The 72,089-nt window shown below is 40.2% G+C and overlaps 1 protein-coding gene across 1 annotated transcript; it reads left to right on the top strand.

The window, feature by feature from the left end:
- The first annotated feature begins 16,767 nt into the window (after positions 1–16,767).
- ATP6V1C1 (ATPase H+ transporting V1 subunit C1) lies at positions 16,768–58,751 on the top strand. Its single transcript, XM_021688286.2, has 13 exons — positions 16,768–16,962; positions 33,186–33,356; positions 34,362–34,429; positions 41,007–41,092; positions 41,727–41,821; positions 43,553–43,644; positions 44,661–44,759; positions 46,537–46,605; positions 54,043–54,135; positions 54,226–54,319; positions 55,761–55,858; positions 56,692–56,818; positions 58,132–58,751. Exons 2-13 carry the CDS (start codon positions 33,225–33,227, stop codon positions 58,225–58,227), a joined length of 1,149 nt encoding a protein of 382 aa, XP_021543961.1. The 5' UTR covers positions 16,768–16,962; positions 33,186–33,224; the 3' UTR covers positions 58,228–58,751.
- Positions 58,752–72,089: the final 13,338 nt, after the last annotated feature.

Below are 72,089 nucleotides of genomic sequence, written 5' to 3' on the forward strand. Positions count from 1 at the left end.
TTGTGTAAGAAGAGTCTGCACTGGCCAACCACGGTGACTGCAATTTCCACAATTAATCAAGCCATTTGATTAAGGCAAGATTTCTCAACCTGAACCCAAGGTCCAAGGACCTTGAATGCAGCGGGGTGTCCATGAACTTGCATGAAGAAAACAATTTTATCTTTATGTCCATTCTCATCGAACTGAAAGTTTAATTTTGAATATAGTCAACAAACCTTTGCACTACCCAAGACCTTGTCACTAATAGAAATCATAGATATTTTCAAGTTGCTATGAATATTTCAAAATATCATTTATACTCCCTATATTTTAAAATTAAGAAAACACCTAAGCATGCCTCTAGATCTTGTTTTCTAGTATATTAATAAAGAAGAACACATTACCATTGCACCTTTTAAAACATATTTGAGAGCAGTATTTCAATGTAATTGGTTTCCTTTTTATTTTATGAATTTAAAATCATTATTCTGAAAAGGGATCCATGGAAGAAAAAAAATATAATAATGAAGGCATTGAAAGTCACAGATAAAAGCTCGCATGAATAATTGTTACCGGTTTCCTCTTAACGCTCTTCGGAAGAGCTTCATTCCCCCTCGCCACCCCACCCCCCAAGAAAGGATACAACAGAAAAGGTGAATATTAATGAGGGGAAAAAGAAGAGAAATATCTGCTTCAGAGGACAGAGCTGGATGTTGGCACCACACCTGGGGAATCTTCAACACGCTGGGAGGACATGCTTCAGAAAACAGAAAGCCAAAGGATCTGTTACAACAAACAAAAAAACAACCTTCTTTGCAAAGTGATGTGGATTGAAGGATGAGTCAGCCAAAATGTGGGTGTTTGTTAAAAATACAGATTTTCAGGCCTTGGGTAGAACATAGGAATCTGTATTTTTAACAAGCACCCCAGGTGATTTGGGGATAAAACCTAAGCAGGGAGTCTTGACTATATAAGAATGTTGGGGTAGAAGAGAATCCCTTTCCAGGGAACAACTCGGCTGTCCTTGACATGCTAATTTATACCTGACTTCCCAAGAAGTGGAAATTGCATCCCTGTGTGTTATAATCCAGCCCCCTACTGGGGCAGGTGACCTTCTCCCTCCAGGAATTTATTTAAATCCTGTGTCATTCATGAATGTATGGTGCCATATTTTTCAAAGCACCAGATCGATCGGGGCTTTGCTTGGACTAAATGGATCTTTTTAAGTAGCTCTAAATTCTAACTATGCTTCCTATCTCCGTTTTATAAAGGGTGAAATATTTACTTATTATCAAATACTTATTATGTAAATCATACTGTCTTAAGCTTAGTGTGATTGAATGCAGTTTGGGATTTTGGGGGAAGTTCTGAGTAAATCCACAGTATGTTTCAAAGAGAGATTTAAATTGCTAATTTCCTTCCTAGAGTTGGAATGTGAGTAAGGATTGTCACAGATTTGGCATGCAAACCACGTAGTTTACATTACTATGTAGTAATGGTCTCTTAAGTAGTGTTTTGGTTTGAGAAACAGCAAGAATAAATATAGCACGAGGAGGGGAACTTTGTTGTTTATTTTAAAGGGGATAAAAATTTATGAGGAGCTTTTGCCCACCAGAAAAGAGCTTTCTCTTTAGTCTCCCACATGATTTTATTCCTCTAATCACCTTGGAAAGAACTTTTTCCCTAATACTATCTGAGTTCCACATTTTGGTGCCTAGAACAAGGAAGTGAAGAGCTATGTCACATGCACACATAATAGAAACAGAGAGAACAAGTACATCACCAGACAATATATGTCATTTGGAACAAAGACATAATTATTTGCCTAAGACTCAAGAAGTTGTGCTGGGGACGCTGAGGAACCAGAACCGGGTCTCTCCTTTCCCAAGCCCAACGGTAATCTTAGGCACTTTTTCCACATTCATTCTGTTTTGAGTAGAGGAGACATGGCATTTTGACGGGTAGCAAGAGCTCATTGCGACATTTCAATGGCGTAATTAGTGACAATTCAGCCGATTTGTATTGGGCCCCTTCCACATATTCCAGGGTCTGGGCTCAGTCTCGTATATACACCGGCTCATGGACTCTGCATAGTAACTCCATTAGGTAGGTTTTATCATCCACATTTTATAAGTGGCTGGCACAGAGTAAGCACTCATTGAAGACTACTTATTGTTTTAAATCATCATTATTACTTTTATGAATAACTTCCATATGAGGTAATCAGAACACTTTCAGACTCTTACTTGGGCCTTGGAAAATAGGTTCAGTTTTGCTAGCTGGAGACAGGGAGGAGGCAAAGGGTAGTCTAGTGTAAACCCAAGGCTGAAGGAAGGAAACTATAAGGAGTATGTGAAAAATGAGGAATAAATTTGCTTGTCCTTGAAGAGTTTGGACAGAGGCATGTTTGGAGCCATGCCTGGAAAGATAACTGTGGGTCTCCTTTTAGAACCTTGCTAGGCCTGGGAGTTTGGACATGAATTTAAAGGTAGTGGGAACTCACCGAAGGTTTCTGATTTGGGGAGCTGTTTTGGAGTATGCAGGAAGGACTGGGGGCAAGGCAGGGGGAAGGCACAGAGAGGAATGCATTTTAGAGATACTGCAGTATTCCAGGTCTGAAGTGATAAAGTCAGAGCCTGAACCAGGGTAGTGGCTGTAAGAACAGAAGGAAGGGGTATGTATAAGAGATATTATGCAAGAGGGCTTGTTGGGACTTGGAGCCAGGTGAAAATTGTGGGGGGAAGATGGAGAAATCAAAGAGGATCGTAATCAAGATCTTAATCTTGAAAAAATTACAGTATCATTTCCAGATAAAGGAGATGGTGTTCAGATATAAATTGGTAGGTTTGACTTTGAACACACTGATTTTGATTAGAGTGCAATATTTAGGTGAAATTGTCTGCTAAGCAGTCACAAACTCTAGTAGAATGGAAGAAATGGAGAATGGAGAGTCCATTCTTTAGAAGGACTCATTTTTTTTTCTTTTTAAAGATTTTATTTATTTATTTGAGAGAGAGAGAGAGAGAGAGTGCATGCATGAGCAGGCCTGAGCAGTGGGGAGAGGCAGAGAAGCAGACTTCCCGCTGAGCAGAGACCTTGACAAGGGGCTCAATCCCAGGACCCCGAGATCATGACCTGAGCTGAAGGCAGCTGCCTAACCGACTGAGCCACCCAGCTGCCTGTAGAAAGACTCCTCTTTTGTGGGTAGTGGAGGAAGGGAACCATTGAAGGAGAGGGAGAACACTTTTGACACGTAAGGAAGAGAAGTGATAAAGTAAACAAGTGTCAGGTAAGCCAACAGGAGACAGATTCAAGCTGGGAGGGGGTGGCCAAAGAGGACAGTGGTGGCCACTAGACATTTGTGGGAGCCACTCACCTTCTCCTGACCTTCTTGCATCTGAAAGGCATACGAGGAGGTTATAGGGGCTTAGGAGAAAGAGGGTAGCTCTGTGGAGTAAAGATTATAGGTCTTACATTGATGTTTTTATTCCCAGCCCCACAGATAAACCTCACTTGTGGTCAGTAACACCATCTGTGAATATGGCAAGTCTATCATTTTATTTTTCCAGTCATCGTCAACATCATCTTGAACCATCAGGATGCAGTGGCTGCAAATACAGAAACACAGACTCAAACTGGTGTTAACAATGAATTGGAAGTGCTGAGGTAGAGTAGACTTTGCCTTTGGTTGATTTGAGGCTCAACAAAGTAATTAAGGATCCAAGTATTTCCCATTTCTCCTCTCTTGCTGTCCCCGGTGGAAACTTCTTCCTTAGAGAAGTAGCAAGATGGCTACTGCGGTTCCAGATATCACAGAATTATAGCTATTTTGGAGGAAAGAGACCACCTTTTCCTGTACCTCTCTTGGACGAGGCAGGAAACTTCGCCGAAACATCCCCTCGTGCCTCATTGGCCAGAAATAGGTCACATGCAAATGCCTGACACAATCTTGGTAGGGGTAATGGCATTGCCTTCAGAGGAATCCGATCTATTCCTGACAATTTCTTCTGAAATCTTGGCTATACGGATGGGTCCCTGGACAAAACTGGGATTCTGTTAGAAAGGAAGGAGGAGTGAATGGACCCCAAGTGGGCAACTCTTATATGGAGGTTACATTATCAGTCTCTAGGATTACAAAGAAATGTTTGCTTAGGGTCCTTATCTGAAAGGGCCTTTTAATGTAGTTGGTGGTAGACACTCCAAAAATGACAACAGATTTTTTTTAGTACAGTTTCGATTCTCAGTAGGCACTTATGAATATTTGTTGGATGCACGAATACACACTAGTACACCCTAAATGCTAAATGAATTATACAACCATGTGCAGAGATTCACATCTATTATTGGACCAGTTCTAGTACAAAGATTTATCAAATTCAGTGAAGTTCTATTAAAATACACCTACCCAAGGAGCACCTGGGTGGCTCAGTCGGTTAAGCATCTGACTCTTGGTTTCCAGTCAGGTCATGATCTCAGGGTCTCTGCACCCAGTACGGAGTCTGCTTGAGATTCTCTCTCTCCCTCTGCCTCTACCCCTCCCCCTGCTCACGCTCACTCTCTCTGTCTCAAAATAAATTAATAAAATCTTAAAAAATAAAATGCAGACCCCGGAGCCACAATTCCCCAGAATTCAAAGTCAGTTTTTTTCATGGCTCCAGTTGCCTGCATTTTTTTTTTTAAAGATTTTATTTATTTATTTGACAGAGAGAGATGGCGAGAGAGGGAACACAAGCAGTGGGAGTGGGAGAGGGAGAAGCAGGCTCCCCGCTGAGCAGGGAGCCCGATGCGGGACTCGATCCCGGGACTCCGGGATCATGACCTGAGCCGAAGGCAGTCGCTTAACCAACTGAGCCACCCAGACGCTCTGCATTTTTTTTTTTTAAAGATTTTATTTTTATTTATTTGACAGAGAGGGACACAGCAAGAGAGGGAACACAGGCAGGGGGAGTGGGAGAGGGAGAAGCAGGCTTCCCGCCGAGCAGGGAGCCCGATGCAGGGCTCGATCCCAGGACCCTGGGATCGTGACCTGAGCCGAAGGCAGACGCCCAACGAATGAGCCACCCAGGTGCCCCTCAGTTGCCTGCATTTTTAACAAGAAGCCTAGGGGGTTCTAGTATAAGTCCCATCGGTGTTAGGGAGGGTAGCTGTATGGGTGTGGTTGGGGTAGGTAGGCATAATTTCTTAAAAAAGCATTTAATGAATCATCAAATTAAACAACTAGTGATTTAACTTCTGATATTTGTAAAGTGGTTGCTAGGATACAAAATAGTATTTTATAGTTCTTATCAAAGGACCGTATGTACAAAGGAGATTTATTGTGCAACTCTTCCCTTCTGGGCCCAAACTTATTGGCTGCTGAGGAAAAGGTGAATTAAATAGTGTTTCCAAATTCCAAATTTGAAGGTATTTGTTTTATTTTAGAATACAATCACATACAATTATCAGGCTGCTTTTTAATAATGGATTGAAAATATTTGCTCAGTTTTATCCATTCCCAACACGAGTTGACCAGCTCCTCCCTACCCCGAATTCTTTATAATTTATCATACCCAGAAACTTAACAGATGGAAGGAGAGACTATTCTTTCCTTCTGGATTGCAAAATTTACATTTATTGGAAGAAAACCTTAGTTTGTCACAGCTCTTATTTAACAGTCCAAAGTGAAGAAATAGAGTCTGAATTCCAACCAGCAGGTTCACTCCTGCTTGCTTTCATGATGCTGATGTCATTTTCATTTATATCCGGTTAGTATTTACCTCCTTTTCTTAATTCACCCTTTTACTTCTGCATTGTACTCACTCCCTTTGCTGGCGTGTGTGTGTAAAGCCTGGTTGGAGAATGTATATAATAATCATAACTATAACGCAAATTATACAGCAAGCACGATTTCAAAGCACTCTCACTTCCATTATCTCAAACTTCAAAACTTATGAGGTGCTAATATTCATATTACCTAACAGGTTAGGAATTTGATATTTGTCCAGGATCGTACAGCTAGTAAATAATGCTGTCAGGAAAAAAAAAAAATTATATGCTATGGTGGATTTGGTAGTGTTATATAAGCTGGATTTAATTTTATAGGATTATTTTTTTAAACCCAAAAGATCATCTTATATGCTTTTACACAACAATAGCCATATTTGGATGCTCCTGCCACATGGTGGCAGGGGGCAGAGCTAGACCACCTTTCCTGCTGCATTGAGTCCCTGCCTAACACCCAATCTGTCTAAGATCGTGCTTTACAGCCCCCCCCTTCCCTTTATCCAGCCCATGCTCACTCTTGATAATCACAAAACTCTCATGTCCCCAGAGACTCAGTTGTGCCAAGAATATTTTGTCAGATGTTAATTTGTGTTCAACATACAGTTTCCCTCCCCCACAAACAAAGTGCTATTAACTGTACTTTTTAAAGTCCATCCTCACCCTGTTTGAGGATCGCTACTTTGGAATCCAGGTCCCACATCTAGCGTGCCTTTTCCTGCTGTGCAGTTCAGGACCACAGTCCTGTTGCTGAACTTCAGGCCAGAGGCTCATGGGCCTCCCTGAACGTCTGCCGGGACTGCCTGTCACTGGGCAGCATGGGCATGACTTCCTGTGTACTCCAGCCCTCTTACTTGTCCAACTTCCCCAACGTCCCACTGTCTCTTACCTTGAATCTGTGATTGTTTTACTCCCATGGGCCTGTATAGGGTGTCCCATTCCCCTTCAACTGGTAGGCAAAGATTGATCGACAGGACCAAGTTCTGTGTAGGTACCAGCCCGAACTTTAACCTCAAATTCATTCTACACAATTGTTCAATTATTAGCTCATTTTAGGTCAGTTCAGTATCTGTTTATTGAACAGGAACTTGTTCCATGCCTTTAAGGAGTTGAGTTGGTGGAGGAAGAGAGGGGTTGTCAAAACATGTGCAGGGTGGGATTTTACCTTGCTTACAAGCTAACAAGTGCGTCTGCCATGTTTTAATGGATGCTGGTATAAGGCACAAATCTCTGGGGTCAGAGAAAAAGGACTTTATATATATATTTTTTCAATTTTAATCAAATTATTATTATTATTATTATTTATTTTTTAAAGTAAGCTCTACACCCAACCTGGGGCTTGAACTCATGACCCTGAGATCAAGAGTCACATGCTCCACTGACTGAGCCAGCCAGGAGCCCCAAAAAGGACTTTATTTGAAACTCACCACATGGTAAGCAGCATAATTTTAAGCATATTTATGTTTGCTACCCTTGCCTCTGAGTCCCACATGGGTGATGTGGACAGACCAGGTGGGTGTCTGGACACACAGTGGCTTGCACTGTAGGAGAGGACCCTGAGCTTAAGAAACCCAAATCCTTCAGACTGGATGCCATAAAAGCTTACTTAGACAAATGTTCCATACCGATATAGGATGATAGTAGTACAAACTGAGTGGAGGGTTCATGAAAACTCTATCTTCACAACCTTTCTATAAATCTGAAGCTATTCTAAAATAAATATTTTAAAATTGCTTACCAAGGGACTTCTGGGTAGCTCAGCCGGTTAAGCACCCAACTCTTGGTTTCAGCTCAGGTCATAATCTCAGGGTCATGAGATCGAGCCCTGTGTGAGGCTCTGTGCTCAGTGTAGGGTCTGCTTGAAATTCTCTCTCTCTCTTCCTCTCCCTCCCCCTGTACGCCTCCCTCTGCTCACATGTGCTCTCTCTCTAAAATTAATAAATAAATAAAATTTTAAAAAAATGTTTACCAGAACTTTGCTCTAGAGATAATATTTCTATCTTCCAATACTGTTTCTTACACAAACATCCTTAATAAGAGAGTCCAAGCAGGACGGTGGCCATGTAGGTCAGAATCTGCTAAGAAGTGTGTAACAACTTACCTGCTGAAACAACTGGGCCTGAAAAAGGGGGGGGGGGGGGAGGAGAGCCCAGAACAACAGCAGAAATACAAGAAACCATGAAGAATTATCTCCCGGCGATATCTACCCCTCCTTTCTACACCGTCTTGATTTCTTGTGAATTTTTTCATAAATATGTCTGCCATTCCCTTGGCCACTTTGATTAACCTAACTGACAGAGGCTGGGGCCAAATATGTTCAATATGTCTCATATAGCATCCTGTTAAAGCCACTGTGAACAGGAATCCCAGCAGGAGGTAGCCTACAGCAATGGCCTCAGCTATGTATCCCAGGATCTTAGAATCAACCCATTGAATAGATCCCATAAACCACCAGGGTCTAACTTAAGAGAAGTCAGGGGACTCTCCCAAGTTTCTCCGCTGGTCTTTCCCCTTGGCCCAAGGCATTACTGTAGGTACAGCAGGATGTATTTACAATCGTATAGACTCTGCCTTGGCCCATGAGGAAGAAGTTTAAAGCAATTCTACCTTCGATAATATCCCTGGCCAGTTAGTTGAGGCTGACCTGAATGCTTTCCAGGGCCAAGGTGGTGTCACTGGTCACTTCAGTTCAACTCAGGGACAAATTTTGTACTGTATTTTCTGATTGGATGGCTTTCATTGTAGCAGGAACTAAACACCAACTGCCCATAAAAAAAAATGAGCCAGCTATCCCTTTGGGAAACTCTTCCAGGTAATCAAAGTCTTGATTTTGAACTTCATTTTGGGTTCACAGTCATTTGACGGTTATGTGATCTACTAATAGTGTTTCCTTAAACCCTTGATGGTCTCATGATCATTCCTAAGGTGCAAATCACCATGTTTCTGGAAGTAAGTCAAAATAATGCCTGGTTGCCATGCAAGCAATACAGTCCTGGAGGTGTACGTGATAGCCCTGGAAAAAAAGTGTTGTTTACAATTGTTGGTGCCCCCCCCCCAGTTAAACCCACATCATTCAATGGGCATAGCTCAATAGTACCTTTAACATGGTCACCCACCAGCTGTTAAATCTTAGAGTTCTCAGGTCACTTTGAATCATTGAGTCTAGTTCTGTTTAAGGAGGGGCTGCCTGAGGGAAATCAGACTAAAATTGTCTGTCCATGTCACTAGGCAGGTGGCATTTATCCACCCCTTGGAATGGCTGAGCAATGATTATAGGAATAGGGTTGGGGAAGACATCTAGAGCCGTTGACAGGTGTTTTGTGTGGGACATGCAGGAGCTGGGACCATTCATTGCTATTTCAGATAAACATGTTGGTAAGGTTAAGGGAAATGATGATCAAACCTCAAGCTGTTCTCAGAGCCATCTGGCAGGGGAAAGCAGTGAATTAAATTGAAAGTGCTTACAACAGTTTAGGAGAATCACAATAACATGTTCTCCTGCCTGAAGAAGGCTCCAGGGATGATCTAAAGGACAAAGATCCTCAAGGTCCTTCCTCCTCTGCACCTGCTGAGGTCTAGAGTGTTACTTGCCCAGGCGCTGGTTGTTCTTCTTCCTCCATCACAAAATCAGCATGTCCCATTCCAGTGGCTACCGCTTCACTTTCCCCAGTCATTCCCTACTCTCACCCAGACTTTCATCTGCAAGAACCACGCAAGAAGGACAAGGCATTTTTTATAAACTTACAGTGATTTATTATGCCACCACTCTAGGGAGACTTGGCGAGTGGTGTATTCAACCTAGCGGTCACTATCCTTATGATCTTTGTAACTGTTCTTTGATTGGTGGCGTGGTGACCTTCTGCTCATCCAGGACAAATATGAGTATGAGTCATTATAAAGGGAGGACCTGAGGTTGATTGCCAGAATGGTGAGGAAGTGCCTCTGCCTGGAGGAGAGTTAGCAGCATAGCAACCATGGCCCTATCTAGTCTTTGAGACTGCATGGCCTGCAACCACCTCCACAACAGTAACAGCCTATAAAGCAGAAGGCCATTTATTGCTCAGCAGACATACAATTTAGCCTACAACTGATTCCTGGGGACCATACAATTTGGCTTATTATCTATTTTCATGGCCATCTTGCAAATTCCATTAATCAGCCCATGAGATCCTCATCCTTCCTCTTCCAGAAAGCTGTGTCTCTGATGTATTATTTCCTGTCACAAACACTATAGAGAACTGGGAACGGTCTGAGATTTAACCCTACAAGGTAGCCGGGCCTGTCAGAGTTTCAAGGATGCTAGCCGCAGACGCAAGACCCCTGGGTGAGAGACAGAGGACTTTTACTCACAGCACAGTATGTGAGCATCAGCATATTCGTATCTGTTCCCGCACCCCAATTTCCAAGGCGGGGACATGGATGGGCCCGGATGGATGTGGGGACACACAGTCGATTTCATTACAGGAAAGTAACACTGAGCTCAGGGAACCCAGATCTTTCATACTCCACAGTGAGTATGGCTGTCCCGCACTTTAGAAGATGTGATCTCTATGTTCCAACACCGGGGGCCATACAAACATCCTTGCAAAGACAGTCCGAGCAAAAGGCAGTTAGTGCCTCTACTAACAGGGCATGCAGAAATGTGAGAGATCCATCGAGAATCATTTGCCTACAGGAGTCACATAAATCAATACATTTAATAAAATAGTGAGGGCTGAGATGAAAGTATTGAAAGGGTACTTAAAATGAGTGTTCATTATTTCTGTTGGTAATTTTTATTTATTTATTTATTATTTCTTTTAAAGATTTTATTTATTTATCTGAGATAGAGAGTGAGAGAGCAGGAGCAGCGGAGCAGAGGGAGAGGGAGAAGCAGGCTCCCCGCTGAGCAGGGAGCCCCATGCGATATGGGGCTAGATCTCACAACCCGAGCCGAAGGCAGATGCTCAACCGTCTGAGCCACCCAGGTGCCCCTGTTGGTAATTTTTTAAACACATTCTCCCTTTAGTAAATCAATTGTATTATTGACTGTTTTGAACGATGTTTGTAAATTGAGGAGTGAGATGTAACAATAAGTGGGCGACTAAAGAAAACATGTTTATAATTATTATCAGTTGTTTTTTGCATGTTTTTTCCTTTTTTTTTTTTTCCTTTAACTGATTGGTTCCTTATAACTACTGAATGCTAACTTCTTGTGCTAACACTTTTAGGCTATTGTTGTAAATAAGATGAAAATTGAATAGATTTAGTCTGTAGCCAGCCACTTCCTAGTACAGAACAGTAGTTGTTCAAAATCTTTCCTAATATGTTATTTAAAGCTGGAATGAGCAAATTAGAAAGTAATAATAAAGTGAACAAAATCTTGAAATACAGGTGAAAGGACAGAACTGCTTTTTAAAAAAACATATTTTATCTTCCTACTCCTATGAACATCTGCTGCTCCCAAGAAGGTTCCATAACATTTCCAAGGAGATAATGATGAAGATATAATTTCTCTTAGTTCAGGGACCAATAATGTAGGGAACAGAAGAAAGGAACTGACAGAATTAATTACTGAGTGACCTCTTCCCTGCCCCTCTGTCATTAAATGTTTGAAAATCCGACCTTTCCTTTAATTGTAAAATCTATTTAATCATCTATTGGATGCTTACCATGTACAATGCACATTCAAGACTGAGTAAAAGGTGGTCTTGGTAAGATTGATAAATTGTAATGCAAGTGAAACTGGCTAAATGCCATAAGAATGCCATGAGAATTCAGAGTATAAAAGAAGTATGTCTAAGAGATAGTGCAAGAAGATTTATGCGCTGCAGAGGTTAAGAGCATGGACTCAGGAGCCAGACAACTTGGGTTCAGAACTCAGATCTGCCCCTTACTAATTAGTAAAATTACATTATCACTCCATGCCTCAGTTTCCTCATATGTAAAATGGGGATAATAATAATACTTGTATCAAAGGGTTGTTTTGAGGGTTAAATGAATTAATCTATTCAAAGCACACAGAACAGTGCTGGGCACAAAACTAAGGGCTTTAGAAGTCCAGCTCTAATTGGCTGTTGTTATATGTAGGATTATGGGGCTCAGAAAAAAACTTTATGAATGAGGAAGCATTACAGGTTACCCTGGTTAACAGCAGGGGATGGAATGGAGACAACGTTAGACATCCCTCAGCTGACAGCCCAGCTGAGGCATCAGGAAGACGGATGTCCTAGACTCTTGCTCTGGGGAAGATCAGACACAGACATTCCCCACCCACTGCTCTGAACCTACGGCAAAGGTTACATATGTGCATGCATCTGAATTGAAATATTCTCGAAGGATGTACCAAATTGATTTTCCCTGCCTTGTGGAATAATGGGTGATGTTCATTTTCTTCTTTTTGCTTATCTATACTTTCTAATTATGAAATAATTAATATATATTGTTATAATAAGAATAAATGAAAACCTATTTTAAAAAGCCATTATTCATTAAATAGTTGGCATTTATTGATAAAAAATTTCTGTGTCTATTCTTCTCAAGCAAGGGGTATGATATGTAGAAATTTGTGACTCTGACAAATCCAGAATTCACCATGAGGCTGGCATATGGGAACCAATTTCTTAGCTGGTGAGTGAGCCTGGTTGACAAGCCGAAGTGGCAATGTGACTATAATTTATTACATGATTCCATTTAATTCTTACAACAACAATAGAGGTAGATATTATTGTCTCAATTTTACAGATAAAAAACTGAGAGTATTATATATCATGTTGGTAGTCAAGAATTTGGGAATCTAATGGAATACCTGGCTGGCTCAGTCAGTAGAGCATATGACTCTTGATCTTGAGGTCATGACTTTGAGGCCCACATGAGCATAGAGATTACTTAAAAAAATAAAAGTTAAACAAACTTGGGGGGCCCTTGGGTGGTGCTGTTGGTTAAGCGTCCAGCTCTTGGTTTTGGCTCAGGTTGTGATCTCAGAGTCGTGGCATTGAGCACAGGGTTGCAGGGCTCCACACTCAGCATGGAGTCTGCTAAAGTTTCTCTCTCCCTCTCTCTTTGCCCCTCCCCCCATGCTCTCTATCTTTATCTCTCTAAAATCAATCAATCAATTAATCTTTAAAAAAAGACCTTTGGAATCTGAGAATATCGTGGGTCTAGTACTAGGGTTCTCATTCCTTAGCACTATTGACATTTTGGATCAGATCATTCTTTGTTGTGGGGGTTTGACCTGTGCATTGTAGGATGTTTAGCAGCATCCCTAATTTCTACTCACTAAATACCTCTATTATCCCTCTCCTCACAGGTTGTGACAAGCAAAAACATCTCCAGACATTGCCAAATATCCTCTGATTGAGAACCACTGGTTTAGTGTATTCTATTCATTAATTATGAATATTAAACTCCAAACATTCAAGATATAAACTCAAACCATTGTCTTTTCTTTTTTTTTTTTCTTTAAAGATTTTTATTTATTTATTTGACAGAGAGAGAGAGAGACAGCGAGAGAGGGAACACAAGCATGGGAACTGGGAGAGGGAGAAGCAGGCCTCCCGCAGAGCAGGGAGCCCGATGCGGGGCTCGATCCCAGGACCCTGGAATCATGACCTGAGCTGAAGGCAGCCGCTTAACAACTGAGCCACCCAGGCGCCCCTTTTCTTTTTTTTTTTTTAAAGATTTTATTTATTTATTTGACAAAGAGAGACACAGCGAGAGAGGGAACACAAGCAGGGGGAGTGGGAGAGACAGAAGCAGGCTTCCCGCTGAGCAGGGAGCCCAATGCCGGCTCGATCCCAGGACCCTGGGATCATGACCTGAGCCGAAGGCAGACACTTCACGACTGAGCCACCCAGGCGCCCCTCAAACCATTTTCAATACTTCACCTTCATAGGGGGCTTAGTTCTTTGGCTAAATCTTTAGTTGATGTTGTTGTTGATAAAAACAGACTTTATGATATAATGGACATATTTTGCATAAATATTTTCCTATCTTGTGAATTATTTCCACCCTAATGTAGAGCAAATAAATGAACATTTTTAAGCCTTCACTTTCGTAAGTCAAACTGGTGACGGTAAAAGTTGTACCAGTTTACATTTCTGCTAGCAGGATAAGGGAGTCTATCTTACCACATTTTCACCAGCATTGGCTGTTATGTACATATTTCCATCTTTGCTAATATAAGTTCTCACTTATATTTATATATTATTTTTATAGATATTTATATTGTCTTATTTCTATATATATTTTAAAGGTTTATCTATTTATTTGAGAGAGAGAGAGAGTGCACATGCAGGGGAGGGGGCAGAAGGTGAGGGAGAGACAAACTCTAAGCAGATTCCACGCTGAGCGTGGAGCAGATGTAAGGCATGATCCCACCACCCGGAGATCATGACCTGAGCTGAAACCAGGAGTAGGTCGCTCAACCAACTGCACCCAGGCGCCGTTGGCCTATTTATATTTTTGAACACTAGTAAGGGTGAATATTTTCTCATATGTTTTAGCAGTGGTATTTCTTCTTCTCCTAATTGTTTGTGTCTTTTCTTCATTTGTGTGTTGGGGTCTTACTGATTGTTCTTATCCATTTGTTTGAGCTCTTTATGTAATGTAGCCTGAGAGCAGAAATTTCTACAAAATAAAAGCTTGTATGAAGCATCTGAACTTAGACTTTATTAAAAACTTGGGCAGATGGCAAAAGATTTACATCACAGCAATCTCAAATGGAGTTCTAAGCACTCCTGTTTTTGTAAGCTCTTTATCATGTTGCTTCCTTTCTCTTCTCTCTTCCCTTCACTTCCCTATGCCTTCCTCCCACCTCTTCACCCCAATTCTGTTTCTTCCCAATCTGGAAACTAGTTTAGTTATGTCTTGGTTTGTCTCCATTTACCCAAGCTCAGTTTATCTTTGATTTTTGCTAGTTTATCAAGACATTTTCCTAAGCAAGGACAATTCCTTTCCTCAGGGGAATGCCAGTACCAACTTTCAAGATATTTAAAATATTATAGGAGGGTGAAGTGATTTTGATTTCTATTGTGCTATTAGTTTCAAATACTTCCCCCACTTTGTTTAATTAAAACATTTATCTTTTTCCCTTAAAAAATATGAGGAAAAAATAGATATTCTCTACGCATTTTTTCAGTGCCTTTAAGCTTAAAACGTACTTCCTCGTGGGGAGTATGTAGGTATTTGGAAATGGAGGGAAAAGTGTGGCATGCCTGCTGGGCATCCTGACATATTAGCACGCTCCTACGTGTAGTATAGAAAAGTGAGCTTCCTCTCTTTTTGTAAAGCATATTCTCTTACTATTAGAAGCATTAGGAAGCAATCATGCCCTTATATTAAATACGCTTGCTAGATTTTTGAATGAGATATGCTAGACCTAGTAATAGAGCTAACATTTATTGAGCACTACATTACACTGCCTCTCAAGTATAACATGGTGTTTAAAACATTGGAAAGTGTCAGGAGGACAGAAGTGGATGCACTTGAGTTTAAAATTTAAGAAACTGAGAGGAGAATTCTGCTTCAGGGCCACATACAAACAAAAAACCCCAAAAGATTTCAAATGCAGACCCTAAAATTGCACTGTCCAAACCAGTTGCTACTAACCTCCTGTGTGTATTTAAATTTTAATTAAAGTGAAATAAAATTTAAAATTCAGTTTTGGTCACACTGCCACATTTCAAGTGCTCAGTAGCCACATAAGGCTAGTGCATACCATATCAACAGGACAGAATAACATTTCCATCATTGAAGGAAGTTTTATTGGACAGTACAGAGCTAACAAAATATTGCTTTTAGGCCCATTTTTGTGAAGCCAGATAAAACTTTTGAAATTCCTGATAAGTTTCCAAAGCTGTGTTATAGAACTGGTTGTTGGAATTGCCTGAACTTCATTCAGAATTGGTGAAAAATATCAGGTTGGGGATAGTTTGGTTGGTTGTTACTGTCTGTCCAGTTTAATACTGAGGCTTTAAGAAATTTTGTGTTGAATTTCTACAGGGACCCAAGAGCAGAAGAGGCATGGGATAGCTCAGAAAACCTGGGTCCTGTAATGTACAGTAATCCTGGTGATCATTTGCTGGGTGTTTCTATGTGCCAGCCACTGTGCTAAATGCATACTTCCTTCAATCCTCACAATACCTCTAAAAGGTGTGTATCATTACCACCATTTCACAGGTGAAGAAGCTGAACTTTAGAGGCCTAAGGTCACACAGATAGTAGTAGAACGAGGATTTAAAACGAGATATGTTTATGCTCTTGTGCTAAACAGCTCTGTTGACCTCTGATTCTTCACTTTCCTCATCTGTAAATCTGAAAGGGCTACATTAGAAAATCCCAAAGTTCTCTACCGTTTCTAAAACTATACTCTAAATTAGAACCCCCCTTATTTTCCCAAGCCAATGGAATATGCAGGGTTTAAAAGAGCGGCTTGCTACCTTCTTCCTCTCAAAGGATATGCTTTTTCCCCTGTCCATAGCTTTGTTCTGAAACCTTTCATGGTTTCTCATTATGTAATGTGGTTTCAACTATTGTGATGTTTATCACACGCCACACATACTCCTAAACTAGATAACGTGCCCTCTCATGGCAAGGAGTGATTCGCTCTGGTAGATAAACCCTGAAAAAAAATTAGCAGAATGCCTAGTGCACAGTAAATGTTCCAGGAACACTTATGGAATTAACTGGAAGTGGACTAGAAGGAAAATGTGAATCAGCCGAAGTAAACTATTAAGGATGTTACTCAGAAAACGGGGCTGTCTGAAAAAAACCCCGAGTGGAGTAACCTGTGTAGGGGGCTAGAGACAGTCTGACCCATAGAAATCTGAAACAGTGCGATAACGTTACGGATGATGGTGATGACGTTCACAGGGGGCGGACCAGACGGCGCCAGGACGCTGGGAGAGGCGGCAAACCCCACCCACCCCGGAAAGGCGGCCGCCAGCCCTCCCGGGTCTCCCGGGCTCCCCGGAGAGCCTCCCAGCCCCGCCCCTCCGCGGAGGTCGCGGCTGCGACGGCAGCTGCGGCTGCGCAGTGGCGCGCCCGTAGGCGAAGCGGCGCGCGCCGCGGTCAGCTGACTGCTCCGGCTGGCACGTGACTTGCTCTGTAGGCGCTGGGGTCGAGAAAGCCGTGAGGCCGGAGCTTAGGTCCGGGAGGGATGGAGCGCTGAGCCGTTAACGTTTGCAAGGCTGTCCGCCTCCGTACCTGTTAGTGCAGCCACTTCGTCGTTTGACACCTTCCTGGGTCAGTGAGCGATGGTTACCCCGGATGGGGAGTCCTGGCCAGGCCGAACCTTGCGGTGCGGTCGCCGTCTGGGAGGGATGGGGGTGGGCGCAGGGGCCGAGGCTGTGGCGTTGGAGCTGGCTGGGTGGTTGTGTTTGGTTTCTCGGCGTCGGTTCGTTGAAACCTTGGGCGTGGGTTCTGTTTCTAAGGAAGAGGAAGAAGGGAAAAAGAAATGGCCCTAGGGGGTACTGAATAGCCGAGACAGGAAGGAGAAACACTGCGGGTCTGGGACATTTCTCCTTGCAAGGGGGGGCGGGGAGCGAATCCACGCCCCTTGATTTAGAGGGATGAAATGTGATAGAGTGGCCCAGATGAGGATCTGGGGTGGTGTGTGTGAGGTCACAGCGAGCTCAGAAGCCTTCACTGGGCTTACGCGCTTGTGAGTAGCGCGGGGAGGGCAGTTTAAAGGGTCTAGGAGCCCCTCACTACATGCAGGGGACTCTCACAGAGGATGCAGGGTCTTTGTAGGCAGGGGAAAGAACAAGAATCCAGAGAACTCAAACCATTTTTTATTAGAATGGGGGAAGGGTAGGCAAGAAATCCCCGAAAAGGAACTTGAGGGGAGAGTCACATACGGCAAATTGAAATCACTTGAGAAAACGAGTAAAGAGAAGTTGATACTCTTTTCGGAGGAAAAATCTGGTATGTTAGGGAAAGATCATGTATTTCAGTGAGAGCTCAGTACTTAGCACTGCTCTGGGAGTGGAGGAGTGGGGGTGTAAACAGTCCAGCCTTAGGAGTTCGCACCAGTGTTGGGGAGATAAGTCACACACACATGACACATTGAAGTACTATGAGGTTATATGTAATTATCAAAAAAATTGCTAAGTGCTTTGGAATTGTGGAGCAGGGACAGAGGTATGAACTGACACTAATCAGGAAATATCCTGGAGGAAAGATAACGGGGGTTGGGTCTTTGCAAGCCAGTAGGATTTGAACAGGTGGAGAGAAAAGAGAACTTTCTCGGCAGGGAAAGGCACAGGATTTGAAGGCCTGAAGATGAAAAGAAAGAGTACTCCTAGGGGAGTCAGAAGCCCAGGTTTATGGTGTATTTGGATTCCAGAAAAGTGAAAAATAAAGTTGGGATCAGATAATGAAGACTTTGAATGATATTTACTCATTCATTCAACTGATATATATTGAGCTATATACCAAGTGCTATGCTGGTGTGAAGGTTTAGAAAACAGGATCACTCTCCTAGAGCTTCCAGTGGAGTGGAGGAGAGATGGGTCTTAATAAATAATTATGCACGTGTGAAATGTGCTTGGAAGGAATAACAGTGGTGTGAGAGAGTTTGTAAAGGACATGGTCTTTATAGAAAGTTCAAAGGAGGCTTTTGGAGCATATGACTTCCAAACTGGTATCTGAAAAGCGGCTAAAAAGGATGTGAAGGTGTGAGTAAAAACATTCCAGACAGAAGGAACAGCGTATGTCAGTGCCCTGAGATGTGAAGAGGAATAAAGCTTTTGAGACATTGTAGGAGGACTAGCAGGGTTGAATCTGCAGAGAAGTATGTGAGAGAGGCAGGCAGGGGAAAGCTGGGATCAGGCCCAGCAGGGTTTTTATCCTAAAAGCAAAGGGAAGCCAGTGAAGATGATAGGCAGTAGAGTTGAGTTAGACGTGGTTTTTAAAGATAAAATTTTGTTGGGAATGTGGAGGGTGCAAAACTGAATGAGGGGAAACCACTTCATGAGGTCATTGTTGTAATTCCTGCCAAGAGATGGCGAAGCAATTTAATAGTTTCCTCCTGTAGGAAATGGAGAGCCACTGAAGGACTTGAAGGCAGGATACCTTCTCTCTCCACTAAGGAATTAAGGAGAAGGTTTAACCGTATTCACTTTCAGAGGAGCTAAGGAGTTGGGGAAGGGGAAGAATGATTAGATTCTATTTTGACCCTTCACTGAGGGTAGTTATAACTATCCCCTAAGCAGTCCTGAGGACAGGGGAGGCTGGATCATTTGGTGGGTGACTGGAGATTCCTTTGCAAAAATCTGTTTTGGCCTTCCAGACTTATCCTTTGGTAATGTTACTCCTCCAGAATACCTTTTATTGAATAGTAGTAACAGGGTAGACGCAATTAACTTTCATGTTTATTTTGTTCTCGCAGATCTTTGAGAGAGAGTAGATGAAAATGCATTTCATTTTATAGATGGGAACCTATCTAGAACCTTGGAACTAGAAACAGGTTTGTCTCACTCTGGCAGAACTTTCACAGTGTGCTGACTGCTGGTGTCCTGTTCCTGCTGGTTACCTACATAATACTTACCCATAATCACATCTAGAGAGGATGAGTTGGCTGAAGTACGTTGTAATCTTTGATTCAGCACGTTAGCACTCTTGGTGTACTTTTTCTAGTAGGACACCTTCAAGGGATTTGGCAGTGGTGGTCAGTGCTTTAAAAACTGCTTTTCTGTAAGCTTGGGTAAAGCTAGTCAATTTACAGTTCTGCTGGAGGAGATAATAAGCAAGAAAGTGGAGCGCACAGTGCTCAGGTTGTCAATCACGGTTCTTTGGCAATAAGCAAGTCTCAAGTTGTGCTGAAGACCGAGCCTTGGGGTTGTGTCTCAGAACTCCCGGATCTTCTTCTCTTTTGGTGTATCTTGCAGGGACTAGATAAAATCTAAGGAAACAGTACTCGGGATCTGACTGAAGTAAATGCTGAGAGCTAGGTAGTTAATGTAATTCTGCTTTTAGAACTGGGCAGGAGATACTTGTTTTTAACTTTTGGCATATCAGTATTAGGAACCTCATTTACATTGGCTTTTACAACCTAAAAAGAAAATTTAGAGCTTCAAAAATTTTATTCTGTGATTATTTCCATAACTCATGAAATAATTCCATTGGCCAAAGAGCAAAACTGGAATGCCAGAATAAACCTTTGCAGAAGGATCTCCTTGGAGTCCACCGGTTCCGAAGCAGTCTTCCTATTGAACTTGTTTAGGGATAGCTACAAGTATCTCCTAGTTAAATTTTGTTCTTGTACATATTTTGATCTGTCTGCGGAAGTCAATCTTTTTCACCCTTTTGATGTGAAATTATATGCTATTTTCGTTGTAAACTAATTCATGTTAGATTCCCATTTCATGGACATTTTAAAGACATAGTAGAAGCCTGGGGCGCCTGGGTGGCTTAGTTGTTAGGCGTCTGCCTTCGGCTCGGGTCGTGATTCCGGGGTCCTGGGATCGAGCCCAGCATCGGGCTCCCTGCTCCGCGGGAAGCCTGTTTCTCCCTCTCCCACTCCCCCTGCTTGTGTTCCCTCTCTCTTTGTCAAATAAATAAAAAAAATCTTAAAAAAAAAAAAAAAAAGACATAGTAGAAGCCATTATTATAGTGCCCTTGGAAAGATAGCTCAGGCAATGACCCAGGGCATTCTAAAATTTCTTATTGACACGAGTGACCCTTGGAACCAGAAATTTCAAACTATATTCTTGATAATGAAGCAAAGTTATTTTCTAGTGGTAAATCTACTTCTAATGTTATATCACTGTGTAAATCTGCTATACATTTATTGAGTTCAAAAAGGAGCCAGGTGAGCAGTAGAGGAGAGGTGCTTTGGTTACATCAGAGGATAAAAGAGCATTAGCTTTTTATCTAAAATGAGTTGTGTGTATATTTGAAAATGAAATGCCAGGTAAGTGCAAAAATGGTGTTTTATAAAAAGAAACTAGTGTATTTTTAAGCAAACTACCAGTGAATAGGAAGTTATTTATAAACTAAACTGATTAACAGTTGGATTAACTTTACCATGAAGGGTTTTCGTTATGAACCAGGCTATCGCTTAATGTTTCTGTATGGGTGTTACTGGCATTTTGGACAGGACGGTCTGTTGTTTGGTCCCCATCCACTAAATGCAGCTAGTAGCCTCCATGTTGGGACGATCTAAAATGTTCCCATACGTTTCCAAACTCCTCCTGGGGGAGAGAGATACCATTTGGTTACAAAACACTTGCATGTGGTGCTACCATTCATTTGTTGGACAGATATTTGAGTGCTTGTTAAGTGACAGGCACTGTTAGTTGTTGGCGGTATAGAAGTTAGTAGTATTTTAATAAACTAGCATGTAAAATGTGTAGAGTCACTAGCTGTGTGATCTTGGGCAGATAATTTCATTAACAGTTCTTTGATCTACAAGTGGGAGTGGTAATAACATCTTTGAAGAAGTTAAACACAAAATTGCATAGCATACTGAAGTGCTTATCACATAGTGCATATTCAGTAAGTGGTTGTCACTATCAATAAACAGAATCTCAAGCTTACTGGAGTGATGAACTGGGAAAAACTAACTTGTTTTAAGTCTGTAACTTGATGAATTTCAGGCTACATTGTGTTAGAGATATAAGCATCTTCTGGTGGAATGTGGTATTGTGGTCCAATTACTGTTATAAAATACCAGCCCAAAGTAAAAGGGAAGTAACACTTTGGGAGCCATGAGTGTAGATCCAGGGATTCCCCTGGCATGGAAAGAATTGTTTGTTCCTTGGGTCATTGCTGAGTTGCCTGTGGCAGAGAGGAAGTCTCTGGGAGCTCAGAAGGTCCTGATGATTACTTTCAGTAATAGGTGTACAATGCCCTCCTGTCTTCATCTAGCTTTACTAGAAATTACAAGATATTTTCCCTAAGACACCCTAACACCATCCACCTCCACCCCCCTACTCCTCCACATTTCAGTTTTTATGAATGATATCTATGTAAAAGTTAAGGCTTGGCTTTTACAAATTTATTTTTAGCCAACTGTGAAATAAAAAGATAGTAGTTTAGGGGCACCTAGGTGGCTCATTCAGTTAAGCATCCAACTCTTGATTTCCGCTCAGGTCGTGATCTCGTAGGTTTTGGGATTGAGTCCTGCATTGGACTCTGTGCTCAGCAGGGAGTCTGCCTGAGATTCTTTCTCTCTGCCCACCCCCCACTCCCTCGGTCATGTGCGCATGTGCTCTCCTTTCTCTCAAATCTTTTTTAAAAAAGATGGTAGTTTATAAAATATGTCTATTAAAGATAAAATTGTCTTCCATCTTTAAATTCAGGTAATCTGTAATGGGATTATAGAGCAATTTTAAATATGTCAGTTGAAAACAAAAAGCAAAAATCAAGGTTTATTTAAAGAAGGTGTATGTTCTGACAGTTTCAAAATTTCATTCTGAATGAATCATGAAACTACTCCTTGAAAGGTAAAATTCCCCTTTTAGTTATTGGAAACTTTTAAACAAGTTTTATTACCAGTAAGCCCTTCCCACAATCTCAATTAAGATGCTTCTGTTTTGAAGGGTAGAATTTTAACATTCAAAGAGGAAATAGTTGTTCTTGCTTTTTATTTGTATGGTGTTAACAGTTTCTGGGGTAGGATGTGGCAACTTTTTAAAATGAATGGATTGTGGTAAATCTTTTGCATTGATGAATTCTCTTAAAAGTTGATGTATCGCAGTTGGAAGGCTGTGTGATTGATATTTCACTAACATCTGAGGTGTTTCTTGCGCTTGTTGAAATAGGCCACTTTAGTAAACTTGGTATTTTCAAGTACTGAAAAGGAGGTTGTTTTGCACGTAAACCACCTTCAGTCTTAATTTATTGTGAAAAAAATTTTTAAAGATTTTATTTGTTTATTTGATAGAGAGATAGTGAGAGCAGGAACACGAGCAGGGGGAGTGGGAGAGGGAGAAGCAGGCTTCCCCGCAGAGCAGGGATCCCGATGCGGGGCTCGATCCCAGGACCCTGGGATCATGACCTGAGCCGAAGGCAGACGACTGAGCCACCCAGGCGCCCAAGGGCTCACACTTTCAAGAAGAGATGCCAGCAGGTCTCTCTTTGAGCTTATTATCCTAACCTTTTATGTTGTTGTGATGGTTATTGCTTTACTGTTTTTTATATTCAAGTCAGTTGTGGTAGGAAAATAATCTACAGCCTTCAAATTCCCAGTAGTGGGTTGACACAGTAAATAAACAGAGCTTTGTACCCAGGTTTTCCTTTCTCTCCTTTCCTTTCTCCCGTTTTGAAAAATAATTAACTTTTTTTTTTTTTTTAAGCAGCATCCTTATTGCAGTCAGACAAAATAATATTTTAAAAATTGGACCAGTGTTTCTCTTGTGCTCCAATGTAGTCTTTTTTTTTTTTTAAGATTAGAGAAAGAGTGCATGTGCATGCACACATGCAAAAGCAGGGGGGCGGGGCAGGGGGAGAGAGAGAGGGAGAGAATCGCAAGCAGGTTTTGCCCTGAGCACAGAGCCTGACTTGGGGCTTCATCTACCACCCCTGAGATCATGACCTGAGCTGAAATCGAGAGTCAGACATTTCATCGACTGAACTACCCAGGAGCCCCTCCAATGTATTCTGCCTCGATTTTTCTTTTTTGTGTTGTCATCTGCATTAAGTTTCCCTCCCACCCCTATCAGCACACAGAGACCTACTTACTTACACAGACCTGTGTGCACGTGTTTGTAAGCTCCTTCAAGATAGGGAGTGCATTTTATTTGTTTTGCTTTTAGATCCTACCACAGTTCTGAAAACTTAAGCACCTACAACATTTGGTGACATGAATGATATGACCCTAAATTGAAAACAGTTATAGTCAAGCAAGAGATATGTAACAAAACACCAAATAGATGTCTGCTTTAATGCAGTTAATTACATGGGTTTAAACGGGTTGAAGGAGAACATACTGACGGGAACATACTGGTTTGGGATTATAATAATGGATTTAGTGCATGGTTAGGCTTAGTTGGGAAAACCTTTTTGTTAAGGAAAGTTTGAGTTGGTTAAGACAGGAAGAGAAGTTTTGTGCAAAATGGACTGTCTGAGCAGAGGCAAGTAGGAAGAGAACTAAAGGCAGGCAGGCCTGAGGTCAAGATTGATAAGAGTTCAGGAAGATTATGAAGGTAAGGCAGAAAAACTCAGACGAGGACACTAGTGATGATGACAGTGAAGACTGGCAGATTTGAGTTTTATTTCCAAGAAAGAATCAAACTAGGAGATACATTTTTGTGAGTTATACAAGCCTTCTATCACCAATATTTTTAGACCTGGAAAAATTTTTCAAGGGGATATTTTGGGAATGAATCAGGACTCTACATTGTGGTCACAAAGCCACCCACTATGTTTATATAGGGCATTTAAAATCCTCTGTATTCTGTCCTTCATAAATTAAATAAAAATTTGCATTTCTTGAGCCCAGCAAGAGTTTACTCAGATTTTGTTTTGTTCTGTACTTGATTTCATATTTCATACTGCTTTTCACTTTTTAAGTTTATAGCCTGCCATAGAAGACATGCAAAAAGTGGGTTGATATATAGGGTTTCTAAGTGCCACAGAACAGAAATCATTTCTGTAATATAGAACTAGCAATACTGGGGATATTAATAATGGCAGGTTACATCTTCTTAATGCTTTAAAATGAATTTATATCTTATCAATCATATTACCATGTCATACATTTCCAAATTAATTATACGTGTATGAATGTATGGTATGTTTATTCAGGCGCTGTTTTTTTTTTTTAATTTTTTTTTTTTAAAGATTTTATTTATTTATTTGACAGAGAGAGACATAGCAAGAGAGAACACAAGCTGGGGGAGTGGGAGAGACTCAATCCCAGCACCCTGGGATCATGACCTGAGCCAAAGGCAGACGCCCAGCGACTGAGCCACCCAGGCGCCCCTGTTTTTGTTTTTGTTTTTTTTAAACAGAAGTGAACATTTCTCCCCTTATTACCAAAGCAATACATTTTCATTGTTGTGCTCACAGCATAACTACAGTCAGGCTTTGCTTTGAAGCCTACTTTTAAAAAAATGGAACTTAAAAAGCTGAAAAATAATCTAAGGTGAAAAATTCACTTTATGAGATGAATAGCAGAATACTCTAAAGAAAAGTTCAGCAATCTAAAATATAGACCAAGAGTGTACCCAAACTGAAGCATAGAAAAACAACTGAAAAAAATGGATAGAAGCTTTTTGACCTGTGGGACAATGTTGGGTGGTTCAACATATGATTTTTGTCTCAAAAGAAGAGAATGGGGAGCAGAAAAAAAAATTGAAAAAGATAATGGATGAAATTTTTTCAGATTTGATGAAAACTAAACACAGATTGAAGAAGCTCAGTGAAGTCCAAGCTGTGGAGTAGGCAAATTTTTCTTATGCCACAGCATATATTATAAAAGAAAAAATTGGTAAATTAGCAGAATTGAACACTTCACAGCACTAAGTGTTGGTGAGCAGTATAACAACTGGAACTTGCATACCTAGTTAATGTATCTACTTTGGAAAACAGTTTGGCAGCTTCTTATGAAGTTAAGTATATGCTAATTATTCGACTCAGGAATTCCACTTCTTGATGTTTATCCAAGAGAAATGAAAATATATTTTCACAGAAAGCTTTGTAGTGGAATGTTCACAGCACCTTTGTTGTCCATGGCCCCAAACCAGAAACAGTCTAAATGTCCATCAACAGACAAATAAATAAGCCAACTGTAGTACATTCATGTAATGAATAGTAAGCATAAAACAGTGTACTTCTGATACCCACAATATGGATAAATATCAAAGATCTGAGCAAAAGGAGTCCGATACAAAGAATATATAATTATTTTCCATTTACAGTGGACTTCTAGATCAGGCAAAACTAATTTATAGTGTGACAGCAGATCAGCATCTGTCCAGGGCTGGCAATGCAGTAGGAATTGACTGGGATTGGGTGTGAGGGAAGGCTTTGGGATGACGGAAATGTTTTTAATCTTGGTTGTGGTGGTGGTTCCACAGGTGTATACGTTTGTCAACGCATTAAACAGTACTTTTATAATGAGTGCATTTTATTGTCTATATTTCAATAAAGTTGATTTAAAAAAATACAGGGGAAGTGAAGGGAGGTAACCAGTTATAAACCAGGTACTTTAACTGTATTATCTCATTTAATCCTCACAGTTATTTATTCATTCAAGAGTATTCAGTTATTTAAGCATCTGACTTTGGCTCAGGTCATTGTCTCAGGGTCCTGAGATGGAGCCCTTTGTAGGGCTCCCTGCTCAGCAGGGAGTCTGCTTCTCCCTCTCCCTCTGCCCCTCCCCCCACTCATGAGTGCATGCGCTCTCTCAAATAAATAAAATCTTAAAAAAATATAAAATCTAAAAAAAACCTTAAAAAAACTTTTTGAGGTTCTACATACTGGCCTCTGTGCCAGGTACTGAGGATACTGAGTTGTGAGCAAAAACTGTCATGGTTTCTATCTACTCCAAGGGGAAGTTTATTTGGAAAAAAGACATTAATAAAAAGTGTCCCTCAGGGAAATACTGAAAAGAAGGTGCTATGAAAGCATATAATACATTTCATTCTTAGCATATAATGATATATGGTATCATCTTAGCAAATCATGATATATGATACATGTTATATATCTCCTAATAGATGAGGCACTTTCTGTGCCTTGGTTTCTTCATTTGTAACTACTACCTATTTGATAAGGTTGTTTTAAACATACTAACTGAGTTAATATGTATGGAGCGTTTTGACTGGTGCTAGTAAATAGGAAGTGCCTAATAAGTATTGGCCGTTATCTTGATGACATTTGACATTCTGATTGTCTAATGTTGCAGGGGTCCACGTGTACTAACTCAGGGAACACTGGAGTAGGACAAGGTTTTGGGGAAGAGATTATGAGTTTGACTAGAAATGTTGGGTTTTAGGTGCTTTGGAGACATCCAAGTGGAGACATCTTCTAGTTAGTTGAGGAGGCTTGTTGGGTACAGCTCTAGATGGAGCGGAGGGGCCTGGGCTGGAGATAAAAATTTGGGAGAGTGTTCAGCATCTAGCCTGGAATTTCCTTGAGTATAGATAATATCTTCAAGAGAAAAACTATACACACATTTTTAAAAAAATTTTTTTAAAGATTAAAAAAAAAACATTTTAGAGAGTGCGCAAGTGGGAGTTGGGGCAGAGAAAGAGAAGCAGATTCCTGGCTGAGCATGGAGCTCGTTGCAGGGCTTGATCCCACGACCCTGAGATCATGACCTGAGCTGAAATGAAGAGTCAGGCGCTTAACTGACTGAGCTACCCAGGTGCCCTGTATACACACATTTATACCCACATATAGCAGAGGGACTTAGACCTAGATCTGAGTCTTGAGGAACTCCAACATTTGATTGGAGTGCCTTTTAATTTTCTCTTTTGTTTACAGATGATTTGTCTGTATTTATGCCTAAATTCCAATATTTAAGATGAAATAAAGGGAAATGATTAGGAATAAAAACAGAAGTCATTTGAAGCATTCAGAGGAGGTGGAAGTGTCTATGTTCTTAATGAGAAGATAACCAGTGGACACCCAATTTTGACTCTCTTTCCATGCAGCTGAGAAAAGGGGAAATGTTTTTAGCAATATGGATTTCATTTTCTGATCCCCAAAAGTACATATGTGTATTCATCTGCAAAGATAAATTTTATCTGGAACTGGTTTCTTAAATTTCAGGGAGAATTTTTTTTAATTAAGTAAGCTCTACACTCAGTGTGGGGCTTGAACTCAGTGACCCCAAGATCAAGTGTCACATCTCTACTAACTGAACCAGCCAGGTTGCCCCTCAAGGAGAAATATCTTTTATGTGACTTGTGTCCACCGGATAACAGTGGACATTGTTCAGAAACAGAGAAAAAGGGATTTTGCAAAAGATTTACTGATGGCTGTTCTCATGGGCATTTCTTACATTCATCGTTTTGTTGACTCCTTCCAACAGCTCTGTGAAGAGATTTGTAGTATTCCACAGCTGAGGAAACTAGTGAGAGGATAGAGTTAGTTAGGATTTTAACTATTATGGACTCCAAAGTTTGTGCTTTTTTTCTTTCTGAAATGAAGGTCTCTTTTTAAATTTAATTTAAATTCTATCTCCAGGTCTTTTGAATCTCTTATTTATTTTGCTTTTCTGTTTGGAAATATCATTGTTCCTTCTAGGAGCTAGGATAGTCTGCGATGTTGGGTGTTGCTGTTTTAGAAATTGTGATGATCCTGGATGAAACAAAAAGGGAAGGGAAGCTCAGATCAGGTCCCTTTATCTAGCAGAATTCCTTGGGCCTACAGGTTCCTCGGATCCTGGAAGGAAACAGGACAAAAGGGTTTAAGGTTACAAGTGGATCTCTCCAAATAGGAGAGAGCTCAGATGGGTCTGAGTGCAGAACATTTTCTTATAGCATGACACAGTAGAAAGAACATAGCTTTACAGTCAAACTCAGTGAGATTTGAACCCCATTTGCCACTTATGTAACCTTGGTAAATTAGTAACCTCTTCAAGTATTACTGCTTAATTCATAGGGCTGTCTTGAGAATTAAATGAGATAGCATGGGAGACGTGTCTAACACAGTACCAAACATAGAGGACACCTCTTCCTCCCCATCACCAAACAGGCCCTAGAGAAGTCTCCAGTTGAAAGATGGAATTAGAGTACTTTCTATAAGTTTCCTAGACATTTTTTTAAGTTTATTTTTTTTTTTTAGTAATCTCTGCACCCAACGTGGGGCTCAAACTCAGGACCCTGTGATAAAGAGTCACATGTTCCACTGATTGAGCCAGCCTGGCACCCCTTTCCTAGACATTACTAGACTCTACTTTTGCTTAGAATTATTATGATATTATTTCACTTAATCCTAATAAAAGCTCAGTGAAATAGGGTAGGGCAGGTATTTATAGATAAGAAATGGGGTCCTTTTCCTTATTTCTTGAAATACTTTGGAAACCTGTTGGATGAAAAAGATTTTCTAGAACTCTAAATGGTATGATAGTGACATCTACTGTAGTAGCTCATATTATTACAGTCTTTGAAGAAGGTACATTTTGAATAATTTTAAAATCTCAGGAAGAACTTAATTGATTTAATCACTTGCTCTTTTGAGGGGAGAGGAGGTATAAAATGTCATCAGATATACTTTAACGGAACCATTTGTATAAATAATAATAATAAAACCTCAGATTTCCACAAACTACCATCACGTAGAAGATCTGGATTATTATAAAAGAGGTTGAAAGATATTATTGGATTCTCTAATCAGTCAAGAATTTTAAAGTTCAAGGTAGTCCTGTAATTGGTGTTTGGGTTAAAAAAAAAAGCTAGATTTGATAAGTGTAAGAATATTAGATGGAGGAGACCAGAGATAGGGAAAAGCCAAAGCTGAAGTGGCCAAAGGCAAGTGAAAAGATAGCAGGGTTGGAGCAGCTTAGGTGAGGTGACCCAGGTACAGTAGAGAACAGGATTAGGCAATGACAGGAAAGCAGGAGATAGAACCACATTTCATCAGCAGTTTAATTTAAAAAGCAACTTACTGAGATGGATCCTGTAGTTAATATAGGTGTGTAGTCCAAGCTCTTACCTTTACAACCTTATGTGATTAGAGTTGCTGAATATGTCGACCCTAAAATATTTTTTAAAAATTCCAAAACATCAGAAAGGTTTCCTGTTCAATATATTATTATACTTGGTCATAACATAAACAGATTTGAAAGCATCTTTACTAGTATTAAAACAGAAAAGTTGTGTTTGGAGGATTAGCGTAGTAACAAGGCTACTTTATTCTCCGGATATTCCATTTGAAAGTTCATTAAAATTATAATTTTTATAAATTTGCTAAGTATTCTGTTTTATTTTATCATAAAGTAATTATATTCTTGTAACAGTTAAAATAATTTTGAAATATTTCAAGTATACAGAAAAGCTCAAATATTTCAGATTGACAGATATCCATGTATCCACTACCCAGATTTAGCAGGTATTAACATTTTGCCATATTTGCCCCAGATATTTTTTTAAATAAATCTTAAATACATAGCTGAAGCACCTTGCTCCTTTCTGTATTTTCTGTAAATACATATTTATGAACAATCTATACCATTGTGTGGGAACTTCAGTTGGTAACTGCTCTGGAGAACAGTTTGTCAGTACCCAGCAAAGTTGATGATGGTTTTTGTCAGTTATCTCATGATATATAACAAACCACCCCAAACTTTAGGGGCTTAAAACAGTGATTTCTTATTTCTCCTGATTCTGTGGGTTGTCTCAGTGCTTCTTCTGCTTGTTTCACTTGGGCTTATTGATAGGGCTGTATTCAGCTGGAACATTCACTATGCTGGAAGTTTCAAGAAACTCAGCTATTCCGTAGTTTCTGTTGGTTATCAGCCCTAGTGTTGCTCAGCCCTAGTGTTGCTGTTTCTCTGCCATGTGGCCTGTTATTTTCCACTAGACTAGACTACATGCTTCCTTTCATGGTGGTTTGAGGACCATAAGAAACAGAAGTGGAAGTTGCAAGGCCTCTTGAAGCCTGGGCCCTGAACTCATATAGTGTGGCTTCCTTGAGTTTTGTTGGTCAGAGCAAGTAACAAGACCAGCCCAGATTCAAGATGAGGGGAAATAGAATCCACCTTTTGATGGGAGGGATGACAGTCACACTGCATTGGAGCATGGAAACACTTGTCGCCTCCATATTTGAAGACAGCCTACCACGTGATCATACTCAGTTCAGCGGTTTTACTTCTATCCTGCAGAAATTCTTTCACAAAAACAGACATGCACAAGCGTTCACTGCAAAATTGTTTATAATAGCAAAAAAGTAAAATGTAACTATCCTTCCAGAGGAAAATGGATAATAAATTTTAGGTTATTCATAAAATACCTTATAGCAATTAAAATGAATGAACTACATATATGGATCACCATGAATAATTCCAAAAACAGGTTGAATGAAAAAATTAAGTTGGAAAAGAATATGGGTAGAATGATATTTATATAATAGCTTTAAAATTTAACATTTGAAGTTTCTCAGGTAGTCTAGTGATGGTTTTGTTTTCAAGTCAAAGCTTATCTCTGGATGGCTTCTTTAGAACTTGGTGCTCTGAGTGGCTTCCTTCCATGGATGGCCAGTTAAGCTGTACTATTTTCTGGCCAGACTGAATGCTTTGTCTGGGCTTGCCATCACTAACAAGCCTGTGCTTAGTTTGTTGATCATTTGAGAGAGTGTAGCTCTTAAATGCATCTTTATCATTAATGCTGGAAAAATCATTTTATTTTTTTTAGTTTATTTATTAGAGAGAGGGCACGAGAAAGGGGAGAGTCAGAGGGAGAAGCAGACTCCCGGCTGAGCAGGGAGCCCAGTGCAGGACTTGATCCCAGGGCTCTAGGATCATGACCTGAACCAAAGGCAGTCTCTTAACCAACTGAGCCACCCAGGCGCCCTGGAAAAATCATTTTAGAGTAGAATTTTTGAAATAGTCATTTAATACCACCATCTATATTTTTACCAGTTTAACCTGTCTGAATTTCTTATCTGTAAATGGGGAGGATGATGTGTATCTCATAGAGGTATTGGGAAGATCGTGATAATGTAGAGAACATTTACAACAGTACCTGGTATATAGTAGATGCTCTACAAGCAGAAATTGGAAAAAGATAAATATATAGAATGGCGTCTGTGTTCACTGCACTTTCAGTTGTATAATAATTGCATGGGATTACTTCAATTATAATTCTAAAAATAGGCTGAATGAAATCATGAAATTAATAAAAGTCCATTATGATTAGCTATAATACTTTACATCTTAAAGGAAATTTAAATTTACAAAGTCTTTTCACATTCATTATATGATTTTGTTATCAGGACAACTTTGTAAGGTAGTTATTTTCTATTCAGGGGAGCGTCAACAGTCACAGGTAGTAGGAAAGTTTATGGTGGTTCTAATGAAGACATATTAAAGTGGAAATAATGGTATGGTAATATTTTCATTTTTGAGTTTGTATATTTTACCTACTTAGATTCTGAATACATTTGGCTCTAGACTTTTGTTTTTCTGTGTGAGAGGGAGGGAGGGAGGAAAAAGGGAGGTTGTAGAAGAGGGTTAGTTGTGTCTTTTTTTTTTTTTAAGGATTTTATTTATTTATTTGACACAGAGAGAGAGAGAGAGAGGAAGAGAGGAGAGTGGCAGGCAAAGGGAGAGGGAGAAGCAGGCTCTCTGCTGAGTAGGAGGACCCTGAGATCATGACCTGAGCTGAAGGCAAATGCTTAACCAACTGAGCCACCCAGGCGTCTGAGGGTTGGTTGTGTCTTAATGGAACTCTTTGGAAAGGGGATCCACACACAGCCTCTCACTCAGATCCAGTGGGATTGTATCACTACCCCCCCATCATATTTTTACATAAAAGGCCAATTGGCGAGATTTCTTTTGCAAATTTATAAATGTTTGATGGCAACTAAGTATATGCCAGGGATTTGAGGAGATTCCTTTAGGTTGAATATGGATTAAAGTTAATGACCAATTTGGCTAACTTTGTTGGAGTTGCTAAGCCAGATATGACAAATTTATTTAGTGGCTACTGTTCAAATGCATTCGTTCAATTCCTTCTCAAAGGTAAAAGTTATGCATGTTTTTGGGGCGCCTGGGTGGCTCAGTTGGTTAAGCGACTGCCTTCGGCTCAGGTCATGATCCTGGAGTCCCGGGATCGAGTCCCGCATCGGGCTCCCTGCTCGGCAGGGAGGCTGCTTCTCTCTCTGACCCTCCCCCCGTCTCGTGTGCTCTCTCTCTCTCTCTCAAATAAATAAATAAAATCTTTAAAAAAAAAAAAAAAAAGTTATGCATGTTTTTAAATTTCCTGTTTTGGTTTTATGTTTTAAAAGTTTAAGATAAACCTATAAATTTGTGACTCTTGTACTTCTTTTGTGAAATGAAACTGTTGGTAGCTAGTATTTTGAGTAGTCTCACTTCTTTGAGTAATTCCATTTTAGATGTTTTGTAACTTAAAAAAATTAGATACTTCCTGTGTTAGGTCTTTGTCATTTTTTTTTTTTTAAGATTTTATTTATTTATTTGAGAGAGAATGAGATAGAGAGCATGAGAGGCGGGCGGGTCAGAGGGAAAGGCAGACTACCTGCTGAGCAGGGAGCCCGATGCGGGACTTGATCCCGGGACTCCAGGATCATGACCTGAGCCGAAGGCAGTCGCTTAACCAACTGAGCCACCCAGGTGCCCCTCATTTTTTTTTTCTAGTATCATAAATAAATCCCCTTTTACCATTTATGTGGATTTACTTCCAGGTAAGTAAATTTGACTTTGCTTGAGATCATCTGCCAGTGTTGGATTAGTTTTGAAACAGGTTAATAATTATCTTATCCTGTGACTCTGAAATACTTTAGGAACAAATGGTATTAAAGGTATTTTTTGTTTGTTTTGTTTTACCTTTCAGAGTCACTCTTGATTTTGGAAAAAATACTTGGTAACAAATATGACTGAGTTCTGGCTTATATCTGCTCCGGGGGAGAAAACATGTCAGCAAACTTGGGAGAAATTGCACGCAGCAACTACGAAGAACAATAATCTTGCTATTGCTTCAAAGTTTAACATTCCTGACTTAAAGGTAAAACTGCATGGTGCAAAATAGTGTGTGAGTTCATCATGAAGAGGACAGTTGTCTGTGCTTACCTTTTAGAAGAAATGGATGTCTGGGTTCCTTCAAAAAAAAAAAAAAAAACTCATTTCCAGTCATTGGCATAACTGAAAACTTACCTTGTTCTCTCTGATCTTCAGATTTTAAATAATGAGGAAATTGAGATTTTAGAAGTAAACTACCAAAGTGAGATAACGTTTTTAAAAACTTTTGTGCTTTTTCTATAAATTGTAATGAGAAATCTTATGAAAATATTTGATATATTACATTGACAAATACGATCTTCAGAAGTGAAAAATCTTAGTAATATATATTAAATTTCACAGTGAACCCAATTTTTTGTTAATTAAATTCATATAGTGTTCAGTAATGTTGTAAATGTTTTACCTTTGTACCTCTTTAATCATACTTGGCAAATCTCACCTAGTTATTTAATGTGGTTAATTTATTTAACAGTTATTGAAGATCTGTAACCTGGCAGCCTCAAAGGGAAGCAGGCTGTCAGTAATTTTACAGAATAGAAAAAATCATGATACTTTTATTTTGCTGGTTAACTTAGCAGGCACTTATACATCGCATTCATTTAAGAAATACTTAAGATTGTATTTGGGGAGTTATGAATTGCTTTGAGACACTGGTAGTCATGGACCCCTATTTAAGAGGTGCTGCTGTAAACCATGACTTCAGATGATCCACCTGTCGCTGAGTAGCACGGGTAAGGGCAGAGGCCTGCCATTAGGGAATCTGCACATCCTAAATAGTGGTTGTACCCATGAATTAGAGGATTATCTTCCACATATAAATAGCTTCGAAATGTCTGACAAACATTTTTTAACCACACTTGTGCATTATGAAATAAAATACGGAAAACTTAAGATTTGTGGGCCCTTCAAATCAAGATGTTGTATCACCTTGTAAAAAAAAAAGGGGGGGGGGATGAAACCTAGGTAGTAAAATGGTCTATTTCCCTCCTAGGTTGGCACACTGGATGTCTTGGTTGGTTTGTCGGATGAACTGGCTAAACTGGATGCATTTGTAGAAGGGTAATGTACTTATATGCATAGACTAGAGCAAAATGAGAGTCACTGTTATCAGGCTAACTGGACGTTGGGCTTATTATCACATGGATACTCTGCTTATTGGAATGGTTTTAGAAAATAATGACTTCTTTTTTCTTTGTAAATCATCTTTATGAAGGTACAATTTATATACAATAAAATATACCTGTTTGAAGTATGAAAATCGTGACTGTCTTTTTCATATTTTTATTGAGATATAATTTACATCTCATGCAATTCAGCTATTTGAAGTGTACTGCAATTTTTAATATAGTCACAGAGTTGTGCAGCCATCGCCACAGTCCGTTACAGTACATTTTCACCACTCTCCCACTTCCACCATCACAAACCTTGTTACTTGTCCCCCCTTACTCCCTGCCCGTTAATCTATTTTCTGACATATGTATAAGATTTGCTTATTTTGGACATTTCATATAAATGGAATCATACAGTATATGGTCTCTTGTGACTAGTTTCTTTTCCTTGGCATGTTTCAAGGTTTATCCATGTCATAGCATGTATTGATATTTCAATTTTTATTTATTTTTATTTTTATTTTTATTTTTTTAAGATTTTATTTATTTGACAGAGAGAGACACAGCGAGAGAGGGAACACAAGCAGGGGGAGTGGGAGAGGGAGAAGCAGGCTTCCCACTGAGCAGGGAGCCCGATGCGGGGCTCGATCCCAGGACCCTGGGATCATGACCTGAGCTGAAGGCAGACGCTTAACGACTGAGCCACCCAGGTGCCCCATTTCAATTTTTTTTTTACTACCAAAGAATATTCCATTGTACATGTACACTGTATTTTATTAATCCATTTATCAGTTGGTGGACACTTAGGTTCTTTATTTCCATTTTTTGGCTAATAAGAATACTGGTATGAATATTTGTATACAAGTGTTTGTATATTCCTATGTGGGGTTACTGATCATATGGTAGCTCTATTTTTAACATTTTGAGGAATTGCCAGACTGTTTTCCAAAGAGGCTGCACCATTTTATAGTCCCGCTAGCAGTGTATAGAGGTTCTAATTTCTCCACATTCTTGACAAACTTGTTACTGTTCATCTTTTTTATTATAGCCATTCTAGCGGATATGAAGTAGTATTTCATTGCATTTTCCGTTTGCATTTCCCTAAAGATTAGTGATGTGTTGAGCATTTTTTCATGCATTTACACTGGCCATTTGTGTTTCTTCTTTTGAGAAATGTCTGTTGGATCCTTTGCCCATTTTTTAATCATCTTACTTGTCTTTTTATTATTGAATTGTAAGAGTTCTTTATAATTCTAGAGACAAGTCACTTATCAGATGTAAGTTATACATATTTTCTTTCATTCTGGGTTGTGGTTGTCTTCACTTTTTTTTTTAAAGATTTTATTTATTTGACAGACAGCGAGAGAGGGAATACAAGCAGGGGGAGTGGGAGAGGGAGAAGCAGGCTTCCCGCTGAGCAGGGAGCCCGATGCGGGGCTCGATCCCAGGACCCTGGGACGATGACCTGAGCTGAAGGCAGACGCTTAACGACTGAGCCACCCAGACACCCTGTCTTCACTTTCTTAATAGTGTCCTTTGAGGCACAATTTTTTTTTAAAGATTTATTTACTTATTTTAGAGGGAGAGAGAGAGTGCATACATGCAAACAGTGGGGAGAGGCAAAGGGAGAGGGGGAGGGACAGAATCTCAAGCAGACTCCCTACTGAGCACAGAGCCTGCTGCAGGGATCCATCTCAGACCCTGAGATCATGACCTGAGCCGAAATCAAGAGTTGGACGCTTAAGATTGAGCCACCCAATGTGCCCCCCCAATTTTTTTTTAAAGGATTTTATTTTTAAGTAATCTCTACACCTAGTGTGGAGCGCCAACTCACAACCCCGAGATCAAGAGTCGCTGCTCCACTGACTGAGCCAGCCAGGCGCCTCTGAATCATAAAATTTTAAAGTCCAATGTATTTATTTTTTGTTGCTTTTGTTCTTGATATCATGTCTAAGAAACTATTGCCTAATTCAAGGTGACACAGTTTTATAGCTATATTTTCTTCCATGAGTTTTATAGTTTTAGCTTTTACATTAGGTCTTACATCCTTTTTTTTTTTTTTTAAGATTTTATTTATTTAGAGAGTGAGTGAGTATGAGCAGGGGGAGAGAGAGAATCTCAAGCAGACTGGGCTAAGTGTGGAGCCTGACGTAGGGCTCGATCCCACAAACCTGAGATCATGATCTGAGTCAAAATCAACAGTTGGACACTTAACTGACTGAGCCACCCAGGCTCCCCAGGTCGTCCATCCTTTTTGAGTTAATTTTTGTATATGATGTGAGGTAGGAGTCCCAAATTCACTTTTTCGCATGTGGGTATCCAGTTGTCCTAGCACCATTTGTTGAAAAGACTATTTTTTCTCCATTGAATTGCCCTGGCACCCTTGCTGAAAACCAACTGAGTGTAAATGTGAGGGTTTATTTCTGGACTCTCAGTTTTATATTTCTTTCTAATCCTTATTTCTGTCTTTATGCCAGCACCACATTGTCTTTATTATTGTTGCTTTGTAGTAAGTTTTGAAATCAGAAAGTGTGAATTCTCTCTGTTTTTCTTTTTCAAGGTTTTCTTGGCCATTCTTATACCTTTCATTTTCATATGAATTTTAGGATCATCCTGTCAAAATTCGGGAAAGAAGTCAGCTGGAATTTTGATGGGGGTTGTGTTGAATCTGTAGGTCAGTTTGGGGAATATTGCCATCTTAATAATTTTAAGTCTTTGTTCTGTGAACATAAGATGTTATGCCATTTATTTGAAGATAATGATGCTCTTGTTTTTAAAATTCAGTTACAGTAAAAGAGTTTTTCTAAACCACAGTTTTAGTCACTCCTGATACTTACTTGCTCTGTATTTCAGCTGAAGATGGATATGGGATCCTTGAACACTTTTTGCATTTTGATTAATTGGCAGAACCAGTCTACAATTCCTTTGATTCTTGGAATACAGAGCATTTAAATACTTAGGGTTTGGGTAAAGAGGTACAATTTTGTAAGATAACAGAATTTTGGAGAATTTTAGAAACGTATATTTGATTGAAGCTCTAAGGGAACTTATTCTTGAAGTCTGTTTGGAAGGGTTTCCCATGTATGCTATTAGGCTTTTCTTTATTGATGGAACAGTCATAATGCAGCGTCTCTGGGTAATAGAGGCTGATGTTGCAGAGAGACCTTTTAACATAGCAGCGTGTAGTAAGTAAATAGACAGATGTACTGATGGTCTTTAATATTGGAGGCAAAAAAGTCAGCAGACACATTTACAGTAGATTAAGCAAGAGATATTAAAAGTTTTAAGACGAGGCACTTGGCAATAAGAATGAGTCAAAGGGGGGCGCCTGGGTGGCTCAGTCGTTAAGCGTCTGCCTTCGGCTCAGGTCATGATTCTGGGGTCCTGGAATCAAGCCCCGCATCGGGCTCCCTGCTCTGCGGGAAGCCTGCTTCTCCCTTCCACTCCCCCTGCTTGTGTTCCCTCTCACTGTGTCTCTATGAAATAAATAAATAAAATCTTTAAAAAAAAAAAAGAATGAAAGGATGAAAGAAAAAGTAACTTTAAAAAGTTAAAAGTACTTTACGGTGAGTAATTCCATGCATTCATTATAGGGCAAATGTGAAAATAAGTATTGATGATATTCTCAGAGCACTAATTTGATGGTATGAACATCTCTTTGTTTCTTGATTATGAAAAAGTTTGAGGAATCTCTTTGTAGTTGTCATCGCTGAGGTGATTATATTCTCTACAGTCCCATCCCCTCATTATAGTTTCAGGTCATAACCACCAGAGACGTGAAGAAGGGAGGTCCCTGAGAATGTGATTATTTGGATTCTTTTAAAGATTCTTTTTTTTTTTTTTTTAAAGATTTTATTTATTTGACAGAGCACAAGCAGAGGGAGAGAGAGGGAGAAGCAGGTTCCCTACTGAGCAAGGAGCCCGATACGGGACTCGATCCCAGGACCCTGGGATCATGACCTGGGCCGAAGGCAGCCGCTTAACCGACTGAGCCACCCAGGCATCCCGATTATTTGGATTCTTATTAATCATCTCGTTGGCGCTGTTGGTCTTTCCCTAAATTGTCATTGGGATCTCCTGAATGTAGTGTAAGGTTTGCTCACATTTTTTAGGGGAGGAATCTGGAAAGTATTCAGGTTAAATGTAGTACATTTCGTTGTGGAATCAAAAGTTACCTGTGCGGTTTGTCTGCTGTTCTTTTCTGCACTGTTATGCAATCTTGTCTTTGTCAGTTTTTTTGAAACAATGAGGAATTTAAAAATCCTGTAGTTGTTAGACCTTGGTAGAATTGACAGATGGGAGCTTAATGACTTAAATGTTCCAGTTTTTAAAGGCTGAACACTGATATATGGAGTAGATTACAGTTTTTACTTATCAAGTAATCTAATCATCAGAGCAGTTTTTAAGGTGACCATGTGTACTTTGACATAGATACTCTTGTAGAGCTGCACAGGGAGATTGGGAAGTTCTGAATTACACACTTGGTTTATAAATTTGACACTAGGCGTAACTGGAGGGCGCCTGGGTGGCTCAGTTGGTTAAGCGACTGCCTTCGGCTCAGGTCATGATCCTGGAGTCCCTGGATCAAGTCCCGCATCGGGCTCCCTGCTCAGCAAGGAGCCTGCTTCTCCCTCTGACCCTCCCCCCTCTCATGTGCTCTCTCTCTCTCTCTCATTCTCTCTGTCTCAAATAAATAAATAAAATCTTTAAAAAAAAAAAAATTTGACACTAGGCACTTCTACACTCTGAACTATTTCTGCGGTAAACATATGGCCATTTTTGCGTGTTCATAGCAAATGGTTCTGTTTGTAAGATGCTTGTGAAATTACACGGGAATAATGCCTTGTCTCCTTTGAAGGGATAAGTGAATTTTGGAGACATACCAAGTGTGTGTACAAATCCCCAAGCTAAATGTGTTGAAGACTTAGCAGTTTACATTATTTTTTCTACAGTTGTTCTACTTTATTAGGTTTGAAGTCATTTAGCATAGGGTTTTTTCTGGCCCTTATTGGTTCATGTTGCAGGAATTTCTTTTTCTTTTTCTCCTATATATTTATTTATCTGAGAGAGAGAGGGGGCGCATGCATGCAAGTTAGGGGAGGGGCAGAGGGAGGGAATCTCAGGCCGACTCCCCACTGAGCATGGAGCCAGACACGGGGCTCATCCCCAGGACCCATGAGATCATGACCTCAGCAGAAACCAAGAGTTGGATGCTCAACTGACTGAGGCACCGAGGTGCCCCTTGCAGGAGTTTCTTAATTTGTCTACCTGTTTATCCTCCCTGCCATTGAGCATATGGTCCTCAGATTGTCCAAAGCCTTGTTTACACTTCTCTCTAAAGTCTGACATCAGAGGCTATCTATCTGCAATCTGGCTCTAGGCTACCTTCCTAGCCTAACCTCCCCTTCTCAGCACAGCCCTCTGGGCAGTGTGGATCCCTTGTCATCCTCTGAATGCCCTTGCTTTTCTGCCCCTCCTGATCTTGACTCAAAGGATGCCCTGCAGCAAGAATGTACTTTCTTCCCATCTATCATCCTTTCAAAACCATTCCTGTCCTTCATTGCCCTGCTCATGAGTCATTATGCTTTTTTGATTATAGTAGCTGGAAGTGATCCCTTTTTCCTTTGTGCTTCTCTCTCTGTAACCTGGTATTCTCAGCTGGCACTTAACCATAGATTACTTTGTATTTAGTCATTTGTGTCTTTTGGTGTCTCTCCATTTCGATGTGAAACTAGTTTGTTTGTTTTTGTCTTGTATACTTTTGTATCCCACCCAGGGCCCAGAGGCAGACATGGAACTGGAGAAAGAACACCAAAGTCCACAGACACTATGTTTCTAGTCCCAGCTCTGCCATTAGCTGGTTTTGTGACTTTGTGACTTTTTGTGATTAAGTCACTTATTCTCTTTATACCTTAGCGTCTTTACTTATATAAAATGAAGGGATTGACAAAGTGATATCTAGGTGCCTCAGTAGTTATGGCACTATGGTTTCTCTTTAGCACTGTTCTTTGCATGTAGTAGATGCTTAATAAATAGTTAATGAATAAATAATACAGGACCTCATTCTTCATCATTAGTGTTGCTTGTATTCTATTGCCTGTCAAATCTCTTTTGTCCTAAGTGAAAGCATGTAAGTGGTGAATGCTAGCTCCCAGCCTCCATCCTTTGTTGTTGGTCCTTGCAATCAGATTCATTGATCCATTTTTGTCATACAATGTATGTTTCTCATTAGTTTCCCATTACTTTCTTTCCAGACTTAATAAACATATTGCATGTAGTCTCTTTAAATCTCTACAGTTACTCAGTTGAGCTTCACATATAACAAAATCTTGGTCCCTTTTATCCTTAAAACCTTATTTGTAGAAGTTATGACCCATGTTCTGTATTATACAGATAGATGTAATGGGAACAGATATGGTCAGATTCATGTGCTTATGTAGTGTGTTCATTGTATAGCATGGAATATAGGTCTTTTTCCTGAAAATGATTGTTGATTTTTTTTTTTTTTTTTTTTTGTGCCTCCCAAGGGTGGTTAAGAAAGTGGCTCAATACATGGCTGATGTATTGGAGGATAGTAAAGATAAAGTTCAGGAGAATCTGTTGGCCAATGGAGGTAAGCTGATACTTGAGGATTTGATACTGACTTACATAAGGTGAATGATTTAGCTACGAAAACAGGGAATAGTAGTTGAGTGTCTCTTTGACTCTACATTTTTTATTCTTTTCATTTGAATGTGAAAGGGTCTGTGTTTTGAAGATTGTTGAAGTATAGACTCCTAGAAACAATTATCACCTGGTTTTAATAGATTTATTTTTGGTTTAAGTTGGCGAAGAAAGAACATACTTTTGTCAGATTCTACTTATTGAGGAGACAGTTTGAAGTTTCTTAATCTTTGTGTCTCTTTCTCTGACATTTGAGGCATATCACGGGTATGCACATATTCCATTTTTTAAGTCATCAAATTAGAAGGAGCATTTTAATATATAGCTATATATACACACACATACACACATAAAAATGTGTATATATAAAAATATAAAATTTTGAGTAAGGAGAAGAGAGCCAGTCAGATTACAAGGTAAAAAATGTTGATTAATCCATGTTATTTAATATAGTTCCACATTTTTAAAATCAGGACTCTCCAGCAATGATGACATCTTTACTGATTCCATTAAAAGTTATTACTGTGTAGGAAACTATAAATATTCTGTTGCTTCTCAGTAATTAATTTATTTCCTTATTTCAGTTGACTTGGTTACTTATATAACAAGGTTTCAGTGGGACATGGCTAAGTATCCAATCAAGCAGTCCCTGAAAAATATTTCTGAAATAATCGCCAAGGTAAGATAAAAAATGACACAGGTAGGACACAGTGATTTATAGTGGCTTTATTTATTTTATAAGTATTTAGCTGGGAAATACCCTTTAGGTTTTGACAAAGCAACTAAATGATATGTGACTGATACAAACAGGAGGTACCCTTAGTACAACTTTACCAAAAAAGAAAGATGTTAAAATATAACACTTTGCTGTGTACATTATCCAAGTTGTGCTGTTTACTTACTTAAGTGGTTAACTTAGATATTTTATCAATGGTGTTTAAGTAAGAAAGTAAACTTTAAAATTCTGTATTTATGATTTATACAAATTTAAGGGTAACAGATTATGTAGAACAGGAAACTGGAATCTGTTAAAGATTTAGTAGTCATTCAGGTAGATGAAAATGATTATTTTTTTTAAGATTTTATTTATTTATTTGACAGAGAGAGACACAGCGAAAGAGGGAACACAAGCAGGGGGAGTGGGAGAGGGAGAAGCAGGCTTCCCGCAGAGCAGGGAGCCCGATGCGGGGCTCAATCCCAGGACCCTGGGATCATGACCTGAGCCAAAGGCAGACGCTTAGTGACTGAGCCACCCAGGCGCCCCAAAAATGATTACTTTAGCATGGTTATGTATAGTACTGATTCAGACATTAAACTTTATGGGTTCTCTGACACCTTCTGACATTCAGTATCGATCCTCTACCCAAAAAAATGCCTGTATTCACGTACACATGATTTTATGTACAGTTTCAGGGAGTACACAGATCCTGTGAAGCTCATCCATGAACTCACCTTTTATATTGTAGTCCTTGAACTTGAGAGAAAATGTAGAAGTCTTACCTGAAGCTATAAACAGGGCAAATAGACGAGGCCCTTTTAATTGTCAACATTGTTATGATCTGGGTAGGATGAAAATTATGGTTTAAATTATTTGGACAGACTTTTTCCTGGCTCCCAATGACTTTATTTGACAATGTGCTCTATATAAATGAGTAGATTATTAAGGGTTTTAAAACTGAAGTCATCATTATAGTTTAATGAAAGTGAGTAGTTTGATTATATAAAATGATGCTCTTACTATGACTGAGCCTTATTTTCTTTTGATCCTTATCAAGGATCTAATCATCATCTTCTGATACTAGTATAGATGAGGAAACAGGCTCATTAGAGGAATGGTAATAATGGTAGAGCTGAGTTAGAACTAGTTCTTCAAATGTTAAATCTGCTGATTTGTACTTTCTTCCTAAATTGTTAGTAGTTTTTTTTTTTTAAATCAGCTTTTGTAACATTTATAAATAATATTCATCCACAATTGTAATTTAATTGCAAAAATATTTTGTGTAAGAATAGTGGTGTTGTGAACAACAAAACCGTGTAGTTTATTACTTTTGGAAATTAATCATTCAGCCTTCTGAAGTTAAAGGCTTTTAATCAATAATCTCTGTACCCAGTAGCCTAGATTGCATTTATGTGGTTTAAGAAATAGTATCATAACAGTAATTAAAATATATGTGGACTAAAACATTATCTTTAGTAGAAAAGATTCATATGGAAATTACCAGAGTTATTAAAAATGAAGTAGGTTATTTTTTTAAATGACCTTTTTTAAAGTTGTGCTTTTAAAATAATGGTTCTTACATCAGCAACCAGTGATGGTGTTTTTTAAAGTAAATGTTCAGGTACAGCTACTTTGTGTTAGTAGAGGCAGATTTAGGAAAATTTTGCCTATTTTTCTTTTTCATTTTTAAAGGGAGTGACTCAAATTGACAATGACCTGAAATCTAGAGCATCCGCATATAATAACTTGAAGGGAAATCTTCAGAATTTGGAACGGAAGAATGCGTAAGCGTATCAAGTATATGTGAATATTAAAAATTGGGGAAGCACTCTAGCATGCACTGAACGAGCTATTGTTGGGGTTTAGTGAATTCCAGTTTATGCTGTTTTTGTAATCAAAACGGTGTTTGTTTACTTCATGGAGAAAAGTTTATTAATTCAGCCTAGTCAAAACAGATGCGAGACTGATTTATTGTACTTGTTTGTTTATCCCTTTATGCATTTAAGTTTTTACTGAAAAATTGTCTGATTGTTTTAAATCAAATCATAGTTTAATTGCATAGCAATTACTTGCTTAAAAGAATTCTATCGAAGAATCCTTTTACAATGTAATTTATCTACTTTTCTGTTTTCCAAGTTTAGCTTTTTTACGTTAGGTTTTTAAAAGATAGAACACGTTTGTTTTCTTGATCTCATTGTACTATGACTACTGCAAGTGTAGCTTTAAGCATTTAACTATTCAAGTTATGCGTTCATATTCCAGAGGGAAAATTGGTTGGATACCATCAGTGGTACAAACAGGGCAAGTCATTTTCATTATGAAATGTACTGGGAGACCAAATGAAGACTGATTTGAAAGAGCTGATTATTGGGTTAACTAACCAAAATTGCTTAGTATCAGATGATACCCAGGGAGAGGGAAGAAAATCAAAGGTTGTCCTTAGATGATATCATTTTGTAATTATGATGAAATAGACTTTAATTGACATATAATGAATAACACTTGCCCAGTCAAGGTATTACGTATGTAATCAAGAGAAGAGCTGAGTTATAATAATTAAAGCAAACACAAAGGAAGATACTAGAGGCAAATTTTGATAAATGTTGACATTTCTTTAATAGTGAGGGCGGGAAATAGCTAAATTTTGACTTCTTGCAAAGTAAAAACGTTAACTAATAAAATTAATCCATTTCTCGAGATGTATATATAGTACATATATGTGAATATAATTAGCCTGCTATTTCTTTACTTGTGTTATGGAGGCATTATCAGCCTGATTATTTTTTTTCTTACTCCTCAGAGGAAGTTTGCTAACTAGAAGTTTAGCAGAAATTGTGAAGAAGGATGACTTTGTTCTTGATTCAGAGTATCTCGTCACATTACTGGTCGTAGTTCCCAAGTATGTCTTGTAATTACAAAAGTTTTTTACTTGTTAAAATATAAGAAAAATGTTAGTATCTGATATTGTAATTTGAAGTGTTCCATAGAACCCAATTGTAAAGGGACTGTTACATTGTCCTTCATTCTGTGAACCAACATGTATTCATATGGCACACATAGTAGAATTGAGTTCATAATCTGGTAATGGAGACATCAGTTATAAATGGCAATTCCAAATCAAATTTAGCAGCTTAGTAGAGTGGGCTTATTTAAAAATTAAATAATGCTAAATTTTTAGATTTTTAAAAAAATACAGATTTTAGATTTTTCAAAGTAGGAAGCTCTTTGTATTTGTTTTTCTGAAAAATCTTTGATTGGTTAGGATGAATTAAACCCTTTAAGAAGCAAAGGATGGATTAGGTCAGGGGTTAGCAAATTTTTTCTTTCAAGGGCCATATAGTCAATATTTTACATTTTGCAAGCCCAAGGGTCTCTTACAACTACTCATCTCTGCCATGTCAACTTTGTGGTTGTAGCTGAAAGCAGCTGTACATAGTACATACAAAATGGATGTGGCTGTGTTTCAGTAAAACTTTATTTATGAAAACAGGCATAGGCTCTGGGCATAGTTTTCCTGGATTAGAGAATCCTTTGAAATCTTCTTGAGATCAGCTCTTCTGTGATCATAGTTTGTCTTGGTAAAATGAAACCTTTGGACACTCATAGGAAGGATTAGAACTCTGTGCACATGCATGCGTGTGTATGAGAGAGAAACACTGTTAATGGTTTCACTTCTGACTTGGACTGAAGTCTCGCTATCAGGGAATCTTTGGAGGATCCAAACTGAGGTGGGAGATTTGGGGATTCTTCACAGAATTCTTGCACGAATTCTTCCTTTGCTGTGTTCTCCATTTCTGTCTGGTTAGGGAACTGGGAATATTGGAAAATGGTAGGAAAGCACCCGCATTGAATTTACTATGGCTACAATATTATCTGGCTTCTGCTTTTCTCCCCTTACTGCAGAATACCAGAGCACTGATTATTTATAATAAACTTCTTTGTATCTGTGTCTTTATACTCTGTAGGAAAATAACCTTTGCCCAGATAAAAGATTTGCCACAATCTTTATTGAAAATTTGTGTTTAAGATCAGAAATTTTTATAGTTTTCTGTACATAGTAATTGAAACATAGGACCTAGGGTACCTTACATGTTGAATTATTCACTATGTGGCCTACAAATACTGCAGTTCATTAAATTGCAAACATAACTGTCTTTCTGCCCACGCCCAAATCCGTTGGCCTCTACAGAGGGTTGTTGCACAACGTTCTGTGCAGCATGGTTTGCTGTCACTTAATTTACTCAGTGCTTCCTGGTACACTGTGCTTTTAGTAAATACGGTTTGATCCAGCCTTTTGTAACGGCCAGTGAATAGACATGATAGAGATTTCAGTATGGCCTTTAAGTTAATTAATTTATTTTTAATAGGGTAATGCATTTACCTTTGAAGTTTGAAAGTCATTTAGAATCTGTACTTTGCTTTACTTCCTTTCGAAACTTAGTTCTAGGATGTGCCTCTTTTGCAATAGTTACTGGATATAAGAGTGGTGAACTGTATTTCCTGCTTCACACTTACTGTTTCTCAGGAGGAAACTTGAATTTTTTTTTTGGTTACATAGATTTGAGGTATACATTAATTGAATTTCCTGTTTGTCCCATGTTTTTTTCTCTTTCTGGTTATGGCAGGAGGTAAGACTTCTTTTTTCTTTTCCACTACTTACTGTACCTTTTCTGCAGGTTAAACCACAACGACTGGATTAAGCAGTACGAAACACTAGCTGAAATGGTAGTTCCAAGGTCTAGCAAGTAAGTAGTAGTCTTTGTAAAACCCGTTTCTTTCTTTCCTAGAATTCCTTTTTAGAGTTGGGATGTTGGGTTAGGAAATAGCTTTATCTTTTCTTTGTGGTAAATTTACGGTTTCAGGACCATCTTTTTCGCCTTATAAATAAGTAACTCTAGTTATCGCAGTTAAAGACCTGGAAGGGACTTTGTACAGTCTGATCGACTGTCTCATGTTTATAGGTGGAGAAGTTTGAGGCCACAGGGGTGAAGTGGTTTGCCCAGAGTCACACATCTCATTGATGGCAGGGCTAGAATTAGAACCCAGGTCACTGGTGTGGTACTTTTTCTGCCATGCTTTGCCACCTTCTGAAAATTCTTCATTCAGTATTTATTGTATACCTACTATATGTCTATAATTCTTCATTTCTCTTGCAAAGGAAGTATACCAAAATGGCTGCTAGAGTACCATGTTGATCTCAATTTTCAGTGAGCATAGATTCTACCTAATCTATATCTTCCATTAAAAAAAACTTGTATTAAGTGTTTTTAAATATACGGATGGATAATACATTATCTAATTTGATATTTACAACGATTCTGTGAAGTAGTTGCAGCAGTTATTCTTGTGGAGAAAGAAGTAAAAATACCAGAAGAATTAAATAGTTGCCTAAGGCATTTGGCTGCATTGGCTGTATTAGTGTCCAGGGAGAAAGTTAGGACTAAAAGTCAGGTTTTTTAATGTTAGGTCTTATACTGTTGACACTGCCATGTCATTTTTTCCTGTATTCTGTCATTCCGCACGAGATGTTCTTTGAGAAAATACTAAGTACGGTGTATATGCACCCCCCGAGGATTCTTTCGTATGGCTGTGCCTCAAGAGGTGGCAACATGCGCTGAGAGAAAGTTATAGCAGAGAGTAAAGAAGTGGTATTAGTAAGAGTAGGCCCATGCAGTATTTTCTTTTCCAGTTTCATTGTGTCATATGGGAGGTAGCTTAGTATAATGGAAAGAGTGCTGGGCCCAGGGATTTGAGTTCTGTTGCTGGTTCTGCTACCAACTTGCTGTGCGACCTGGGAGAAGTCTTTTAGCTTCTCTAGGCCTCATTTTTCGTTGTCTGAAAAATGAGCATAGCCCCTTCCCAGTACACATTATGAGGCTATTTTAAGGCTTGATAAGATATACAAAATATAAGGTAACATGATTATCATAGTTTCACAAATGTTGATTTTTTTGAGAACTAAACCACAAACGTCTGCTCATACGAATTTTTTTTTTCCCATTTTGGGGAATACCTTCCATTCTCACCAGCCCTTCACATAGTAGACTAAAGACTAAGGGACAGCCTTAGTCTTCATATTAGTTTCCCACTGAAGCTGTTTATCCTGACGAATAACAACTTCTTATACCTTTATACTCTGTAGGACATTAAAGCCATAGAGGTTGACTTTATGTCTGAGAGGAGGGGAAGGAGGAGACCAAGGACCCAGTGTATACAGAATGTCCTCACAGGTTGTACATATGCCAGACCCAAGGTCCCGGGGAGTGGTGTGTACCTGTGTTTGGGTTTACTCTGAAAGAAGGACATTAAAAATATTACTTCAGAGATTTACATCTCTTGAACATTACTCTAGTAGCTTGAAGGAAAAAATGCCAAGCGGTAAGAGTTCAGTGTAGACAACACCTGTCTTCTGGATGACGAATAAGTGCTCCCTGACCACCAGTCAGTGCAAACCTCTTTTCTGCCTGTGTCTCTGTTCTGAAGGCCTTTGGAACCACTGACATGAAAGCTTCGCTGTTTAAATTTAGTCCACGAGAACAGCAGCAGCTCAGCCAGTGCCGTGACAGGACGGCTCATCATGTGGGGCAGACAGGCTGTGCTGGGTTAGTTTGGCATTTTGTCCAGTGTTCAGGAAAGATCTCTGTGACTTGATGCTGGATTTTTAGCTTATCATAATAACATTTTTGAGTAGCTGCTGTGTGCTCGTGATTGTTCTAAGTGCTTCATTTTTAAGTCATTTGTAAGTAGTAATACTTTGACTTGTTGCTTTTTGGCACTTGAGTCCTTACTCTTGGGAGCAGTGAAGATGAAAGTAGAATTGTGAGGTAGAAGAACGGATTGAAAAATACGGTCTTCAAATCTGAAGGAAATAATTTCATTTAAAAAATGCTTAGAACCCAGCTATTTGTAAAATATTCTACTTGAGTCTTAAAATCACTGGACAGTTTGAACTCCCACCATTGTTGTGTGGATAAGTGCAGGGCTGTGCGTCAGTGCTGCACAGTTACGGCCAGAGAAGTGGAGGCTGGGCTGCTGGCTGCCGCTCGTTGGAAAAACTGTTCAGAGAACGGTGTTTTTCACTTGTACTCAGGATTACCACTTTCCTTTTTGTCTACTTTTCCTTGTGAAGGTAGTCTGACCAGGTCCGATCACTAGTTGACTTTTGCCTTTTCTCTATTTTTGGAAACAGTACCACAAACGCATTGGTGCTTCCCAGAGGTTTTTGGTTGGGGAGCTAGAAGTACCCAGCTACGAAAGCCTAGGAAAAACTGTACTAGCCATTGTGCAGAGAAAAGTTTCCCCTGTGTTTTGGAGCAGGGGTGGCAAAGATAACTTCTACGAAGAAAAGCAGGAGAGATGTCTTGGCAGTGACATAGGAAGATTAGTTAGGGAACAGAGAAGATGGCAGGTCTGAGTTTTAGGACCGAGCTAAGAAATCCGAAGCAACAGACAGCGCTAATGAGCTCTAGAAGCAAGGCTGCTCACACAGGTGACTGCAAATGCTGTGCAGTGTCTAGAAAACGTTGGCGTCTCCTTCAGGCCCGCTTATACCTGTGTGAAGGTCGTGCTGCTACTTCTACATAACGGTAGAACTAAAGGAAGGTGTGTGTTTGGGTCATTTATTTGAACGTGGTAGAACTTGTGCAACCTGGCTTAAGCTAAACTAAGCTCCCTTTCAGGCGCAGTCCAAGTCCATGTTTCATCACGAGAAGATGGCACTTTCTTAACTCTTTCCTCTCCTTCTGGCTTTCATTTTGTTTCTCTGCCTTGGTCTCCTATGTCACTTAAGGTCACTGCTGGTTTTGGCTTGGTTTGAAATCCCTCCAGCTTCTGGCTTCTCATTTCCCCGATCCCTGCAGCTCACAGACCATCACCTCCACTTGAGTTTTTTTGGCTGTTGTTTATTTATTTATTATTTTTAGAAAGATGTTATTTATTTGTCAGACAGAGCGAGCGAGTGCACAAGCAGGGGGAGCGGCAGGCAGAGGGAGAAGTAGGCTCCCCACTGAGCAAGGAGCCTGATGTGTGGGACTCAATCCCAGGACCCTGGGATCGTGACCTGAGCTGAAGGCAGACGCTTCACTGACTGAGCCATGCACGTGCCTCTCCACTTGAGTTTTGTAGACTTTTGCCTTGCCTCACTCTTGACCTCTAAAAAGGCTTTACTTCTGGGCTCTTAAATCTGTAATCCAGTTCTTGAAGTGGAGCCTTCTTTTTCCATCTTTTCCACTGTCCCAGAACCTGCTCTTTGACTTTGTCCACATCTCTAGTCCCCACCCCTTTGCTCTGACACTGTTGATTTCCTCCAGTCATGCTTTCTCTTCTGCTGAGCCTGGACTCTTGAGTCATTCTTCAGCTGTTGTCTTGCCTGCACCCTCATCTCTGGCCCCGTGACCTCCTGCAAACTCTGTCTCCGAATTAATCTGTAATGCAGCCTGCTGGCTTCTGCGCCTGAGAGCCGGAGAGAATCTCTTAGCCCTGAGTATTGGCGAGTTTAGACATGGGCTCTTCTGTCTTAGTGGGACAGCCTATTCTTCTCTGAGCGCCTTTTCAGCCACACCCAGGGCTCTGACTTCTGCCTGCAGCTTTGGGACTCCGAAATCTCCGTCTGTGGCCTGGCTATCCCCATAGTTTCAGACTCCCACACCTGGGTTCCTCTTGGGCACCGCACATGTCTACGCCACAGGTAACTACCGATAGGACATTATCCCCTCCAACCTCAGCCTGAGTCGTCCATCTCCCTTGTAGTATGTGGCCCAACGTGTGCCTAGTTACCAAACCAGACCATGGTAGTCGTTTTGGACTCTTACCTCTCCCTCACTGCCTGCCCTTCCACCACCCAGTCTAACAGCTGTGTTATTTCTACCTTCAGTAGCATTTGGTTGACTCCTACGAAATTGCTATTTTGTAGGTCAAAAATGGTCAGATACCAACAACTTCATATGGTTCAGCTGACTTGAACCCCCCCCCCCCCGTAGCTATAGCCACTGCTTCAGTTTAGATTCCCGTCTCTTGCCTGGACTGTTGGAATTGCCATGAGCTGGTCTCCTTTATCGCCACTCTTTTTTTCCTCTCATCAGTCTCCTGCATTGATGCCATTTTCATTTTTGTGGTGTACCGATCTATTACTGGCACAGGAGCGTGCACACACACCCGCCCCGTGTGCTCTGTTCCAGCTATGCTTGTATCTGGCAGAGCCCCAGATGCGCCATGCTATTCCACACATGTGTGCATTTGTGTGGGGCTCGCCTGGCATGTTCTCTCCTTTGCCTGTCTTTCGGACTTGCACTTGGCATCACTGCTTTTGTGAAACTCTTTAATGTCCCCTGAGATAAAGTTGTCCGTTCCCTTTTTGCCCCAGTATGTCACATATATCTTCTATTATAACGTTTGCAATTTTGTATTGTATTACTTGTTTCTGTCTGTTTCCTTGATTAGACCCATGCTTTGAGGTCAGCGAACCACGATGTCTTAGTTTTATTCCGAATATGTAGCAAGAGCTGGGCACGTTTATAGAGGCTCAGTACATGTTAAATGATTGAAAGTCCATTATGCCAAGGACTCATGGTTTTTTTTTATAATGTTTTAAGAAATACCTTTGCTGGGGTAGGAAGGAAAAGCAGGTGGTTTCTATTTATTTTTTCTTAATAAGATAGCACAGCAGGATTTAGTCATAAAATAAGACTAAATTTTTATCTTGGCTTCCTTCACCATAGGATTTTGAATAAAGTCAAACAACTTTGCTGTGACCCAGGTCTTTACATGTTAGAGGAGCCTGCGTAGTAGACACCCTGCTCATTGTCACAGAGCCGTGTCAAACATCAAATGCTTTTGAAGTGGTCTTTAAAATGGCAAAGTACTGTGTGAGTTTAAAAGATAACTATGACAATGGAGGAATATTGTTAGGGGTCTGCACTAGCCTGTCAGGTTGGATTTGGATTTGTTAGATTGCAGTGTGCATTTTACAGAGATAAGCCTGATAGACCTGAAGATCATAAAAGGTTTTTTATTGAGTTCTGTCCACTTGGTACTTGCTGTGCCTTGGATTTGATAGGCACCGAGAGCAAGAACTAAGGGTAATAGTTTTGTGAGAGTATCTCTTATTTATTTTTTTAATTTTTAAGGGTTTTTTTTTTTTAAGATTTTATTTATTTGAGAGAGAGTGAGCGAGAGAGAGAGCACAAGCAGGGGGAGTGGCAGGCAGAGGAAGAGGGAGAAGCAGACTCCCCACTGAGCAGGGAGCCCGACGCAGGACTCGATTCCAGGACCCGGGGATCATAACCTGAGCCGAAGCCAGACGCTTAACCAACTGAGCTACCCAGGCACCCTAATTCTTAAGTTTTTAAAAGATTTTATTTTTAAGTAATCTGTAGACCCAGTGTGCGGCTCGAACTCACAAGATCGAGATACATGCTCTAGCTCTATTGACTGAGCCAGCCAGAGAGGGCACCTTTTTTTTTTTTTTAAAATTTAAGGGGGGGGGGGAGAGGGCAAAGGGGGAGAGAGAATCTTAAGCAGGCTCTACTCCCAGTGCAGAGCCCAATAGGGAGCTCGATCTCAGCAACCCTGAGATCGTGACTTGAGCCGAAATCAAGAGTTGGATGTTTAACTGACTGAGCCACGCAGGCGCCCCGAGAGGACACCTTTGAAAAGGAAGTTTAAATGTTCCAAATCCAAGTAGCTGAGTTTCTCTCTGTGTTGGTGATGACAGTGGTCAGTCCTCCCAGAGACGTCTGCTGGTCCTATTGCTGGAGAGGTAGACCAAGAGCCCGGCTAGCGTCAGTTCTTATAGCCATTCTGCCATTAAGTATTATTGTTGCCTCCTGAATTTACCTGAATTAACCTAATCAAGCAATTCTTAGACTTCTTGGAAAAACTAGCTTTTTTTTTTTCCTCCCCCCATATTTAGTAAAGTATCTTTGAATTCCACAAGCACTCCCTCAGGTTTGTAAAACATTATTTTTTTGGATTTTAGAAGTACCACATTGTAAATAAAAACTAAACAAACAAAAAAACCTAATACTTGGAAAATAGAAAGGAAAAGAGACCCTTCCACACACCATTAAGTGATGCTCCTGCCCCAGCATCATCACTGTTGAACAATTCACTGTATAGCTTTGTAGACCCCGTGTCTGGGATTCTCTGCATAAATAGCTATAGGTAAATTTTTTTTTTTTTTAAAGATTTTTATTTATTTATTTGAGAGAGAGAATGAGACAGAGAGAGAGAGAGAGCATGAGAGGGGGGAGGGTCAGAGGCAGAAGCAGGCTACCCACCGAGCAGGGAGCCCGATGCGGGACTCGATCCAGGGACTCCAGGATCATGACCTGAGCCTAAGGCAGTCGCCTAACCAACTGAGCCACCCAGGCGCCCGCTATAGGTAACTTTTGAAAGTCAAATGAGAGTCATAGTATACATGAACTGTACAGTTTGCCTTTCCAAACAGCTTTTCCCCAGGGCATTAGAAATTTATATGACAGTTAAAATTTCCCTACATAGTTGTGTCTGGAAAGGTTTTTCCAGTGATGTCCATGAGACCCACGACTGGAGAGAAGTTCTGACCTCGCTGGGATCTTCTAGAGCCTAGGAGGAAGCCCTGAGATGCATAAAAGTGTGTTTTGTCAGAGGATATTTAGACCACTGCATTTGTCTTGTTGAGTTAGGGTGTTGGGGGCAGTGGGGAAGGAAAGATCTGAGGTAGGAGCTATTGGCAGTACATAGATGGTGAGCCAGGCCTCAGTGGGCTGGGCTGGACTGGAGAGAGGTAGAGAGAATTTGGTTTCCAGAAGAGAAGAAGGTGCTTATTATTAGCAGGGAAGCAGGGAGACTCTGGAATAAACTAGCTACTGGTTTTGTCTCAGCCAGCCTGGCAGTGATAGATGGAAAAGCATGGTTCTTAGAGCTTGGACATTTTACTTGAGTAAATGTTGGATTTTGTTGGGTTAGGAAGAGGTAAATGGCATAGGGCTGTTAAGGCATTGTAAATAAACACATCGTAAACACTGAGTGTCCTCAGTGTTGGAGGCAGTACACGTGCTTAGCCTTGAGGTGGTTTGGGAAGGGCTGCCAAAGCCTATTGTTTGTCCTCCTTCTGTTTGTGAATTCTGCCCTCAGTGTGAAAGAGAGCAATCCATATAAAGCTTTAAATGGACTTTTTTGTGTGTGTTTTTCTCCCCCCATAGTGTTCTCTCAGAGGACCAAGACAGTTACCTTTGTAATGTCACCTTATTTAGGAAGGCAGTTGATGACTTCAGGCACAAAGCCAGGGAAAACAAGTAAGATAATTATTTTTTGTTTTTTAATTTGTTAGATTACCTATATACACAGTGTGGACAATTTTGTTTCTCCCCCCACCCCAAATTTAGATTCATCGTTCGTGACTTCCAGTATAATGAAGAGGAGATGAAAGCAGATAAAGAAGAAATGAACAGGCTTTCTACTGACAAGAAAAAGCAGTTTGTATGTGTTCTTAATATTTAGTATTATCAGCATTAAGCAGAAGAAAAAGCAGTACTGCTTTTTATTTTATTTTTTTATTTAAAATTTTTTTAAAAGAAAACTGATTTTATTTTTAAGACATTTGATTTTAGTTACTTTTTCTATTAATCAAAATGAATTTAAGCAAACGTAGATCTTGAAGTCCATACCTTAAAGTTATTTACTCCATCTAAATCCGTATCAGGAATTAATTTTAAATGCAGTATAGTGAGGTATTATTTTAATTAAGTAATAGTTTTTTCAGGAAGAATTTTTCATTTTCTTGAGGCAAATTTTTTTAATGCTGCAATATTATACTGAAGCAATTTCTATTTAAAACCCCTGGGGAGTTAGTATGTTTTAGGCAAAATGGAGAAAGGGGATGGAATTGTGACAAGGGAAGATGGTGTCAACTTCCTTGTCATCTTTAAGTGCCGGATTACTGTGAAGACTAGAAGCTAGTATGGAAGGGGTGGTGAGTGAAAATTTATTTCTCTTGTAATGAAAGAGAAAATAAAAGCAAATCCCATTTAAAATTTTTCCTAAGTACTTTATAAACCATATCCTCTAAGTTGGGAGAGAACTAATCCTAACCAAGTAATGCCCAGTAAAACCAACTTGTTACGAAGATCCAGAGCGTTTTTAAAGAATAGATACTTTAACCAAAGATTTCCACTTTGTCATGTCCTTTTTGCTTAAATTAATTGGTTATACATCAAATGAACCTAATGATGTTCTGTAAATAATTTAGCTGAACTGATCACGTATGTCTTTTACATACTGAAAGGCAGTATTATTTAAAATCTGTTTAAAGGTGTATTTTTATTTAGTACTGGAAATCATATTGAATATTTTAAGTTCAAAGAGAAGTTATCCTATGTAATAGAATCATTAAGAATTTAGAATGTGAAGAGGTTTAAGGGATCTAGATCAACACCCCTGATTTTACAGATGAAAAAATTTAGACCTAGGGATATATGTATTAAATGACTTACTACATAACTGTTTGTCCTGTTCCTGAGATGTTGTTTGTAAGTTGAATTCTATTTTAAATGTTTGAAATGTATTGCATAAGTTCAGGTTTTTATATTTCGGTTTTCAAACCTAGGGCACATATATATTATGTATCAGTTTAAACTGCTTTCATGAAAATACATGCCTTTTTCTGTATAGCGAGTAGGATCCATCAGTTTTGGTGTCTACTGAGGTTTCAGTGTAGTGGCTGACCTTTTAATCTTATTTAAGATGAAGTGTCCAAGATAATGAGAAAAATGAAACATTTTTAAAGTGAATATAATGTGATTTAATTCTCCTGTAGATTCTTACTGGATAGTCACTCCTTTAAAAATATTTCGTTTATTTATTTCTAATTGCCATTTTCAAGACCAAATTTATAGTGATTTTTTTTTTTTCCTTTTTATAGGGACCACTTGTACGGTGGCTGAAAGTAAATTTCAGTGAGGCGTTTATTGCGTGGATTCATGTGAAAGCGTTGAGGGTTTTTGTTGAGTCTGTTTTAAGGTAAAGAAAGTTGTCGAGAAACTTGGAACTGAAGGGTTTATAGATCCCTTTACATTAGACCTCTTTGTTATAACATATGGTCCAGTAATAGGAAGTTGATGCGGAGAAACCAAAGGGACAACCATGAGAGAGAGATTGTCAGTATCATACATTCATATTAGTCTTGTCCTTGATGCCAGGTTTGGAAAAAGCGATCATACTGCTATATTCCCTGGTTCTTTGCTGGTGTAGTTAAGTTAAAAGTAGATTATAAAATATTTAGCTAATGTTTGTTTAAAAGAAGATCTTTCACATACTTTACATGTAGTTTGGTACACAGTATACTGATGATGTATTTGAAATCACTGTTTCATATTAACCTTAAATATTTTATTATTTTGAGATACTTAAAATCTCAATCATCTTGTGATCTTCTATACAGTTTGCTCATATTGGATGTAGTTCAAAATACTTATTTGTAGCCATGCTCGCTATTTTTAAATTTCATTGGCTTTTCAAGTTGTAATTATGTTGTTCCTTATCATGAAGGTGTCTCCTCTAAGTATACATATTATTGCTGAGGGTATTCATAGATTAAAAATTAAAGAGTAATTAAAAGTAATTCCTAGTAGACAGCGGGTTCTCATTTTAAGGAAGTTTTCTAGTGGACAGTGAGGACCAGAGAAGATTTCAGTTTCTTTGTATATTAGTTGAACTTGTAGAGGTGGTCATTAAAATGAGATATCCTCTCTCTGTTAACTGATTAAAGAAGACTATGAGAATATTTGCTTTGAAAAGAAAATCTGTTTTTATGTTTACTTGTGTTACGTACTGTACATTTGCTTCCTGCTAAGGTATGGCTTGCCAGTGAACTTCCAAGCAATGCTACTTCAGCCCAATAAGAAAACAATGAAGAAACTAAGAGAAGTATTATATGAATTGTATAAACATCTAGACAGCAGTGCAGCAGCTATTATTGATGTAAGTACTTACTAGGCACCTTGGAAGAGTAGCAACTGGAATGAATTTCAGAAAAAATCATTGGAAGGAGATAAATGGAAAAGGGATAGTAAATATTGTATTATTTAATCTATGTCTTTATTACTTTGAGGGTCTCAGTTAATTTGTTAGATAAACATAGCAAGTAGTTTACATTGTTCACTCTGTTTTATACTAGTTAGATCAGTGCTTTTGCTTCTGAGCCAGTCATTGTCTTGCTATAGATCAGATGTTTATAGCCACAGAAGTACAGAAGCAACCGGTCATACTATAGTACTTACTTACCAAAGTTAATGAATTGCAGAGAAGACGAAACGAAGTAGTTAATTCACTTGTATTCGGTACAAGTAGCGATGTCAGTAGAGGAGCAATTTAAAAGGAACTACCATTTTTCTAAACTGGTGTGTTTCTATCTTCTTTCAAACAGAGTAGGTATTTAAGCACACTACTGCTGTTTAAAATTGTAGTGGGTTTTATTTCATATTTTTTTATTTCAAATATCTTCTTGGTTTTTTTTTTCTTTTTAGGATGGTAGTATCTCACATTTGCATTAGTTAGAACCCACGAAATGTCAGATTTTCTTGATAGAAGAAAATGCAGGAAATTACATTCTACATTTTCATGTAATTGTCAATAAAATATGAGGTTCAACTATTTGATACATAATTTCCTACCAGTATATTCTTTTTTTTTTTTTTTTTAAGATTTTATTTATTTGAGGGAGAGAGAGCATGAGTGGAGGGGAGGGGCAGAGGTAGAGGGAGAAGCAGACTCCGCACTGAGCAGGGAGCCAACTCGGGGTTCGATCCCAGGACCCCAAGATCATGACCTGAGCCAGAGGCAGATGCCCAACTGGAGCCACCCAGGCACCCCTCCTACCAGTATATTCCTAAAACATGCGTAAATGATAAGTGACACCATTAAAATCATACTTGGTTTAGTTTACTTCTATTCAACATTTTAATAAGCCAAGTGCCCCATAAACTGAATACCCCAAGCCTGAGATTTAAAAAGTAATTTTATACATTATGCATAAAAATGGATCACAGGGTCATAGTTAAACACATACAGGCTTTGGAGTCAGTGAGTGCTTAAATCTGGCTTTACTACCCACTGTGTTTCCTCATTGGCAAAATTGGAGTAATAATGCCTAACTCAGATTAAATTCGCATAAACATATACACTTAGCCCAGAGTAGATGTTGAATAAGAAGGTAAATGGTAATATTTAATTTTTTTTTTTTTTTTCTGATTTCTGTAAGTACTCATTTGGATAATTGTCTGATTTTCCTATAGGCTCCTATGGATATTCCAGGCTTAAACCTGAGTCAACAGGAATACTACCCCTATGTGTACTACAAGATTGATTGCAACTTGCTGGAATTCAAGTAAAAATGAGCTCCTTCCCAGACAATCCTGTCCTTGTGTTGGTGTATTCTAACAGAAATAGGTTGCAGTATGACAGTACTTTTAACTCCCTCTTGTCCTTTGCTTGCTTCTGACCACTTTTCCTAGTGAGTTCTTCCATAGTGGTCCATCTCTCAATATTTTCTTCTTAAAGGAAAATAGATGTCTTATTTCTTTTTATTGATCAGGTCTGTAAATGTGTACTAAAAAAAATCAGAGTTTATTTATAAACAGAATAGTTTATTTAAAGAGAAGGTCTTCATTGATACTGTGGTATGCATTAATTCCATTTGTTACTGTTGTGCACAAAAGCCTTGTTTACAAGGTAATGGTAAATGTTTATACCATTTGTTCATTGTATTTAGTAGACATAACTGTTTAATAGTTACCGAATCATGATGTAATGAAATGTGACGATATTCAGGTATGTGCTTTCTGAATGTTTCAAATTCCAATCTATTAGCACTGTTGACACCCACAGGAGAGAATAAAATTACCTGTGCAAAGGTATATTGTGGTGTGTGTAACTTCGGAAGGTAACAGTTCAGGTTGAGAATTTAATAAAGGAGAGCATAGCTACCTTGCTGTGCCACTTCCAGGCTTTTGTTCTGTATCGAGGGTCAACCGTTTGTGTCTGGCTCACGTATGATTTAAGTGTGCCAATTTTGGGTCACAGCACAAATGTAAAGATTATTTTTCAATATATGATGGATATATACATTTGGACACTAGATTTTGAGTTCCCGCAAATAATTAGGAAGTGGGGCCGACTTTGAATAAAGTGTAGCGAAACCGTGCAGCTTCAGTCGTTTGTTCTGTGTAAGTCCTTACTTTACATGTTTCCTTTCTAGGATTTTTTGATTATACAAGCCTTTGTTTTCACATATATGTCATTTATGGCATCGTCTGAAAAAAGGTGTTGTTTGTAAAAATCTCTGGACGACTTCATTGAGCGTCCTGGAGGGAGGAGCTTCTAAAGATGGTTCTGTGGCAGTGCTCCCCTTCCTGTGCACTCCCAGGGCATTTCTCAGCTATTCTATTCCTTCTAGAAATTCACCTTCCAAATCCTTTTTACTTCACAAATTTATATTGTTATTTCAAAAGAAATTTACCTCAAACATTCAGACTTCTAGAAAGTAAAAAATGAGAGATGACCCTTCCTCCCCCCAGATTTCTTCTCAAGGGAGTTGATGTATTCTTCCAGGCCTTTTTCTAGGTTTCCACAGCATATATATCACACACATGCAAACATAGTTTATTTTTAAATAAATGTAGGATCAGACTGCATATATTCTGTCACTTGCTTTTTTGCTTACTAGTATATCCAAAATAGGTAGATGTCAGTCTATCTAGAGCTACCTCATTTTTTTCCACTGGCTGCATGGTTTTCCATCATGTATTTCTGCCATAATATAGCTGACTGGTTGGATATTCGGGTTATTTTTTGTTTTTGCTCTTAACAAACACTGCTGCAGTAAACCTCCTTCTACAGGTACCTTTGTTTACTTGTGTTAGTATTTCTGTAAGAAAGACCCTGCAAGTGGGGTTCGTAGATCATAGGGTATATTTAAAGTTCTGACACGTACTGCCAAGTTCCCTGTCAGAATTCTAAATTTAAGACATGTTTAAGACATGTTGCAGATTTTATTTTCAGTTTTCCTTTGGATAAAAGGAGGCTGAAAATTTTTGGTTTTGGTGTCAGGAAATTCTGGTTTTCTGTAGTCTTTTGCAAGTGGTTTTTGAGTCTTAGTATCTGTACAGTGGGCATAGTCTGTGATAGAGGATGTGTTTTGACAAAGTGAAAGATTGATAGGCCTACGTGATGACTTTAAGGTTTTACCTGGACAGTGACATTGTTCTGACATGGGTAGGTAGGGTTGTTTCAAGTTTAAAATCCCAGTGTGTGTTTGGAACTTCAGGACTTCACTGTAATTTCCATCAGGGATGCAGAGTGACCAAGATGTAGCTCTCAAGCTCTTGTGGAGCCCAAGCCCAGTTCTGCTGCTGCTGAGCCCTGTGATCTCCACGCCCCATCCCTCCTTCATAGAATGGGGATAACTAGAGTGCCCACCTCATAGGGCTGTTGTTCTAAGTGCAAGAGTTCCCACCTGCACGTGCAGGGCTTTGAAATGGTGGCTGGTGAGAGCGGGAGGCATGTACTCAGAATCCTAGATGAGTGCCTAGAGCTTCTTTTCACCTGTGTTTAGTCATGACATTGTGGAGTTTGAAGGTTAGAAGGAAGTAATTTTGTGTGTGTGTGTGTGTGGTGGGGTGAGTAGACTTTGTGTATGTAGCCTAATGTTAAAGCAGTTTGAGTGTCTCTGAGCTTCAGTCTGTGTTGGATTTTTTGTATTTTTGATGGTAGCTACCATTCCTGGGAAGGGACTCTTCTATTCCTCTTGCCTTGTTTGCTTCAGAGTCTATTGGTTCTCCTCTAGGATAGAGCTCAGATTACTTTGAGATTCATTAGACATTTACGGGGTGTCTGTTCGAGACCATTCTGCCAGTGCTCTCAGTACCCGTTGCCTCATCCCTTCCCCATGTTGTTTGTGTTGGGAGGACTGTGGTCCCCATTCTACTTGGGGAGGCTTAGGGGCAAAGGACTTTGGTGATTTCTTTGTTAGATCTCACAGATTTTGAGTTAGGTTCAGAATTTGAATCCAAGCTTTCTGACTGCTGGGCTCTTTTATCCATATCATGCCTCTTGTCCTCTACAGGGTCCTGTATGAGTGAGACAGACACTTTCCTTCAACTTAGTCCACGTGATATAGAGACGGAAAAGGCATTACATGTGCTTCATGAAATATTAAATTGTGCTGGTATTTGGCAGGAACCCAGACCTTTTTTTCAGTGATGTGTCTAGCTGTTGCATGCTAATTTCAGTAGCCCAAGTTATTCAGACTGGAACGTTTTCCTGCCTGCTGAAGTTGCTCTTAGGCAGACACGGTGTGGTCTGGGTGGAACAGACTCCAATGTAGCTTTTTGAACAAGCATATGCCAAGTAATACCCTTCAAGTAATACTTCGTGCATCACAAATACTCAGCAAACATGAACTTCAAATTTAAATAGTCCCAAATGTTGGAAATAAAATATAAGAAATTTATCTAGATATGAAGTTATTCACCTTTATTCACAGCTGCATTTTTCTTTTTTTCCCTTAAATCAGAGTAATAGGGTGCCTGAGTGGTGCAGTCAGTTGAATCTCTGACTCTTGGTTTCAGTTCAGGTCGTGATTTTGGGGTCGTGAGATTAAGCCCTGTGTCGGGCTCCATGCTCAGCATGAAGTCTGCTTAAGACACACTGTATGGGGGTGCCTGGGTGGCTCAGTCGTTAAGCGTCTGCCTTCGGCTCAGGTCATGATCCCAGGGTCCTGGGATCGAGCCCCGCATCGGGCTCTCTGCTCGGCGGGAAGCCTGCTTCTCCCTCTCCCCCTCCCTCTGCTTGTGTTTCTTCTCTCACTGTGTTTCTCTCTGTCAAATAAATAAAATCTTTAAAAAAAAAAAAAAAAAAAAGACACACTGTATCCCTCTCCCTCTGCACCTTCCCTGCCACACACCCCTGCTCTTTCTTTCTCTCTCTCAAATAATAAATCTTAAAAAAATTCAGAGTAACAAATGCACTAGGTTAAAAACCATATATACAAATATTATAGAATAGCTAATAATTAAAACCTTGCTATTCTATAGAGAAAAATGGTTCTTTTTTTCTGTTAACATCAGTAAAAGATGGTTTATCTTAGAAGGTCTGTAACAGTATTATGTTCTAAAGGAAGTGCATTGAAAACTGCCCTAATTTAGTTGTCTGTAAACTTACACAAAGTTTACTCATTTTAGTAATGTAATCTTATTTGGGGTCCTTATTTTTCTAGCCTAGATAGCTTTAGATTAATATACGAATGTAATTCTGGCCTTTTTTTTTTTTTTTTTTTAAAGAAATATTACCCACCAAAACTATTTTACCAGCACATTCACCTTTAGAATAGTTTTGGATCTGGGCCCCATGACTTGTGGGAGAAAAAGGGAACAAGGTAAAACCATGGAAGTGATCAGCAGTAGGGAATAGCACCTGGGAAGGTTTAGCTGGAGAAGAAAGTGAAACAGGAGAAACAGGACATCCTTCACACCAAGAATGGTCAAGATAGTACAAGAAGAAAAAAGTTTGAAACAAAGCAGAAGTTAGAAGTTCGTGAGCAGACACAAACAGGAGATTTTCTGACAACTGCTTAATATTGAAATTGATTAGATCTACAGCGGTTCTTACTTGGGGAGTTTAATAAAAATGCAGATTCATTGCCCAACTCCACCAAGATGTGGTTTGTAAGTCTTGTGTAGATCCAAGGAATAATCTGCATTTTTAACAAACACCCAGGAGACTCAGATGCTGGTGATCAGCCAGTTAAATGAGACCGCCTTTGAAAGAGTCTTTCTCTGAACCCCCAGTTAGTGTTGTTGACTTTGGATTTGGGAGCATCTTGGGGTCTCCTTCAAATAGTGATTTTTCTCTCTTTCACACAGACTACATTCAGTAAGATAATTATGAATAAATCAGCTTCTCCTCTGCCACCTGAAGAAGCATTCTACATTATTAATCAACAGAACCAGAAAGTTCTGCCTCAACAGAAACTGGTCAATGTGGGTGTCCTCTACCCTTGCAAGGCCATAGAATATCAAATTGGAATTTGCAAAAACCATCTAAAGTAACCAAAATCACATTTCTATCCTTTTTTGAAAACCCAGGTTGGGCGTGATTTATCCTGCTTATAAAAGTGTAAAAGAACAACCAGAACAGATTTTCAAAGAACAGTTTGCATGAAGAAACAAAATTATTAAGACAAAAGTGAAAAAAGTAGGATGCAGCAAAGATTACTGTTTAATTTTTTTTTTTTTTAATATTTTATTTATTTGACAGAGAGAGACACAGCGAGAGAGGGAACACAAGCAGGGGGAGTGGAAGAGGGAGAAGCAGGCTCTCCGTGGGGCAGGGAGCCCGATGTGGGGCTCGATCCCAGGACCCTGGGACCATGACCTGAGCCGAAGGCAGACGCTTAACGACTGAGCCACCCAGGCGCCCCAAGATTACTGTTAATGTTAGACCAAAAAAGGAAAAACTGTATAGATTTGAACTTGAAAATAATCTTTTTTTTTAACCCGAGGATGAACAAAGCTATCCAGAATATCAAATCCAAAGAGCAGCTTTGATGTATTTTGCAGTTTCCTAGGTATGTGGATGATCTCTTTGACAGGACATTCTTTTTTTTTTTTTTTTTTAAAGATTTTATTTATTTATTTGACAGAGAGCACAAGTAGGCAGAGTGACAGGCAGATGGAGAGGGAGAAACAGGCTCTCCGCTGAGCAAGGAGCCGGATGTGGGGCTCGATCCCAAGACCCCAGGATCATGACCCGAGCCGAAAGCAGCCGCTTAACGGACTGAGCCACCCAGGTGCCCCTGACAGGACATTCTTAATTACCTTTTTCACCAACACAGCTTGCCAGATTTTATATTTAACTATCTTGGGTACCTATTTGGGCTGAGTAGTTACAGGTCAGTACAGGTTTTAATGTGTTGGTGGAAGCATAAAGTCACTTGTTTCTTTAAAAAAGAATTGTGACTATACACGGGTAGTACATTTCACCACAAGAGGGTGCTCTGGTGCCATTTAGAAGCAAACAGGTAGCTTAATCCCCCAATCCCCCTCATGGTTGGTTATGAAACATATAGTCAATTTAGAGAAGCCCACAAACACTAGGTAGTGCTCTGATTTGCGATATTTTGTTACAAGTTAATGTTATTAATATAAAGTTCTCAGAAAATTTTAGACGACTTATATTCATTTTGTGAATTAATCCAGCCTGTGTGAGTGTCTATGTATATAGAAGCAGTGTTTTAGAGCCCAAACACTGGTGCCAGCCAGTGATAGTTTTCCCCAAAGACAAGATGAAAAAACTAAGGCTCTATAGATACGTCTGTCCGTCTGTGTGCGCATATGTTCATTTATTCAGTAAATTGAGCACATACTACAAATCAGGCATAGGTTTCGGTGCCAGGGGTGTGATGCTGAGCAGTAAAAAGGCACAGTGAGAAATGAGAAAAAGCACTGTAATTACTGATCTGTGCAATCAAAAGTCTGAAAACATCCCTGAGGATATCTGTCCAGAAAAGTCAACCTGTACCATCAGTCAGTGAGTGAAGAATAGATCTTTCCCCGCCGCCGAATACGACCATACAGTTGGCCTGGTTCAGCACTGTCCAAAACAATTTTCCACGATGACAGACATTCTGTATTTATGCCACTCATTCTGGTAGCCTCTGCCACATGGGGCCATAGTCCACTTGAAATATGGCTGATGTGTTCGAGGAAGTACATTTTTAATCTTTAATTAATGTAAGTAGCTACCTGTGGCCAGTGGCTACTGCACTGGCCAGCACAGGCCTAGTTGGTTATGCTTGAGTCGTGAGCTGTTTTGCCTTTGAGTTCCCAATATGCCCTGTGTCCTTTGGCTTTTTGTGTTCCTCTAACTGGAAGAGCCAGCCTAGCTTCTGTTCACTCTGATTGCCAGATTTAACTTCCCTGCCAGCCTGAGAAAGAAGGCTTTCTGAGTCATTGTTGATGTGCCCAGATTGCTACACAGACAGCTTTCACTTGGATCACGAAAGACAACTACATATACTTTGTGCCTTTATGTGCATGAGGGTAAACTGGTTGCAATATTGAAAGACCAAAAGCTGTTTCTAATGGGAAATATTGAATCCGCAGAATTGGAAACACAGCTGTGTGGTTCTGAAGGGGATATAATTTCTTCTGTCAATCAGTGCTCACTTAGTACTCATTGTGTGCAGGGCACTCGCATCTGTAGGGAGACATCAGGGAGATGCTCAACACATGTTCTTGAATGACGTTTTTTTGGTCTCTGTTGACTCTTAGGAATTTAAGAAGTTCATAGAAGAGTGAAGCAGTCCAGGTCTCTAGCAAGAAGAGTGACAGTTTACAGGGAACCAACCCTTGGAAAGAGGAGAGTTGTGTATGAAAGGATAGCACCCGTCTGCGGGTTGTTTTCATCAGTGGTATGTTGGCCTGGATCTTGCCCCGTTCTTGAGTCCAGTGGCACCAGCCTGCAGGACAGCTGGCCGAGGGAGGAAGGAGCGCAGTCAGAAAGCCAGCTCCTCCCCGCGTCCTCCACCCGAGCCCCAGGCTCCCCCTCTGCTGTGTGCTCGTTGTCTCTCTCCCCCTTGGCAGCCAGGCACTCAGGCATTCTGGAGCTTCTCTCCCCTCTCCCCTTCCCAGTCCTTCCTTGCCCCAGTTTGTTTTGAGAGCCTCCTAACTGGCCTTGTCCTCTCTGCTCACCTTCGTAGCACCCTTGCTCGGCTGCCAGGGGACTGTCAGGTCACTGCCCACAAATCCTGAAGAGCTCTTCCTCATTTACCCACAGAAGAAAGTCCCTTTGTTCAAGTTGGATTGTTTCCTTCTTTTTAAGTTAGCTTCTCTTATGTGTTTTCTGAAAGCGGGATGTTGTTTAATGTTTTTAATTTCATCTGCAGTTTCTTTGATCAGGGAATTTAGACTATGGGTATTTGTTACGAGTGCTCTAAGGGTCTGCTTTTCTCTTCTGGCACCTTGGAGCTGGCCCTGTGTGCTAGATCCAGATCCTACTGTGATCTTAGGCAGCCTGCCACCCTGGGTCTGACTCCATTTCTTCATTTACAGAAGAGGGATGGTGATAACACTGCAGGATTATTGTGAGAATTAAACCTCATGGTGTGTTCAGATTTTTTGATAAGGTATATGCATCGAAGAGGGGGTTCAGCATGCTAACGGCCACTTTTGTTAGTAGTAGTAGTATTTTTTAAGATTTTATTTATTTGACAGAGAGACACAGCGAGAGAGGGAACACAAGCAGGGGGAGTGGGAGAGGGAGAAGCAGGCTTCCCACTGAGCAGGGAGCCTGATGCGGGGCTCTATCCCAGGACCCTGGGATCATGACCCGAGTCGAAGGCAGATGCTTTAACGACTGAGCCACCCAGGCGCCCAGTATTATTTTTTATGCTACTTGATTTTTGTTTCTTTTTTGTTTCTTGGCTTCTCTAGCTTATGTGAATTGAAATTAGTTTCCCTTTAACTATATCTATTTCGAAGGCAAATTCCTTCATTAAAAATCCACCAGGATCATAGGATAGGCAATTCCAAGGGGTGTGTGTGTGTGTGTGTGTGTGTGTCCCCAAAAGAATTGAAAACATAGATTCAGGGGCGCTTGGGTGGCTCAGTCGTTAAGTGTCTGCCTTCGGCTCAGGTCATGATCCCAGGGTCCTGGGATCGAGCCCCGCATTGGGCTCCTTGCTCAGCGGGAAGCCTGCTTCTCCCTCTCCCACTCTCCCTGCTTGTGTTCCCTCTCTCGCTGTGTCTCTCTGTCAAGTAAATAAAATCTTAAAAAAAACAAAACAAAACATAGATTCACACAAAAGCTTGTACATGGAAATTTGTAGCAGAATTATTTATAATAACTGAAAAGCGGAGACCCAAGTGGCCATCCACTTAAGATGAATGAATGGATAAACAAAATATGGTACGTCCATACAAGAGAATATTACTCAGCCACAAAAAGGAATGAAGTCCTGATCCATGCTACAACATGGCTGAACCTTGAGGACGTTGTGCTGAGTGAAAGAAGCCAGACACAGAAGGTCACAAAATGTCTGATTCCTGTTACATGAGATGATAGGAGTAGGCAAATCCAAAGATAGAGAAACCAGATGAGTGGTTGGTGGGGACCAGGGAGAAGCTGGGGATTTAGAGTGGCTGCTAATGGATACAGGGTTTCTTTTTGGGGGAATAAACATGTTCTGGGGTTATATAATGGTGATGACTGGACAACCCTGTGGATATACCAAAAATCACTGAATTGTATAATTGAAGAGAATACGCTCTATGTATTATTTCTCAAAAAACCTATCAAGAATGAAATCAGATTTTCGACAAATTCTCTCAATTCTTGGCTCATGTGTTTATGTCAGTGTAGTTGTAAAAATTAATTTGAATTCCCTTTGGTGAAAGAGTTTTGTGTTTTAGGATTTTACTCCTTTCTGTGGTCTTGCTATTCATTGTGAGGTTTTCTCCTTTTCTGTTAGTCTCTGTTTATCTTTTGTGTTTTCCTTTGTTCCACTCATCATCCCAGTGAGACTTGGCTGCAGCAGCCGCCAAACCCCTCCTCTGCTTCCAGGGCGGGGACACATTGGTTTCAGGAAACTCTGATGCCGCTGGTCATCAACGTCAGCGCTCAGCCCGCCTTCCCAGCAGTCTCTGAGGAAAAGGTCCATTCTCTGAGACTTTACTGGCCTAATGGTTTAGTGTACATGACCCCAATGACTTGTCTAGATAAAAGAATCCTTCATTCATTCCTTCCTTCAACAGCCAGTTCCTGACTGAGGACATACGTTATGAGTTCCTTGAGGGTAGAATCCTCATTCACTCAGCACATACTTAGCTGTGGCTCAGTACCAGTTGCTGGAACAGGAGTGAGCAGTGAGGAGAGGGCTCCTGCCGGTATGGAGCTCACCTGCTGGGGGTTGGTGGCAATGGACACGTAATAAACAAGACGCTTCACTTCTGAATGTGTGAGGTGATAGTGACCTGGGCTGGGAAGGGGTAAGGGGGGCCGTGGCAGACGATGGGGGGAAGATGCCAGCCAGAGCCAGGGGGAGAATATCCCTGGCTGAAGAAACAGCAGATGCAAAGGGCCCCAAGAGAGAACTGGCTCAGAGTCGGAGTGGCCGGTCAGCGAGGCGGAAGCTTCATGAGCGAGGGGGTGTAGAAAGTGCAACACATGAAGGTGGGGCAGGGCTTACAAGCATGGTGGAGTACTAAGATTTTGTTCTACAAAGGGAACCCATTGTATGGTCTAATTTACATTTTTCAAGGATCATGCCAGCAGCAGTCTTACTCATGTGTTTGTAACCGCAATTTCTCACTTCGTGTTTGGCACGTTCATAGTAGGTGCTGGTTCGTCCAGTGGGTGGGCATATGGGGTGTACACCACGCCAGGGAGTGTGCCTGATGCTGACCCCAGAAGCTCTTCACCTTGTCACTCTTTTAAGAGTGTTTTGTAAACATAATATTCTCCTGCAAATGTACATGAAGAGGCAGGCAGAATCTAACAATTTATAAACTTATTACTGATTTTTTTTTGCAACTGCCCTGATTTCAAAATCACGGTCATCACATGTTTATAAAATGAGCTGGCATTTTAAATCATATTTGATACATAACTGGCTAACTGCACCTAGTAACTAGTAACAGAGTCGTTCTCTGCTAAGAGCCAACACAACAGCAGGGCTTTTGGGGGATAGAAGGGGCGCTCTGGGTTCTAACTCATTTTTCCAGTGTGTCTGAATTTCTTGCTTCCATGCTCCTTAGAGGGAGAAACTGTCTTTTTTTTTTTTTTTTTAAAGATTTTATTCATTTATTTTAGAGAGAGCACGAGCGGGGGGAGGGAGAGGATCTTAGGGAGACTCCACACTGAGCACGGAGCCCCATGTGGGGCTCTCTCTCAGGACCCTGAGATCTCAACCCGCGCGGAAACCAAGAGTCGGATGCCTAACGGACTGAGCCACCCCGGCGCCCCAGGAAAATTGTCTTCTTGTTTGCTTCAAACTGCTCCGGCCCTGTGCTGGGAGACCAGAGGCTATATGATCTTCATCCACTAACTTAATGCAGGAAGTGAAAATCTATCACGTGAATTGCTGCCGCTCTAACTTCCGTCTTGCCTCTGCCTCTTCAGTCATTTAAGGCACTTGTCCGACTCATCTACGGCGGATCCCTCACATTCTTCCAAGGGAACTGATGCAGCTTTGGAGAGACGGGAACGCTGGGGTCTGTGAGTCGACTGCTTGAGAAGTGTTCATGTAGGTTCTGGAATGGGGCCTCTGTCATAGGTACTAATGCTGAAAGGAAGTGTCAAATTTTCCATAGTCCGAGCTTTCCAGAACTTGGTTGGCTGCTTGCCCCTGAGTGGGAATTTCTTTTCTAAAACAAATGATTTGGAACGTTCTTCTCTTGCCACCCAGACACACAGTTGCAGTTCCTCCTGCCTGGGAAAGTTAACTCCCCAGCTGTGATACGGTGCACAGCGTCGTCCTGGTTTAATCAGCTTCCAAAACCTCATTAAACCGCACATTAAAATTGTAAGGCGACAGCAAAGTTGATTCTTCCCCTGTCTCCCCCCACTTTGATGCCATTGTTGTTTTTTTTGGCTTTCCTTTTTGGTTCCTGGTTTTACCCCCTATTCTTTCTTCTTAATTTTGTTTGGTCAGAATCTTTCTTTTAACATTTGGGTTCCCTTAGGCCTGTTCCACCTTGGTAATTCCTCTGCTTATTCTTTCTATTGTTTTCTCTCTTGAATTCAGAACACCCCTTTCCCATGAACCTGCTTTTTTTCCTCCTGCAAGGATTGCCGTTGAAGAGAAAGCTGAGTTGCCTGGAACTTCATGTTGCTATGCAGCCGTTTCACATCCTTTCTTAAGCTGAGGGAATGAATGATAAGATCATGCAGTTAGGCAGTGTATTCATCAGGGTCTCCACAGAAACGGAACCAATGTGATATACATGCGATCCTTGAACAGTGTGGGGGTTAGAGGCTCCAACCCCCCACCCTGCACAGTCAGAAATCTGTGTAGAACTTTTTCTTTTAAGAAAGATTACTTATTGGGTGCTGGGTGGCTCAGTTGGTTAAGCAACTGCCTTCGGCTCGGGTCATGATCCTGGAGTCCTGGGATCGAGTCCCACATCGGGCTCCCTGCTCGGCAGGGAGTCTGCTTCTCCCTCTGACCCTCTTCCCTCTCGTGCTCTCTATCTCTCATTCTCTCAAATAAATAAAATCTTAAAAAAAAAAAGATTATTTGAGAGTGAGAGAGGGTGGCGGGGCAGGGCGGGGCGGGGAGGAGCAGAGGGGGAGGGACAAGCAGACTCCACGCAGAGCATGGAGCCAGATGCAGGGCTCGATCCCACGATTCTGAGATCATGACCTAAGCCAAAACTAAGAATGAGAGGCTTAACTGACTCAGCCACCCAGGTGTTCCCTCTGTATAACTTTATGTTGACTGTATGTTGACTCTCCAAAAACTTAACTAATAGTCTACTGTTGACCAGAAGCCTTGCCAATAACATAAACAGTTGATTAACACATTCTTTATGTCACATGTATTATATACTATATTCCTTACAATAAAGTAAGCTAGGGAACATGTTACTAAGAAAATTGTAAGGAAAATACATTTATAATACTGTACTATTAAAAAATCTGTGTAAGTAGACCAATACAATTCAAATCTGTGTTGTTCAAGGGTCAACCGTGTGTGTGTGTGTGTATGTGTACAAAAGGGATTTATCATAATGCATTGACCCACAGGATTATGGAAGCTGGAAAGTACAGAATCTCCAGAGTCCATGTCCCAGTTTGAGTCCAGAGGCCAGAACTGCTGTAGAACCAGGAAGAGCTGATGTCCTAGCTGGATGGCCATGAGTCAGGAGAATTCTGTCTTACTTGGGGCAGCCTTTTGTTCCATTCAGGCCTTCAACTGATTGGGTGAGACCCACCCACACCAGGAAGAGCAGTCTGCTTAAGGCAGTGCACCAATTGAAGTGCTAATCTCATACAGAAACACCCAGCATAGTGTTTGCCCAACTCCCTGGGCACCCTGTGGCCCTGTCAGATTAACATCAAGGCAGCTCCTGGGCTGGGAGCTGTATGTTGTTTGACACGTACAGAAGCTGACCTCAGGTCAGAGCTGGGACATCATTTTGTAGTTTGACGCCTCTCTGCTCTTACGCTTCTGGTCATGCACCCTCTCATCATGTTTTATACATGCTCTTTTTACTGGTCGCTGGTCAGTGGCCTCTCATGCATCACAGGAATTGCTCCAAATTTCCTTATTTTTCAAGTTCTTTTCCTAACTCCTACCCCTTTGCTTCCCATGTGAGATCTGGCCTCTTCTTTCGTGGATGGGAGAAACAGACTTGGACAGGTCTGTTAATTCGCCCAAAGTCACACAGCTATTGAGTGGGCAAACGGATGGAATTTGAAGCAATGGGCCTTGTCATTCCTGGGAGCCCCCTGGGTGCCAGACACCATGCCGAGCGCTAAATGCCCTCGTTCCCCCAATGTCTCTAACCTTGATGACTCTGTCCTTCCCATTTCTGGAAGGGTGTGTCCTGTTCCAAGCACCCAGCACTGCTCAGATCTTACTGACTAGTGCCTGCTTCTTAGTGCACGGGCCTCTGGCACTCTGCTCCTGTAATTTTCTTTCCTGTTTATTTTCCCCCTTTATATTTGGTATAAAACATCCTTCGCTCTTTCATCCTTAAAAACTCTCCCTTGACCCTGTCTCCCTCTCAAGTTATTACTGATCCCTTCTCTTCCTTTTACTCCCCATTCTTTATTTTTAACTCCCAATAAGTCCTCGGCCTGCTGAGACCCAAGCTGCTGCTGCTGTCTGTCCATCCACTATTCTTGGCAGAGACCTGGAGAGCATCCTGTTCAGTCCCGTGTCGTGACTGCTCTGCTTGACTCCACAGCATCTGTCACTGCTGACCATTTCTTCCCCCAGGAACTCTCGTTCCTTCTCTGCTCTTGCTCAGCTTCCCCCACCTTCCGTCCGGCGGCCTCCGCCGCGGTTCTCATGCTTGACTGTGCATGAGCATCACCCTGAGGGCGTGTGGCACCCCAGGTGGCGGCCCCACCCCAGGGCTGCCGATCCAGCAGGTCTAGGTGGGCCCCAGGGTTTTGCATCTAACTGGACTCCAGGTGATGCTGCGGCTGCTCCAGAGACCACACTTTGATGTTGCAGGTTTTCCAGAAT

This window comes from Neomonachus schauinslandi, chromosome 4 (assembly GCF_002201575.2).
Source record: "Neomonachus schauinslandi chromosome 4, ASM220157v2, whole genome shotgun sequence".
Lineage (NCBI taxonomy): Eukaryota > Metazoa > Chordata > Mammalia > Carnivora > Phocidae > Neomonachus > Neomonachus schauinslandi.

Bases quoted from the DNA above. Each gene is read 5' to 3' on its own strand.
- ATP6V1C1 (XM_021688286.2), top strand. From the start codon at position 33,225: ATGACTGAGTTCTGGCTTATATCTGCTCCGGGGGAGAAAACATGTCAG. The intron at 33,357-34,361 runs GTAAAACTGCAT...TTTCCCTCCTAG, and splicing joins TTAACATTCCTGACTTAAAG to GTTGGCACACTGGATGTCTT. The intron at 41,093-41,726 runs GTAAGCTGATAC...TCCTTATTTCAG, and splicing joins GAATCTGTTGGCCAATGGAG to TTGACTTGGTTACTTATATA.